A 60,948-nucleotide genomic window follows, 5' to 3' on the forward strand; every position below is an offset into this window, starting at 1 on the left:
ATGAGAATAGATGACAAGGAAGCAAGTAAAAGCAGGACACGTGTTAGGAGACCTCTACAGTAACCCAGGTGAGAGAATGAAGGAGACTCAGGCTAGAGTGGTAGCACTGGAGATGTGATTAAGTGGTCAGATCCTGCATGAATTTTGAAAGCAGAACCAGCATGGCATCCTGGGATTGAATGAAGGGTCTAAGAGAAAACAGCTTTGTTTTTTTTTTGTTTTGTTTTTTTATTTTTTGTTTTTTTTTTAGGACATGATTGCTAAGTTTAATTCAACAGCTACACCCACTCCTGCCTTGTAAAAAAACAGGCTCCTCTCAAGGTTACATTGTGATGTGAGCACAGGTTTGTTGTTTCCAATGACAGCTTTACAAAAAAGTTGGCATCAAATGCATGTAAAAAATGTTATAAGGCTTAATAAAAACACAGACCAGTAATTTCTCAATGTAGCTTGGAGGCTGAGAAAAGGATGCAGAGAGTTAATGAACCTCCCAAACACAGGCAATCCCCAATGTACAGAGCATTTTCTAAATACAAATGGCCTCCCCCATCAGATTCAAAGGAGCAAATTTTTCTGCGGCTTCTCCCATGACCAGACCATCCCAGCTCCCTCAACCCAGGCCCACAGCCCCAAGGAGGGAAAGGAAGAGGGAAGCTGGGGACGAGAGTAAGGCGACACGGTCCCGCTGCGTTGGGCTCTGCCCTGGTGGTGATCTCCTTCCCCAGCCTGCCCGGCTCGGTTCCCAGCTCTGCCCTAAAGTCCCTGCGAGGGGACGGATTTAGAAAGCTCTTCCCCTCGTGTGGCTGACGGTAAGGCTGAAGCCCCAAGGGCCAGCAGCGTGTCAGGGTCTTCTTGGCCATCCAATGTGGAATTCACAAATTGTTTTCTTGTATGTTAAAGAACACAACAAAACAGTTATAAATAGTTCACATCTACTTTTGGAACATCTCATCGTAACTTGTGTAAGTCAGTGAGTTTGAGCTTAAAAGCTAATCACCAGTTATGTCAGTTTTTAATGGGGAAAAAAAAAATGCTCTGAATTCCAGACAACTTTCTTATAAACGACCACTTGAAGGCTAGAGGGAGACAGGACGTGCTTGAGAGAATCATATGGAATGAGAGTTTCTCAGCTCCAAAGTCAGCAGGTGGACAGGAGCGGGTCTTTGGTTGGCAAGCACCGTGCGGACCCCCAGCACCGATGGAGGGTGTGGAGCCTGGCAGGGAGCTCCCACAGGCACTGGAGTGTTCAGGCCACTACGAGCGTGGCCACACTGTAGTAATGAAGACGTTTCTAGCACCTGTATGAACTTAGTAGGCACTCGTACCAGTAGTCCCCCCACCCAAACTGTTGGTCTCTCCTGACTGCAGTACAGGTACCAACACTGTAGCCCTTTAAAGGCTCAATGGGAGAAACTTCCGTGACAGATTATAGCATCACGACTCTTGCCAGTCTGGTATCTTTGCTGGCAAATACCATGGAATGAGCCAGTTGAGAATTTACTGCCAAACTATTTAATCTCCTGGCCTAAGGTCTCCAAGTCTTGTCTGAAAACTGAATATGGCCCAGAGGTTCTGCAAAGCTTTAAAAGGGTGGCCTAAGAAAACTCTCCTTCCTCTTTGGTGTACCTGAGCGACAGACTTTTTTCTAGAAAGGCGTCAGAAACAGACCAGAGTCAACAGTTACTGAAGTAAAGCTGGCACTTGAGAACAGGTCTTGAGCTATTACCAAAGAAGCCAAACCTAAGAACCCAGGGTTCTCAGGCATCTATTCTTCCCACTGTCAGCAGAAACATAAAGGAGGACACAGGAACAGTTTAAAGAACGCCAGTGCCTGGATACGTCTGGGTAGTTTTAAAGTCCTGTAGAAGGTAGTGGTTTTGCCGACAGGAAGGGTCGCTGGTGAAGGGAGCAGTCCACTGGTGAGGAGTAAAGGCCCAGACTTAAGGCTTATGAGGAAAAAAGGAGTAACTCACAAGCAAGACTGCCTGTAAAGTAAAGAGTCTAAACCAGTCTCTCGTGGACAAAAAGCAGATTCCTACGTAAGACCTGGCCGAGGTTTGAGAGGGCAGAAGCAGGGTGCAAAATCCCTCCATAAAGCGTATGACGGAACACAGCATTTTGGCTTTCTGTTGACAGCTGCTGAGGAAAAGCAACCAAGATGTTTCAAGAAAATCTCTGGAACGGAGGTGAAAAACACTGGGGCCGAACAAGTTCCCGGTGTGGCTCCTCTGTCCCGTAGTGGCGGACCCGTGGTTTTGGTTTTCTCTCAAAGGCTTTAAGCTCTGCTACTGTGTTAGTGATCCCTAGATACCCAATTAGCCAACACACCACGGACGTTGAGACCCCACTTCTTAGGGGCACCTGGTCTGGCTCCACTCCCCTCCCGCCCACCCGGGAGCTCCTCTCACACCAGGGCCCCGCCTTCTCCCTTGGAGTCCAGAAGGTGGGTCTTCATCTCGAGAAGACTGTGAACTGGACGGCAGCTTCAGGTGTCCACCCGAGACCCTCTCCCCACCCTCTCCTGTGGGCTAAAGGAACTACACTATCTGAAATCCTATCCCTGGAGTTTCTTGTCTGGCTATGGGACGCGGCAGGCCTCTTAGTAGAAGGAGATGCTGGACTTGCCTCCGGGCGGGTTCAGGACTTTGCTGTGGAAGCGAGGCCGGGGGCCCAGCCGGGGTTCGTGGCTGTCAACGGCAGGCGCAGGCTCCTGGACGCGGGCTGCTTCTCTCGGGCCGCCAGGCTCGCCTGGCTCTTGTCTGGGTGAGGCACTGGCTCTGAGGTCTGGCGTGTCCTCTCCCTCACACAGGAGCACGTGGTCCTTGGGCTTGTTTGGGTGCGCCGTGGGTGAGGCAGCAGCAACGGGGGACCCGAAAATGTCACTGGTCTGTTTTTTTAAAAAAAGAATAAAAACCTGATTTCTCCAAACCATCTCCTATTGAGCCCCCTCTGCTGGGCAAATGTGAAATTGCCTCCCACTTTAAAAGACCAACATGCTGCTCTGGGACAACCCAGAGGGATGCAGAGGGGAGGGAACTGGCAAAACCACCACAATATTGTAAAGAAATTATCCTCCAATTAAAATAATTAATTAATTTTTTAAGAAAAGAACTTCCTGATGGTTGTGGAATGCAAGGTTGCAGGGATGACCTTCCAAGGCAGATTAGAGGAGGAAGTTAGACACCACCCCTGATATTCACCATACATACCCTGAAGCTAAAGCATTAATTGGAGAACTGGTATAACTGAGTAGACCCCCTAGGCAGTCTAGCTCTGCATCTTAACCAGGCCTGGATATTACCAAGAAAGACAAGATTCCTCGTTTGGACTTTTTAGCAGAGACTTCCCAAATGAAATGCCCAGGTCACCAAAATTTTATGGGAATTGTAGCACCAGAAAAAAAGAAAAAAAAAAAAGTGGTGTTGGCAAACAAAGACCTGAGATTTTCATAAACCAATGTTACAGGAAGACTCAGTCCCTAATCACAGAAAAAAGATACCAGGGGAAAAAAAAAGATACCAAAAATAGGAAGTAAATGACTCCCTAGAGAAGATCCTATCCACTAGTCTTCTTTCATGCAGACCTGAAGGATGCTGGTTATATAAGGGAAGTCTTCCAAGTAAGTAGATCACAGGGACCGGGAAACTCACTCCACTGCTCCAGGAAGTGTGTTATACAATGATGCCCCCAAGATTTGCTGTTCCATCACTTACCTATACAGACCTGTCCAGCAAGATACAGCACAGGTCCTGAACCACCAAACCCTTTTCTTAAGAGTAATTAATGTGATTGTCCTTTTTTTTTTTCTTTCCCACTATTGCATATGAGTAGTGGTTATTGGCAGATACTACTAATTAGAACAAAGATTGGGATTTTATTGGGATTATTATATGGTCAATAATGTGTAAGGAAATGTACCTTATAATTGATGTTAACATAAGATGATTGGATGGCATCACTGACTCAATGGACATGAGTTTGAGCAAACTCTGGGACCTGGTGAAGGACAGGGAAGCCTGGCGTGCTGCAGTCCATGGGGTCACAAAGAGTCGGACACAACTGAGTGACTGAACAAAAACAACATGAGTGGATAGTTTGTGTTAGAAAAAAAATTCAATAAAGTTAGATGAGCATGTCTTGGTCAGCAAAATGCTGGAAAATTAAAAACTGATTTTAAAAGCAGATTGTACCATTTGACTTTTTTTTTTAATCATAAGATCGAGGGAAGCATTGGGCTGGAAATTGGAAGAACTTTGTGCAAAGATAGTGATTGAGATCCTTAGACTGAAGGTCTACATTACGGACAAAATGGAATGCAATCAACCTAGTGCTCAAAAACGGTCTTGGCCCTGCACCTGCATAAATGAACCAAGTGTTCATGAATCTGTTCTTATCCTTGCACCATCTGAGAACTTTGATGCATGTGAAGGAAGCACAAGTGAGATAGGTTGGCTCTATCTATTGTTTAGTCCATCAGTTCAGTTCAGTTGCTCAATCATGTTCAATTCCTTTCGACCCCATGGACTGCAGCACACCAGGCTTCCTTGTCCGTCACCAACTCCTGGAGCTTGCTCAAACTCATGTCTATGGCATCAGTGATGCCATCCAACCATCTCATCCTCTGCCATCCCCCCGTCCCCTTCTCCTCCCGCCTTCAATCTTTCCCAACATCAGGGTCTTTTCCAATGAGTCGGTTCTTCACATCAGGTGGCCAAATTATTGGAGTTTCAGCTTCAGCATCAGTCCTTCTAATGAATATTCAGGACTGATTTCCTTTAGGATGGACTGGATTTCCTTGCAGTCCAAGGGACTCTCAAGAGTCTTCTCCAACACCACAGTTTAAAAGTTTAGTCCAGAAGTAACAGGATGATGTAGAACCACACCAGGGTAAGATAAAAGTCTGAACTAGAAGATTAGATAGACATGTCTGGGAGAAGATATACTTGGGGAACAGCTGCTTCATGAAGCTGCCTCTTGCTACAAGCTGGACATGGATGATTTTAACTTTGGGAAGAAGGTGAGTAGCAGTTGTCCTTGGAGTGGTTAGGTCATGCTTAGTGGGCTCATCTTAGGCTGTACAGGGAGAAAGGTAGAGGGGCTGGTAATTAGGATACAACTGTGGCTGATTCATGTTGATGTAAGGCAGGAACTAACACAATATTGCAAAGCAATTATCCTCCAATTAAAAAAAAAGAATGTAGTGGAGACCTTTCAAGGTATCTACCTGGTTAATGGGGGTCTTTACTTCCTCTTCTCTAGATGCTGCCCCTCAGTTTTTGATATGGACTCCAACAGTCACATTTGAAAGTTTTTTTTAATGTCTAAAAGCATGTTTCATAATGTTTTGATTTCTCATTTAATTATACTGTGGTCAGAGAATGTGGTCTGTGTGATATTGATTCTTTGGTATTTATTGAAGCTTGCTTTGCTACTTAGTAAGTGATCAATAAGTGTTCCATATGTGCTTGAAAAGAATGTGTACTCTCTAATTGCTGAGAGCAGCGTTCTATATAAGTTCACTAAATGAAGTTAATTGCGTCATTCAAATCTTCTATATCCTGGTTCATTACTGCTCTGTAGATCTGTCAGTTACTGACAGAGCTGTATTATCGCCCACCAAGATGGTGAATTTCTGAATCTCCCCTTACACTTCTGTCAATATTCACTTTATATGCATGTCATTAGAAGCACACACTTTAGAATTATATTCTCTTCATGAATTGAACCCTTTGTTACTGTGCATGTGATCCTTTTTTCTGTAGTAGTGCTTTTGCTCTAGAGGACATTGTGCCTGACATCAATACATAGTTATCTAAGGCCAGCTCCTTTTGGCTACTCAAGAGCATTAGTTCAGAAGTCCTCACTTTTTCTTTCATCAGTTTTTTTCCATCTTTGTTGGTGTGTTTCAATCACCATAAAATCATGTTGTTATTGTTTCTATTTAAAAAAATTTCATTTGACCCCACTTCCTCATCTAGCTACAGCCTAATTTCTCTGTTTTCTAAATTCCCAGTAGAATTTTTAGCAACATTTTTTGAAAGAATGATATTTAGCCCTCTCCTCCCATTCTCTTATTTTTCTCATTTTCAGTTTTTTCTGTTATGTTATGTTTTAAAATAATATATTACTTTAGATGAAATGCACAACATTGTAGACGATGTTGCTGCTGCTAAGTCGCTTCAGTCGTGTCCGACTCTGTGAGACCCCATAGAGGGCAACCCACCAGGCTCCCCCGTCCCTGGGATTCTCCAGGCAAGAACACTGGAGTGGGTTGCCATTTCCTTCTCCAATGCATGAAAATGGAAAGTGAAAAGTGAAAGTGAAGTCGCTCAGTCGTGTCCGACTCTTAGCGACCCCATGGACTGCGGCCCACCAGGCTCCTCCGTCCATGGGATTTTCCAGGCAAGAGTGCTGGAGTGGGGTGCCATTGCCTTCTCCGAGACAATGTAGATAAGCAAAATAATATAGTGAAAAATTTTTGTTCTCACTATACAGAGAATATTAATCTTAGTAACTTAGCACTCCAGTAATAACTAGATCTTTTACATACATAGTTTTTTTAACATAGGGGGTTCGTTTAAAACAAACTTTTAAAAACAGCAAACTTTTAAAACAAACTTACTTTTTATTGAGGTAACATTGGTTTATAACATTACATAAGTTTCCTGTGTGCAACATTATATTTGCACTTTTGTTTAGACTACAGCATGCTCACCACCAAAAATTTAGTTTCCATCCATCACCAATATAGTTGATCCCCTCTACTCATTGCTCTCACCCCCCTTCCCCTTCTTCCCTGGTAACCAGTACCCTGTTCTCTGTATCTGTGTGTTTGTTTTCATTTGGTTTGGTTTGTTCATTTATTTTATTTGCTTGTTTTCTATATTCCACATAAAGTAAAATTATGCAGCATTTGTCTTTCTTCATTTAATTTATTTCACTTAGCATAATACCCTCAAGGTCCATCCTTGTTGCCACAAATGGAAAGATTTCATCTTTTTGGTGGCTGGTAGTCCATTTTATACATGTATATATATGTATGTATAAAGAACATCTTTATTCATTCATCTATTGATGGGCACCTAGATTGTTTCCACATCTTGGTTACTGTAAATAATGCTGTGATAAACAAAAGGGTGCATATATCCTTTTGAATTAGCATTTTCATAGTCTTTGGGTAAGTACCCAGAAGTGGATCAGTATCCCTTGCTGGATCATATGGTAGTTCTATTCTTAATTTTTTGAGGAATCTCCATAATCTTCTCCACAGTGGTTGCAACAGTTTATGTTCCCACCAACAGTGTGCGGGTTCAGTGTACGGATTTGTAAAATGTTTATTTATTTGTTTGGCAGAGCCAGGTCTCAGTTGCGGCACACGGGATCTTTGATCTTTGCTGCAGCATGCGGGTTCTCTAGTTGCAGCATATAGAATCTTTTAGCTGCAGCTTTTGAACTCTTAGTTGTGGCATGTGGGGTCTAACTCCCTGACTAAAGATTGAACGTGGGCCCCCTGCATTGGGAACATGGAGTTTTAGCCACTGGACCCCTGGGAAGTCCCTGTATGGGTTTTTTTAAATCAACATGAGATCACATCATACATAGCACTGGGTAATTTCTCTTTATCAGTTAATCATCTCTGTCTTTCCAAAATGGAAATTTTTCATCTCATCTAACACCTAAACCATAATCAAATTTTCCCAATTATCCCAAAAATGTCCTCTATAACTGATATGTCCATATCCTACTCAACCTATGGCCATACATTGCGTCTGGTCACAATCCCCTTTCTCATGACACTGACTTACTGAAGGCACTAGCTTGTATGTCCTTCCTTCTGGATTTGTCTGGTTGCTCCTTCATGATATTGTTCAGTCTGTTTCTCTATCATCTGAATTTCTTATAAACTGAAAGTTAGATCTAAAGTCTTAATGGTTTTAAGGTAAATGACTTTGAATAAGTATACAATAAATGATGTATATTTCATTTTGCATCTCATTATAAAGCACAATATCTAGTGATGTCAGTTGTTACAGCAGTATTAGACACTGGCCCAGGGTGAAGACAGCCATATCCTTTATCTTAAATTAGATTTCCCCAATGTAACTAGAAAGTAAGCTGTGTGTTGTGACTTTGGCACTGCACCGTGTCCACTTCCCATCTGCTCCTTCTCCTGATGGTTTTAAACCAATTCATAATCTTTGACAGAATCAGTAATTTCATAGAGTTTGCAAAATGATGATGCTGAAACTCTAGATTATTCAGGAAGGTTTTTCTTTATCAACTGAATCTATTTGATTATCCTAAAATACTGTTCCTACTGTAAAGGCAAGACCAGTGCTCATTTATTTTCCTTTAATTACCAATTTTCAAAGTACGTTTTAGTTAAATGGTCATTTAAAATGATGACAAATAACTATGTTCTTAAACCCACTCTAAATCATCTTTCACTCCCACCAATCCACAAAACATCCCTTAAGTTCACAGATGACCTCCAAGTTGCTCCATCCAGAATTCAAGTCTAGCTCTCCTCTGATTGACCCATCAGCACCCGTTGAGACAGTGGACCACTCCCACCTTGAAACATTTTCTTCATTTGACTTTCAAGCCATCGCTCTGCCTAATTATCCTCCTACTGCCCTAGCCATTCCTTCTCAGACTCCTTTGCTAGCTCCCCTCATTTCCCTGACCTCTTAAGATTGATCTCCTCTATCTACACTCATTCTTTTTCAACTTTGAACCAAAAGGTATGTTTTCATTGCTAATTCATATATTTGATTTTTCAAAGTAAATGTATGTATGTTCATTATATACAATTAAGTTTTTAAAAAAAGATCAAGGCCTCTGTTGCTTATAACCTAAAAATCCAGAGGCAATCATTGTTAACAGATGTATTTTTCAGATTATTCGGTTCTCTGTCTATAAGTTGCAACAGGCCATTAAAAAGTATTTATAGAAATTCCCTGGCAAGTCCAGTAGTTAGGGGGCTTCCCAGGTGGCTCAGTGATAAAGAATCCACCTGCCAAGCAGAAGACTAGTTCGATCTCTGGGTTGGGAAGAGCCCCTGGAGAAGGCAATGGCAATCCACTCCAGTATTCTTGCCTAGGAAATCTCATGGACAGAGGAGCCTGGCGGGCTACGGTCCATGGGGTCGCAAAAGAACTGGACATGACTTGGCAACTAAACAACAGCCAGTGGTTAGGACTCTGTGCTTTCACTGCTAAGGGTGATGGTTTGGGTTCAATCTCTGGTTGGGGAACTAAGATCCTGAGAGCCACAAGGCTTGGCCAAAAATATATGTATCTTAGTCGATCAATCGTGTCCCACTCTTAGGGACTCCATGAACTGTAGCTTGCCAGGCTCCTCTGTCTGTGGAATTCTCCAGACAAAAATACTGGAGCGGGTAGCCGTTAAAAACAATTTATAACTATTTACATATCACTTGGATATATTTTCCTCCATCTTGTAATGTGTGTGTTGTGTGATACACAATTTTTAGAAAAACAAAATTTTGCACATATGTATTTTTAATTGCAGTAAAATATACATAATAAAGATAATCATTTTAATCATTTAAAAATGTACAAATTAGTGACATTGAGTACATTCACATTGTTGTGCAGCCTAAAATATATTTTTAAATCTCTTAAAATTTTTTCATAGTTCAATAACTATACAATTAACCCACTTGAAGTGTACAATTCAAAGGTTTTAGTTTATTCAGAGTTCTGCAGTCAGCACCAGTCAAGTTTAGAACATTTGCTAGAATTCCCTGGCAGTCCAGTGGTTAAGTCTCTGTGCTTCCAATGCAAGGGGCGTGGCTTTGATTCCTAGTAGGAGAACTAAGATCCATCTTGCTGAGGGGCATGGGGAAAAAAAAGAACATTTTCATTCTTCTGAAAGAAACCTGATACCCATTAGCCATCACACCTTCATCCCCCCACCACTTGGCGACCACTACAGATTCTGCCTCTAAAGATTTGAATGTTCTGGAAAAATTCTATACAAAAAGAATCACATAATATGTGGCTTTTTGGCGTGGCTTCTGTCCGTAAGCATAACATTTTCAAAGCTCATCCATATTGTAAAATTTATCAGTACTTCATTCCTTTTTATGACCAAATAATATTCTATTCTATGGATGTGCCATATTTCATTTATCCATTCATTAGTTGAGGGAAATTTGGGATGGTTCCACTTTCAGGCTATTATGAATAAAGTTGCTATGAATATTCATGAACAAGTTTTTCTGTAGACATATATTGTGATTTCTCTTTCATTCTGGGTATATACCTAAAGTGAAGTTTCTAGGTCATATGATAATTCTGTGTTCTGAGAAATTGCCAAACTATTTTCCAAAGTGGCTGTGGCATTTTATATTCCTCCCAGTAGTTCATGAGGATTGTAATCCTCCACATCTTCACCAACACTTATTATTTGTCTTCTCAAGTATAACCATCAGAGTGGGTATGAGTTCAATTCAGTTCAGTCACTCAGTCGTGTTCCACTCTTTGTGACCCCATGGACTGCAGCACACCAGGCCTCCCTGTCCATCACCAATGCCCAGAGTTTACCCAAACTCATGTCCATTGAGTTGGTGATACCATCCAACCATCTCATCCTCTGTCGTCCCCTTCTTCTCCTGCCCTCAATCTTTGCCAGCATCAGGGTCATTTCCAATGAGTCAGCTCTTCACATCAGGTGACCAAAGTATTGGAGTTACAGCTTCAACATCAGTCCTTCCAATGAACACTCAGGAATGATCTCCTTTAGGATAGACCAGTTGGATCTCCTTGCAGTCCAAGGGATTCTTAAGCGTCTCCTCCAACACCACAGTTCAAAAGCATCAATTCTTTGGCGCTCAGCTTTCTTTATAGCCCAACTCTCACATCCATACATGACTACTGGAAAAACCATAGCCTTGACTAGATGGACTTTTGTTGGCAAAGTAATGTCTGCTTTTTAATATGCTATCTAGGTTGATCATAACTTTCCTTCCAAGGAGCCAGCGTCTTTTAATTTCATGGCTGCAGTCACCATCTGCAGTGATTTTGGAGCCCAAAAAATAAAGTCAGCCATTCTTTCCACTGTTTCCCCATCTATTTGCCATGAAGTGATGGGACCGGATGCCATGATCTTCGTTTTCTGAATGTTGAGCTTAAAGCCAACTTTTCCACTCTCCTCTTTCACTTTCATCAAGAGGCTCTTCACTTTCTGCCATAAGGGTGGTATCATCTGCGTGGTAGCTTATTGCAGTTTTGATTTGCATTTCTCTGATGGCTAAAGATTGAGCATCTTTTCATGTGCTTACTGACCATTTGTATTTTATTTACTTTTTAATTTTATTTATTTATTTAAGCTGTGCTAGGTCTTCGTTGCTGTGCTCAGGCTTTCTCTACTTGCAGCAAGTGGGGGCTACTCTCTGGATTCTCTTGTTGTGGAGCATGGACTCTAGGGCACATGGGCTTCAGTAGTTGCCGCTCCTCAGCTCTAGAGCACAGGCTCTAGTCGTAGTGCTCGGGACTAGTTGCTCTGAGGCATGTGGGATCTTCCCAGATCAGGGATCCAAACTGTGTCCCCTGCATTGGCAGGTGAATTCTTAACCACTGGACCAACAGGGAAGTCCCTGTATATATATTTTTAATTTTGTTTGTTTGGTTGGTTGGTTTTGGCTGCCCCATGTGCAAGATCTTAGTTCCCCAACCAGGGACAGAATCCATGCCTCAGCAGTGGAAGCTCAAGTCAAGTCTAGTCTAACCACTGGACTGCCAGGAATTTCCCCATTTCTATATCTTTTTTGAACAATGTCTCATCAGATATTTTGTCCATTTTAAAATTGGTTATTTGTTTTTTATTATTGAGTAGTAAGAACTCTTCGTATATTCTAGATATGTCTCATCAAATATATGATTTGCAAAAATTTTCTTGCATTTTGTGGACTATTTCACTTGATGTCATCCTTTGAAATGACATCTAACTGTCATTGATTATGTCCAATTTGGTATATATCCAATTTATCTGGTATGCTTTGTTACTTGCATTTTTGGTAAAATATGTAAAAACAATTAGTCTAAGACATGGTCATGAAAATTAATGCCTCTTTTTCTTCTAAGAGAATTATAGTTTTAGCTCTTATATTTAGGTTTGTCACCCATTTTGAATTAAGTTTTGTACACGGCGTGAGGTAGGGGTCCAACTTCATTCTTTTGCATGTGGATATCCAGTTTTTCCAGCACAATCTGTTGACACTAGTATTCTTCTCTGCCCCCCTCCCAAAGTTGAGTTATCTTAGGTCTCTTGTTTAAAATAAATTGACTGTAAGTATAAGGATTTATTTCTGGACTCTTAATTCTATTACACTGATCTATTGTCTAACCATATGCTGGTACCACACTGTCTTAATTCCTATAGTTTATAGAAGTTTTGAGATTGGGAGATGTGAATCCTCAGACTTTGTTCTTCTTTTTTGGGATTATTTTTGCTGTTCTGGGAACCTTGAATTTTCACTTGAATTTTAGCCTCAGCTCTTCAACTGCTACCAAAAAAAGCCAGGTGGGATTTTGATAGAGTTTGCCCTGAATCTGTAGATCAACTTGGAGAGTATTTTCAATTTTAAAATGTTGTGTCTTCCAGCACAAGAACCTGGGATGTCTTCTTTCTTTCAATAATATTTCTATTTTTCAGCATACAAGCCTTGTAATTAATTACTTTGCTATATTTGTTCCTGATAATTTTATTCTTTTTGATGCTATTGTAAATAAAATTTTCTTAATTTCATTTTTGGTTGTTCATTGCTAGTGTGTGGAAATACAATTGATTTTCAAGTATTGCTCTGGGTTCTGCCACAATTGTTGAACGTTTAAAAAATTATTTATTTATTTAATTATTTATTTTTAGCATACTGGGTCTTCATTGCTACATGGGCTTTCTCTAATTGTGACAATCAAGGGTTACTCTCTAGTTGCAATATGTGGGCTCCTCACTGAGTTGGCTTCTTTTTTGTGGAGCACAGGCTCTAGGGCATGTGGGCTTCAGTTAGTTGTGGCACGTGGTACTTCAGATTAATTCTAAATTAATTTCAATAGTGTGTAAAAACTTTACTTCAGTATATCTTAATTCCCTCTCCTCTCCTTTGTGCTATTGTTATCATACAATAGCTATCATACAATAGTTATCATACAATGTTATCATACAATAACATTACATCTTCAAGAGTCTCATGCTCTACCAACTGAGCTAGCTGGGAGCTCCAAATTACATCTTTAGATGTAAGTAAAGTAAATTCCCTACATATGAACAAGTTCTGTTAAGAGAAAACATTCATAAATCCAATTTGCCCATAAGTGCAGCAAAGTTAGCTTAGACACTCAACTAACACAATTGGCTATATCAGCTCAGTTCAGTCACTCAGTCATGTCCGACTCTGCGACTCTATGGACTGCCTCACGCCAGGCTTTCCTGTCCATCACCAACTCCCGGAGCCTACTCAAACTCATGTCCATCGAGTCGGTGATGCCATCCAACCATCTCATCCTCTGTTGTCCCCTTCTCCTCCTGCCTTCAATCTTTCCCAGCATCAGGGTCTTTTCCAAAGAGTCGGTTCTTCAAATCAGGTGGCCAAAGTATTGGAGTTTCAGCTTCAGCATCAGTTCTTCCAATGAATATTCAGGACTGATTTCCTTTAAAATGGACTGGTTGGATTGTAATAGGTTTATAATACTTTTCACAAAAATAATACATTAAAAACAAACACAAAAAATAAAGAAAAGATTTTTAATATTATAGTACAGTACCTTGAAAAGTACAGTGGTTCAGTACAATAGCTGGCATACAGGGGCTGGCATTGAGTAAACAGGCAAGAAGAGTTACCTACTGGAGGAAGGAGAGGATAGGGGAGATGCTAGAGCTGAAAGATCATCAGCAATAGGATTCAGAGGACAAGCTGCAATTTCACTCACAGCTGATGATGATGGAACACATATTCGAATACTTGAAAGTTCCCAACTTGAAGGTTAGTATGTAGGGGATTTACTATATTATAAACCTCATTAACACAACTTTATAATTGCTGCTCTATGTAATGGTCTCAGATCGGGTAGGAGAGGAAAAGAGGGGGTGCACCATGAAGCATGTAGAATTTCCCCAACCAAGGACTGAACCCATGCCCCTACATTGGAAGTATAGAGTTTTAACCACTGGGCCACCAGGGAAATCCATCCTTACATTGTCTTTTATATTTACTTATGCATTTACATTTGCTAATGCTATGTATTTCTTCATGTATATTGAATTACTGTCTAATGTCCTATCATTTCCACCTCAAGGGCTCTCTTTAGCATTTCTTTTTTTTAAATTTTATTTATTTATTTTTGGCTGCCCTAAGTCTTCACTGTAGCGAGCTGGGGCTACTCTCTAGTTGTGGTACACATTGCTGTGTCTTCTCTTGCTGCAGAGCACAGGTCTAGGGCGCACTGGCTTCAGCAGTTACCGCATGTGGCTCAATAGTTGCAGCTCCCAGGCTCTAGAACACAGGTTCAATAGCTGTGGCACACAGGCTTAACTGTTCCACATCCTGTAGGATCTTCCCGGACCAGGGATCAAACCCATGTCTCCTAAATTGGCAGGCAGATTCTTTACCACTGAGCCTCCAGGGAAGCCGTCTTTAGAATTTCTTATAGGGCGATTCTGCTAGTGGTGAATTTTCTTAGTCTTTGTTTATCTGGGAATGTCTTAATTTCTCCGATAATTTTCAAAGGGTATTTTGCCATAAACAGATCCTGGCTGACAGTTCTTTTCTTTCAGCACTTTCAATGTGTCCTCTCACTGCCTTCTGGCCTCCACAGTTTACAGTAAGAAATCAGCTGTTAATTTTACTGAGGATTCCCTTGTTCATAATCAGTCACTTTCCTCTTCCTCTTTTGAAGTTTCTCTTTGTCTCTTGACGATTTGGCTCTGATGTGTCTAGATGTGATATACTCTTTCTTTGATCACCTCATCCAGTCTCGGGATGTTAAATGCCAACTATTTACTGATAACTCCCAAATATATATTTCAAGCCCAGACTTCTTCTGGACCCCAGACTCATATATTCAAATGCTGACTGTTGTCCTCACTTCAGTGTGTAACAGTCACCTCAAATTAATATGTTAAACTGAAATCCTAATTCCACCTTCAGAAAAAGAAATCTACTCTAAATATGGTCAAACCTTATCTCAGTTCATGGCAACTCCATTATTCCAGCTATTCAAGGCAGAAACCTTGGAGTCATCTTTAATTCCTCTCTTTCTCTCATCCTCGTCCATTAATGTTGTTGTCTCTACTTTTAAAATAAAACCAGAACCCTATCATTTCTTACCACTTCCACTGCTACCACCTTGGTTCCAGCTACATCATTTGTCATCTAGATTATGACAGTAACCTCCAACTGGGCTCCCTGCCTGTCCTTGTCAGTATTATTTTCTCTGAATTACCCTTTCAAAACGTATATCAGACTATGTCACTCCTCTACTCAAAACCCTCTAATGAGCCACCATTTCACTCGGAGTAAAAGTCAAAATTCTTATAAAGCTAATATTTACAGAGCTTCCTCTTCTACCCCCACCCCCACCATCATTATCTTTCTAACTGCATCTCCAATGACGCTCTCTCTTGATCCCTCCTCTCTGTTCAAACTGGTTTAGTTTTATTCCTGGGATGTATTAATAATGGCCTTTCCACCTTCTGTTCTTTCTGCATGGAATATGTCCTCCCCATATATCCTCATACCTTACTGTCCCTCTTTCAAGATTTTGTTCAAATGTTACCTTCTCAGAAACTTTCTATTGTACATAAATTGTTCTTTCTTTGTGGTAAATTTTAACATCTTCTCTGTGTAGAGTGGTCTATTGTTTGACTAACATGGGAATCGTGGATTTTTCTCATTTTATACAATCCTATTTGGGTTTTGTTGAGATTACTAAACCAGAAGATTCATGTTTTTCATCAGTGTGTAAACCTCTCAGCTATTATCTTTTCAAATAGTGATTCTTTCCCATTCTCTCTATTCTCTCCTAATATTCTAATTATGTGGATGTCAACTCTCATTTTGCCCTCCATGTCCCTTAACTTCCTTTTCATATTTTTGATCTTTTACTTCTTTGTACTTCAATCTGGATAATTTTCTCAGACCTATCTTCCAGTGTGTTAACTTTTCCTTCAAGCTGTCATCAATCTTTTGTTTAACCTATCCATCAGGTTATTTTCTTAATTTCAATTACTATATTTTTCACTTTTTATTTCATTTTTTGTTTTTAATTGTTCATTTCTTATTTATTTTGCTTTTTATTGGCATGTAGTTGATTTACAATGTTGTGTTAATTTCTGGTGTTCCACACAGTGATTCAATGTGTTGTTTAGTCTCTAAATCATGTCCTGTGCTTTTGTGATTCCATGGACTGGAGCCCATCAGGCTCCTCTTTTCATGGGATTTCCCAGGTAAGAATACTGGAGGGGTTGCCATTCCTTCTCCAGGGGATCTTCCCAACGCTGGGATCAAACCCAAGTCTCCTGCATTGGCAGGCAGATTCTTTTTACCACAGAGCCACCAGGGAAGCCCACCCAAACTCCTAATTTACGCACCACCACCATTTATTTCTTTTTCAAATCTGCAAGTTCTTTTTTATACCATCTTGATTTTTTTCCTGTGTCCTTGATCATTGTAAACATACTTAGTTTTAAATAATAACAACACATTTGTGACACTGTGTGCCAAGTACTGTTCTAGGTACTTTATAAATATTAATTCATTTGATCCTCATAACAATCCCATATAAGGAAATGCAGGCATAGAGAATTTAATCAACTCACCCAAGAAAACCTGGATAGTAAGTAGAATGCCTGGACTAGAATGGCCGGTAGTCTGGCTTTAAAGTTTATACTCTTAATCACTGCACTACTGCCTCTTCTATAGTTGAGTTGTCATCTGAATATTGCGTTATCTGAAATTCTTGCTGTTTTTTAATGTTTGCTGATTCTTGCTCATTGTGGATTGTTTCTCTATGGAGATTACTTTTCAGTTATCGTGAGAATCTTGCACAGATTCAAAGGAGTTTTATGTTGTTTCATACCAGGGACACCCCCAGCCTAGAATAACTTTTGATGTCAATTCCTTAGCTTGAGCATTCCTGGACCCAGGGTATATATCTGAATCCAAAACCAACATAAAGTATAATCTTGTAGTTATAAATTCTCAGGAAAGTATTAGTTTTTTTAAAAAAAATATTATTTATCTATTCTTCAATGCCAGGTCTTAGTTGCAGCATCTAAGATCTAATTCCCTGACCAGGGGTCAAACCCTGCACTGGAGAACAGAGCCTTAGCCACTGGACCACCAGGGAAGTCCCTAGTTTTACTTTTTTGTTTTTCCTCACTGACAGCCAGGAATAGGCAGACAAGCTTCTTTGTCACCTCCCTGTGGATGGTGGTCCACATTTAAGTCCACCCTTCAAAGGGTGTAGCCCTTTGATGATCTTAGGTTTATTTGGAAATTTCAATTCTAACTCCTCTTATACAGACTCCAAATCCTTTTCTCTCCATGGGGAATTAAAACTCAAGCCAGTTAATTTCTATAACTGATACCCCTTTCTCTATTCCACCATATTTCCAGACATGGCAGCTTCAGTTTAGTATACATGTTTACGGCTCTAATTTGTTTTCTCTCTCTTCAGGGTCTTTAAGCGTGCTCCTTAATTTCTTGTGAGCTCAGCTATGCATTTAAAAGCTAGCATTTATCACCATGAATCATCTCTCCCCTAACTACTCCCCTCCCCCCCCAAAAATCCTTTTATATCGTTACTATTGTTGTCACAGAATATATCATCACCAGCTGGGTCATTTGACAAACGAGGTATTTTTTTTCAGGCTGTGGGAAATTAGCAATTTGGGTAAAATATAGAATGTATTTTCTTTTAACTGTCAAAAACAAGGTTATGGGACTTCCCTGGTGGTCCAGTGGTTAAGAATCTGCCTGCCAATGCAGGGGACACAGGTTCGATCCCTGGTCCAGGAAGATGCCACATGCCTCACAGTAACTAAGCCTGTGCACCACAACAACTAAGCCCTCATTCTAGAGCCTGTGCTCTGCAACAAGGGAATGGCTATGTAACCACAATGAAAAGCCCAAGCCCCGAAACTAGAGAGTACCCCCACTCGCTGCAACTAGAGAAAGCCCAGGTGCAGCAATGAAGACCCAGAACAGCCAAAAATAAAAAATAAAGATTTTAAAAAAACAAGTCTGTGCAATATATGTGTTATATTTTATGTAGTGTTTTTAGATCTCATAGCAAGAGAATTTTCACAATACTTAATCTGGCCATATTGCCAGAATTGGAGTGTGGTAGTCATATTTCTGCTGTCCCAAGACCATGACTGATTAGTCTAAGTTTGGCTACACTAACTCTCCTGGGTTTCTACACATGTTGTTCACTCTGGCTGGAGTATCTTCATCCATTCTCACTCTCTTCCTTGACATATCTAGGTAACCTATTTTATCCTCAAAGCTACTCCAAGGCTTCCCTGGTAGCTGGGTGGTAAAGAATCCACCTGTCAATGCAGGAGACACGGGTTCAATCCCTGATCTGGGAAGATCCCACATGTCACAGAGTACGTGCAAAAGCCAGCGCACGGCAATTAGAGTCGCCCCCACTTTCCACGACTAGAGAAAAGTCCATGCAGCAACAAAGACCCAGCACAACCAGAACTAACTAAATAAAATTATATATACGTTTAAAGAAAAGCTCAGCCAGAATTTTTTTTTTTTTTTTTTCAGAAAGGTCTTCCTTGGTTCTGTCCAAATGAAGTTCTTCCCTCCCTTCGTTGGATTTTGCAAGTAGTTTTCTTGTGACGCTCATTAAGATACTAGTATTTAGTATTTATTTGCCTATGTATTTTCTTGCTAATTCTGAGATTTCTGCTAATCATTGGAAGGACTGATGCTGAAACTGAAGCTCCAATACATTTTGGCTGCCTGATGCGAAACTCCGATTCATTGGAAAAGACCTTGATGCTGGGAAAGATTGAAGGGAAAAGGAGCCGGGAGTGGCAGAAGACTAGATGGTTAGATAGCATCACGGACTCAATGGACATGAATTTGAGCAAACCCTGTGAGACAGTGGAGGACAGAAGAGCCTAGCATGCTACACTCCATGGGGTCGCAAAGAGACAGACATGACTTAATGTGCAAACTGGTTCTATTCATCCGTGTATTCCGGCACAGTGCACCACTTGAAGCTGTTAAGTGCTTTAAAAAGTTTGTTGTGCTGAATTCCTAAAGGAAAAGTGAAACTGGATTCAAAGGAAAAGAAAGAAGATCTGAGATAAGATTCTGGGTGGAAGAGGTAGGTTTTAAAGAGTCAAAAATGTCTTTAGAAAGAGGGACCTGAAAAAAGAAAAAGAAAGAAGGAACTGCTGGTATTGTTATGAATAAGTTTGCCCTTTGTCACTGTCATCAAAAGCTTTTTTTTGCCATACAAGTGAACTTATTTACAAAATAGAGATCCACAGACATAGAAAACAAACTCATGGCTACCAAAGGGGAAAGTTGGAGGCGGGAAGGAAGGATAAATTAGAGGGTTTAGGATTAACATATACACACCAAAAGAGATAACCAACAAGGACTTACCATATAGCACAGTAGGTGCTATACAATACAAAATCTTATATAGCCAATATTTTGTAATAAGGGAAAGAATCTGTAAAAGATATATATATTTTTTTTAATAAAACTGAAACAATCATTGTGCTATACACCTGAAATTAACACAGCATTGTAAATCAACTATATTTCAATTAAATTTTTTTCCTAATAAATCACTTTGTAGCCATTAAAAAAAAGCTTTTTTGCCTACTATGGAATCCTCTTACCTCTCAGAGTTCCCAAAGAAGTTTTTGGGCTTCCTCCAAGTCAGCTGGTACAATCCTGAGACGTCAGGTCTGAATTTGAGCTTTCCTAACTACCTTCCACTTCCTATAGCTTCTCCTAGCTTACCAGTACTTTTTACTTCAATAATTAAATGAGCACCTCTACATGTACTACCTCATTTACTCATAACAATTCTTTTATAGATGATGACAGAGCCTTAGAGAGGTTAAGAGCCTTGCCCCAAACCACAAGGCAGTAAGTGGCAGTGCTAGGACTACTGCTTCAGTTCAGTTCAGTTCAGTCGCTCAGTCGTGTCCCACTCTTTGCGACCCCATGAACTGCAGCACGCCAGGCCTCCCTGTCCCTCACCAACTCCTGGAGTTCACTCAGACTCACGTCCATCGAGTCAGTGATGCCATCCAGCCATCTCATCCTCTGTCGTCCCCTTCTCCTCCTGCCCCCAATCCCTCCCAGCATCAGAGTCTTTTCCAGTGAGTCAACTCTTCGCGTGAGGTGGCCAAAGTACTGGAGCTTCAGCTTTAGCATCATTCCTTCCAAAGAAATCCCAGGGCTGATCTTCAGAATGGACTGGTTGGATCTCCTTGCAGTCCTAGGGACTCTCAAGAGTCTTCTCCAACACCACAGTTCCAAAGCATCAATTCTTCAGCGCTCAGCCTTCTTCACAGTCCAACTCTCACATCCATACATGACCACAGGAAAAACCATAGCCTTGACTAGACGGACCTTTGTTGGCAAAGTAATGTCTCTGCTTTTGAATATGCTATCTAGGTTGGTCATAACTTTCCTTCCAAGGAGTAAGCGTCTTTTAATTTCATGGCTGCAGTCACCATCTGCAGTGATTTTGGAGCCCCCAAAAATAAAGTCTGACACTGTTTCCACTGATTCCCCATCTACTTCCCATGAAGTGATGGGACCAGATGCCATGCTCTTCATTTTCTGAATGTTGAGTTTTAAGCCAACTTTTTCACTCTTCTCTTTCACCTTCATCAAGAGGCTTTTTAGTTCCTCTTCACTTTCTGCCATAAGGGTGGTGTCATCTGCATATCTGAGGTTATTGATATTTTTCCCGGCAGTCTTGATTCCAGCTTGTGCTTCATCCAGCCCAGCATTTCTCATGATGTACTCTGCATAAAAGTTAAATAAGCAGGGTGGCAATATACAGCCTTGACATACTCCTTTTTCTATTTGGAACCAGTCTGTTGTTCCATGTCCAGTTCTAACTGTTGCTTCCTGACCTGCATACAAATTTCTCAAGAGGCAGGTCAGGTGGTCTGGTATTCCCATCTCTTTCAGAATTCCCCACAGTGTATTGTGATCCACATAGTCAAAGGCTTTGGCATAGTCAATAAAGCAGAAATAGATGTTTTTCTGGAACTCTCTTGCTTATTTAACTCCAAAACTCATATCTAAGCATAGTAATGAAATATCTGATTTCCAGCAGGCCACAGGATAAACTTGACAGTGTTGAAGTTAAGCTATGAGTACAGCTATGTAAGAAATCTGGATGTGGAAAAAAAAAATACATGCAAAGTTAGGGATTTCCTCATGAAACTATAACTTGTCCTAGAGTAGTAACAGAAAGGGAATATTCACCAAATATCAACCTATGCCTGGGATTTGTTTTATCTCACATTTCTAAAAGGTGAATAGTATTAACACTGTTTTATAGGTTCTCCAGTTTCAGGGAGGTTCAAGAACTAATGATTAAGTGCTTTGGACCCAGACCTACCTGGACCCACATACTGACTTTACCTCTTACCAAATATGCCAAACTGGAAAAAATGATGCTCTGTAACATGGGGGTAATCTGTAAAATGGAGATAATAATATCCACTTAAAGGAATGTTGTAAATATTAAATCACATAATGGGTGAATGCACCTAACCCAATGCTTGCTATATGGTGAGGCCTCAGTAAACAGTAGCTTATTACACTAAAGCCAAAAGAGATTTGGTAATCTGCTTAGAGAGAGACATATCTAGTTATATGATATAGCCGTGATGGGAACTCAAGTCTGTGTGATTTCAAAACTCCATATTCTTTCCATTTTACCATTTTGGCAGGATATCTTAAATCTCAAATCTCAATCTTAAAATATTTTTTCTAAGAGTCCAGAGTTCTGACTTTCTGGACTGGCATAATTGTTAATACATACAATCAAATTGCCAACACCTGCTGGATCATGGAGAAAGCAAGAGAGTTCCAGAAAAACATCTATTTCTGCTTTATTGACTAAGCCAAAGCCTTTGACTATGTGGATCACAATACACTGTGGGGAATTCTGAAAGAGATGGGAATACCAGACCACCTGACCTGCCTCTTGAGAAATTTGTATGCAGGTCAGGAAGCAACAGTTAGAACTGGACATGGAACAACAGACTGGTTCCAAATAGAAAAAGGAGTATGTCAAGGCTGTATGTTGTCACCCTGCGTATTTAACTTTTATGCAGAGTACATCATGAGAAATGCTGGGCTGGATGAAGCACAAGCTGGAATCAAGATTGCTGGGAGAAATATCAATAACCTCAGATATGCAGATGACACCATCCTTATGGCAGAAAGTGAAGAAGGACTGAAGAGTCTCCTGATGAAAGTGAAAGAGGAGAGTGAAAAAGTTGGCTTAAAACTCAACATTCAGAAAACGAAGAGCATGGCATCTGGTCCCATCACTTCATGGCAGATAGATGGGGAAACAGTGGAAACAGTGTCAGATTTTATTTTGGGGGGCTCCAAAATCACTGCAGATGGTGACTGCAGCCATGAAATTAAAAGATGCTTACTCCTTGGAAGGAAAGTTATGACCAACCTAGATAGCATATTAAAAAGCAGAGACATTACTTTGCCAACAAAGGTCCATCTAGTCAAGGCTATGGTTTTTCCAGTAGTCATGTATGGATGTGAGAGGTGGACTATAAAGAAAGCTGAAGAATTGATGCTTTTGAACTGCGGTTTTGGAGAAGACTTTTGAGAGTCCTTTGGACTACAAGGAGATCCAACCAGTCCATTCTAAAGGAGATCAGTTCTGAGTGTTCATTGGAAGGACTGATGCTGAAGCTGAAACTCCAATATTTTGGCCACCTGCTGTGAAGAACTGATTCATTTGAAAAGACCCTGATGCTGGGAAAGATTGAAGGTGAGAGGAGAAGGGGATGACAGAGGATGAGATGGTTGGATGGCATCACCAACTCAATGGACATGAGTCTGGTTAAACTCTGGGAGCTGGTGATGGACAGGGAGGCCTGGCATGCTGCAGTTCATGGGGTCGCAAAGAGTCAGACATGACTGAGGGACTGAACTGAACTCATAAAAATATAAATCAACTTTATTACACCATCCAGAAACAGCTATTAATATTGTTTTCTTTTCTCTTTAATCTTTTTCTTGTTTTTCTTCACAATGCTATACAACTCTGCATGTACATCCTTAAAATTTGTCTTACATCATCTAGATTTTCTCAATATAAAATATAAAACCAGAAACATGATTTTACTGGCCTTGCCTCAATTTTTGATGCTGCCTCCTTCTTCCTGGCAGCTGCCCACAGGGAGGGTTCATAGAGGACCCGAAGTAGAGCTAGGCAGGAGCTATCTTAATGCAACCCTGGATCTGAGAGCCCAGAGGAAGGCTGGGAAAGTGGAGTGTTGCAGTGGAAAGAAAAAGAGAGGAATGAGTTTCTTTCTTTCCCTTTCCTGAGAACAAAAAAAAATAAAGAGAACAGTGAGCAGGCCTGAACATTCCTAGTTTGTTTTTTTTAATTTTAACTGCTCCTAGCTCTTAACTCCCGAGAAGGCAATGGCAACCCACTCCAGTACTCTTGCCTGGAAAATCCCATGGATGGAGGAGCCTGGTAGGCTGCAGTCCATGGGGTCGCTAAGAGTTGGACACGACTGAGCAACTTCACTTTCACTTTTCACTTTCATGCACTGGAGAAGGAAATGGCAACCCACTCCAGTGTTCTTGCCTTGAGAATTCCAGGGGTGGGGGAGCCTGGTGGACTGCCCTCTATGGGGTCGCACAGAGCGGGACATGACTGAAGCGACTTAGCAGCAGCAGCAGCAGCAGCAGCTCTTAACTCTGAATGCATGTAACTAAGTTTGCTTTTCTGCCTCCTATCCCTGCAGGAACTACACTTCGCACCTATTTTCCTTTGACTCTATGCTAAATGCATCCTGTATCTGGTGTTTACCCTTACAACACCCTTCCCCTTGTAGTTAATATCAGAAAGAAGGCCAAAGAGCACCAAACTGCCAGACTCAATTACTGGGTTACTTACACCAGCCTGTAACAATTTTTGAGAAGATCCTAACACCTTTGTCCCTCATCACCAACTCCTGACTGCAAGCCATCATCTTATATAACCCCCTATACCCCTCATGGAGGGTGGCACAGTTCTTGAGGCACGAGTCTACTTTGTTCCCTTCTCTGCCAGCTGAGAATTAAAGTCGCCTTTCTATTTCCTCCAAACTTCAGTGGGCAGATAAAGTCAAGATTTTGGCCAGCTACAGGAGTTGTAAGAATGGGGCCAGGGATTGAGACTTTGTCTTTTTGAACCTACCCTGCTCATCTCGGAGAAGGACTGAGCAAGAACCCAGACTACATCAAAACTGCACAAGATCTAGGCAGCCCAGAACATCTCCAAGACAATCGCCATATCACACTATCATACCTACTTCACTGCTGACAACCTTGTGCTGAACTTACACCATGAAAATTTCACCCAGGGAAGTGACATCAAGGGTAAGAAATGAGACTGGTGACCCAGAACTTGGCCCCCAAAGAAGTGGATCTGTTTTGCCCCCGATTTTTGAGGAGACAGTTTGGGGTCCAGCACACCCTGCTCCTTCCCCCTAGCAACATTTGATGGCTCCCCAGCATCTGTCCTCCCAGTCCTTCTTGGATGAATGAAGACCGACCCATTTTCAGGGAAACAACTTTTCCTTCTTATGTGGGCCAGGGATGTTGGGACTGTGTAATTTCTCAGTGATCTAGTGCTCACTCCTCTAGAGGTTGGGTGCCCACCACCACTATCCTAGGATTTTTTTTTTTTTTTCATTTGTTTATTTGGCCATGCCAGGTCTTAGTTGTGGCACACAGGATCTTTGATCTTTTTGCAGGATGCGGGATCTGGATCCTGGACCGGGGATGGAACCTGGGCCCCCTGCATTGGGAGCGAAGAATCTTAGTCACTAGACTGCCAGGGAAGTCCCCCATCCCAGGAATTCTAAATAAATTTTTATTAAACTGAAAGGAAAAGAAAGGAACATAATTTAAAATATCTGCTTATTTCATCAAGTGAAAATATGGCAATTAATTTAACCATTTACTTGTTTCCAATTTCAATAAATTCTTCAACACCCTTTGAAGAGTATCTTTGCATTTCTGATTTTTTTCCTCCAAGATAGATTTATATGACTGATATTCCTGGATAAAGAGATGGAGAGTTTAAAGGCTCTCAATTCCTCCAGAATTTCTGGGTCAAAGATGGACCATTCAAAGTCTGTCAACAAATATTGCCAAATAGCTTTCAAGAAATGTTCTAATTCATATTCTCACCAGCAAGTACACAAGTACCTGGCTCACATTAGTAAAAAGAACTCTTCACTTTTGCTTAGTGAGAAAAGTTGCATTTAAACTTCTATTTCTTTGTATGGTTTAATTGAAGATACTTTTCCTTCCATTTATATTTCTTTCTGCCTGTTCCCATCGTTTTCCTATCAGGATGTTAAGTGTTTTATCCTTGTAATATTCTTTTTACAATACGAAAATACTTTAAACAACCAACCAGTTGCTAGTCCATGACTGCTCAACGTTGGCAGCGGGCCACAAAGCTGCGCCAGGCCACTAGGGAACTTACAAGTAGGCAGCCGGCCTTTATGCTTCATTGCGGAAGCAAGCCGCCCACAAATCTTGAGGGCGGGAATTGCTGCAAAGGCGTTGGCTCGCCCAGCCTGGGAGTCTCGCGGGATCTCAACCACCTTTGGGGCCTCTGAAGCGACTACAAATCCCAAAAGACAACGCGCCTCAGGGCCCGAGCGCTCGAATGAAGGCTAAGGTCCAAGGTCATGTGTCTGTCTGCGTAAGCGGTCCGGTCTCTCTCCCATGCCTTTTTCTTCAGCTTTCCACCTTGGCCGCCATTTTGTGGGGAAGGTTATGGAACCTCTTAGTCCAGCAGTCTCTATGGTCGAGCGCTTCAGAAATCGACCAATCAGAAGCCATATCTCAGAGGCAAACCCCGCCTTTGCCCTCATGGAGGCGGGAACTGCCACGAAGCTCCTGTGGAGAGAGAGAAAGAAGTTCCGCAAGACCAATAAGAAAGGAGGACTAGAGGGTGTTAACCAATGAAGGCGCGGGGGGATTGCGGCCAATGAGAGTTGGGGAACCCCGGGACACGTGGGTCCGGGAGCAGTGTGCCGAGTCCTAGAGCTAAAGCCGGGACGTGAGTCAGTCACCTTGAGCCGGGCGAGCGCTGTGGTCTGAGCAGGGGCAGCAGGGCAGTGGGAGTACAGGTGACTTGAAGCCGAAAGCCAGCAATCGGCAAGGATGTGGCTGGGTTGTATGGAGGGGCATTTGTCCGTAGGGCCGGGGAAAGCGATGGGTATCTGTAACCTTAACAATTAATCTTAATTACCAACGGTAATGAGCGATTAACTGTCCCACCTGAGACGGGCGGTGGACTGCTGTTTGAAATGGGCAGGACCCTGAACGGCATCTGTCTAGTTCCTGCCTCCCCAGTCTATCCCGGAGATCATCCTCTTTGAGCATCATTTCCCTGCTGGGCTCGGGCATTCTTTTTTTATTTCCAATCTCCATGACCTTTCTTTACAGACCTGTCGCGCTGAAAGTGGTGGAACGGGAGTTTGCGTTGTCCCTCTGACCTCTAATGTTTTTCTCGGCTGGGGCATGGTTCGAGGAAGAGCGTGGTCCAGGGAGGACGGGCGGGGTGCAGGGGACGACCGAAGGTCGCAACTGTAAGCAAACAACCAGGCTGTCAATGGATTTTTTTTTCCCCCCTGCAGACTGAAAAAAATGCAGACCACCGGGGCACTACTCATTTCTCCTGCTCTGGTAAGCTGCGGCTCCTGGGTGCTCTGTAGCACCAGGTGTGGGAGCCATTCGTGTTTAATGAATGAACTGAGAGGAGCTTGCATCCTGATGATGTTGCTCCTTTAGCGAAGCAGTAAGATGGATGCAGTTAACCCCTGATTATTTGTGCATGTAAACCAAGCTCTCTTGGCTTTGGAATGTGGTCAGAGTCTGGATCTGACGTGTACCCCCAGTCTAGCTTGGCCACAGCAAGATTGCCCTCTGAAACAGTGATTCTCAACCTTGGCTGCACGTTGGAATCATGTAGAGCTTTAAAAAATCTTGATGCCCAGGCTGCACCCTATGGGGATGAAATCCATGCATCTGTATTTTTTTTAGAACTGAAGTGATTATAATGTTCAACCAAGTTTGAGAACTGCCACATTATATTTCTTAAAATAGCTCAAGAAAGCTTTGTTACAGGAGTCTCTGCTTAGGTGACTGTTTCAGGAGCCTCACCAGGCTTACTGGCCCACTCCATTCAGGGTGTGTAACAGTGACTACATTTTTAGCAAAAAAGATTTTCCCCTTCTGATTCCTTTGGTGGTCTGGATACAAATGCTTCCTGTACTTGATTTGATGTTAGTGTGGTTTTTTTTTTTTTTTCCATTCTGGGATACTGATTAAGGACTGTGCCCATAGAAGTGAACTTTGTTACCCAGTTTTAAACGGAAAGATTGCCACTGCCGACTGCACCAGGGTCTCTGGTACAGCCGTGTCTGATAGAAACAGTAATGCGTTGATTGACCTTGAAATACCTTGGACTTGTTTTATTTATAATATTTGTAATCTTTTTTGACAGAAGCTCAGCAGTTAGAGGGGTTTTTTCTTTTGTCTTCTTGCCTGATTTGGAGGAATGTGTGTTTCTGATTTTATAGATCCGTTCTTGTACCAGGGGTCTGATCAGGCCTGTGTCTGCCTCCTTCCTGAGTAGGCCAGAGATCCCATCTGTACAGGTAAAGGAGAATGGGCCCTCTTAAGAATGTCCCCAGACTAGGTTCCTTTAAGTTTGTGCAGTTGTCTTTAAGGCAAAGTGGGAGGACAGTCAGAGAATCTGGGGTGCTTTAATAGTTCTGAGTACCCACAAAGTGAGCATTGTAGGTGAAACTTGGAAAACTGAAATTGAGTTTTCATGAAATTTCCCTAGCCCTGTCTGGTAATGGACTCTAAGACTAATTCTAATCACACCCTGCAGCCTGAGCATTCTGTACTTGCTAAGCAGCCTTCCAACAATTTCCGAGCTCAGGTGGGTGGAGTGAGGGGCGGAGTCAGCCACCTGTCCTTGAGCCTCACTATCTCCTTCTCTCTCCTTCCCTGCTTCCCTCTCTCCCCCTCTCCTTCTAGCCTTCCTACAGCAGTGGCCCACTGCAGGTGGCCCGGCGGGAATTCCAGACCAGTGTTGTCTCCCGGGACATTGACACAGCGGCCAAGTTTATTGGCGCTGGGGCTGCCACAGTTGGTGTGGCGGGTTCAGGGGCTGGTATTGGAACAGTATTTGGCAGCTTGATCATTGGCTATGCCAGGTAAGGTCCAGGGTGGTCTAGAGCATCTCCTACTGTAAATTCCACCTTTAGCAAAAGATCCTTCTAGCTTTGTGTTGATTTCATCTACCCCTATTTTCTCAGAATTTAAATGTTTCCAACTTGGCTCCCTTAAAACTTACCATGTTGATATTCTGCTTGCCTGTCCAGTCCCCAGGATATATGCAAGCTGGGCCCTCTCCCATTCAGCACCCCCCATTCACCTAAACTACTTGAGTCTTCCACTACCAGCCATGAGCCATGCCCTCACCCTTTTCTTTCCCTGTCTCTGTGCCTGACAGGAACCCGTCTCTGAAGCAGCAGCTCTTCTCCTATGCCATTTTGGGCTTTGCCCTATCTGAGGCTATGGGGCTCTTCTGTTTGATGGTCGCCTTCCTCATCCTCTTCGCCATGTGAGGCTCCGTGGAAGTCACCTACCCACCCCTGCTGCTTCGACTCCAGGCCATGCCCGGTGCTGGAGTGTGCTAACCTTTACCATTAAACACAATGTTTCTCTAAACTCATATGCCAATGCCTCAGTCCTTTGCCCTTGGGGAGGGCCTTCATATATTAATAGAAAGGTGAGACAAGGAAGTAGGATTGGGGCAGCCACTGGTGGTTAAAACTCCTCAGGGCTGAGAAGTAGCACTGCCGTGACTGTAATAACATCTCCCAGAGGAGAGAACATGGATTTGTCTAATGATGATTGGTGATTTTTCAAATTTAGTGTAATAATATGTAACATTTTTGAGGGGCTTAATTTGCACCAAGCTCTTTACAGAGTGTTTTGCATTTCTTATCTCAGCAACCCTATGAATTATAAGTGCAGTGATTATACCTATTTTGCAAATGAGGGAACTGAGGCTTAGAGAAACAAGATAACTTGTTTCATCATCTCAGAGCTGGTAAGTGGCAGAATTAGGGATTCCCACCTCAGGCCAGCCTAAGCCTTTATCTGCTGTGTTGTCCCATCTATTTTCATTTTGGCCACACAATTAAGGTGGCACAAACAGGGAAACTGTCCTAAAGAAGTTGTATAGCACCTTAGAGGTGGGCTTCCATCTGCCAGCATTTGGCTCCACTGTTTCATTTCCATTCTCAATTAGAACATTTAGAATGCCTAAATGTTGAATAAAGCTGATGAGGGACATGGTCTGTGTTCCTGGAGAATTTAAAATCTTAGCTCTGCTAGAGATGAAAAGGATCTTTTGGCAGGAGCCAGTGCGGGGTGAGCAGGCTCCAGGAGTTGGTGATGGACAGGGAAGCCTGGGGTGTTGCAGTCCATGGTGTTGCAGAGTTGGACACGACTGAGCGACTGAACTGGCTGAGTGCGTGGGTGAACAAATTGCTTACAGAGCTCCTCACAGTATCTTCCTGTGGTCTCAGTCTGCTCAGCCAGTGTCCCACACTTGGCCAAAGTGGACCTATAACCCAGGTAAAAGAAAGCTAAGCTGATATATCCACAGAATGAACTCAAGGGTGCTGGTAGACATGACCTGCCTCAAATATGAGACCCACTTTTTGAAAGTGGTACTTAAATATACTGTAAAACTGTGAACTAGAAACAATAATTAACACCTTCCAGCTTAAGGGCAGCTAGCAAAGGTTAAAACACCAAAAAAAAAAAATTTGAGTCAATAAGAATGAATTCAATTTACATGCAATTTAAATACAGTCATGCAGGTATTTAGGTGTTAAGCATTCTATGAGTTTGGGGGAATGCTGAAAACCAACAGAGTGGAAACAATACTGAACAATGCCACAAATTATCGGCTCTGTGGGCAGACAAGCTGTGTGCTGAAGAAGAGGGAAAGCAAGGAGGCAAGTGTTGGTTGTAATAAAATCAGCTAACATTTGGGCACTTGCATGACAGGCATATATGTGTGTGTTAGTCGCTCAGTCATGTCTGACTTTATGACTCCATGGACTGTAGCCCCACCAGGCTCCTCTGTCCATGGAATTCTCCAGGCAAGAATACTAGAGTGAGTTGCCATTTCCTTCTCCAGGGTATCTTCCCCACCCAGGGATCAAATTTGGGTCTCTTGCATTGCAGGCAGATTCTTTACCATCTGAGCCATCAGGGAAGCTTCATGACAGGCATCAGTTCAGTCGCTCACTCGTGTCTTGACTCTGAGACCCCATGGACTGCAGCACGCCAGGCTTCCCTGTCCATCACCAACTCCCAGAGCTTGATCAAACTTGTCCACCAAGTTGGTGATGCCATCCAACCATCTCATCCACTGTCGTCCCCTTCTCTCTTCAGCCCTTCCCAGCATCAGGGTCTTTTCCAAGGAGTCAGTTCTTCACATCAGGTGGCCAAAGTATTGGAGTTTTCAGCTTCAGCATCAGTCCTTCCAGTGAGTATTCAGGACTGATTTAAGATTGACTGGTTTGATCTCCTTGCAGTCCAGGGGACTCTCAAGAGTCTTTTCCAACACCACAGTTCAAAAGCATCAATTCTTTGGCACTCAGCTTTCTTTATAGTCCACCTCTCACATCCATACATGACTACTGGAAAAACCATAGCTTTGACTAGGCGGACCTTTGTCGGCAAAGTAATGTCTGCTTTTTAATATGCTGTCTAGGTTGGACATAGCATGACAGGCATGGTGATAAGCATTCTCAATAACTTTAACATCCCTAGGAAATAAGTCGCTCTATTGGTAAGGAAAATGAGGGAGGCACAGAGGTAAGGAATCCTATGAAGGTCATTCAGCTGGTCATTCAAACTCCAGAACCTGTATTCTAATCACTGTGCTGACTCATCTAAGGTCAGTGACATGCTCAAGGTCATATAGCAGACCAACGGTTTCAATCCTAGACTACCTAACATTCAGTAATCATGGTCTTCTCCCACAGGTTTGCTCACCTGGCACATTGGAGGTCAGATAATTCATTGTATGAAGATGTTTAGCAACATCCTTAGTCTCTACCATAGATGCCAGTGACAACCATCCCTTCCCGATTGTGACAGCCAACTGCAAAATGTCAGATATTGACAAATGTCTTCTAGTTAGGGGACAAAATCACTCCCAGTTGAGAACTATTGGTCTACCATAATCCGCTGCTTGTACTCTTAGCCTTTTCCCCTTATGTAACAAGATTGTCCACAGCAACCCAGTGATAGAACCTAAGGCAGAGCCCAGAAATTTCAGGGCCAAAGAGAAGGAACCAGACAGGTTGAAGTGGTAGCTCAGGTATCATCAAGGGAGCAACTGATCAACTGGTAATGCTGTTGTGGAAATGGAATACAGTAACCTTTTGGGATGTCAGGCTGGCATCCTTGCCAGGTCACTACCCTCAGGCAGTAATCAAGGAGCAGCCCTCAGGGAAGACGGTTGCCTTTTCCTTCCTGTGAAGTTCTGGGAACCTATTTTTTCCCAAGGGGCTGATAAGAATTTCCTTTCATCATGGGTTCCAATCAGCTTTGAAACTGCTGGAGTTTCAGATCCAAAACAGCAGGACTGGGAATGTACTTCGTGAGCCCATGGAACCTTAGAGTCAAGAGAGAATGTGCTCCTAGCCTGAGCCAGGCAAATAGTCCATTACCGTTGAGGTTCTTTATCTAAGGTCTATGGCCCATGGGTGGGATCATTTTGCTTACTGCAAAATATTTGAGTGGAGACAAGGGTACATTGTTCTTGGGAGAGGGTCCTTTGTTTTCTTTATATTCTCAGAGGAGTAATGACATTGAGTAACCACTGCCTTAAGCATGGTGGCAAAGAGCATGGACTTGCGAGTTAGAAGGGAGTGCAAATCGCAGCCCTGCCATTTCCTATGAAGTTAATTTTCTCTCCTGAGTCTTGATTTTCTCAGCTCTAAAATAGGGATGAGAACAATTCATGGTGGTTGTGACAACAAAGTAAGATAATACAGGAAAATACTGGGTTTCCCTGGTAGCTCAGATGGCAAAGAATCTGCCTGCAATGCAGGAGACCAGGGTTCAATCCCTTGGTTGGGAAGATTCCCTGGAGAAGGGAATGGCAACCCAGGCAATCCCACTTGCCTGGAGAATTCCATGGACAGACCATGGGGTCACAAAGAGTCGAACAGGACTGAGTGACTAACATTGGCCTCTAGAAGGAATCTACAAAGACCTTTATTAAGATGTCAAAAATATCACCTTTTGCAGAAGGAAATGGCAACCCTGGAAGGCTACAGTCAATGGGGTCACAAAACTGGACACAACTGAGCAACATCACTCATTCACATATGCAAATGATAATACATGTAATATATACATGTACAGATTTTTAATATACATGTACAGTATTAATAAATGTAATATAAAGATGTATTGATATATGTAATAACAATACATATTTTCTTTAAAAATTTTAATTTAGCTATTATTACCTATAATCAGAAGTCTCAAGATACCCAGTCCAAGCTGATTTTTCTGTTCAGTCCCCAATTTACAACCTGGGTGGGAGTTCTTCATCTGTTCCTGGCACCCCAAGACAAAAGGCTAGGCACTGGGGAGGAGAGGCACTCCAGACAGCAGTGGGACACAGGACCTTAGGGAAGGACCAACTTCACGACGTATCGATTTAGAGAAGGTTGAGGCACAGCAGTGACCTAAACTCCAGGGTACTTGCTGGCCTCTGTCCTGGGGAAGAGTGTTTGCCAGGTTGCCATAAGTAAGGTGCTACCAAACTGCTGCACTAAGAGATGGCTCTGTGCAGTCCAGTGTGTTGGGGAGGAGAGAGGCTTGGATCCAAGTTCCCATCTCCCAGTTCTCCCACGGAGACTGCTTGGTTGTGTCATCTATCCCCAGAGGCCATGGGACTGGCTCCAGAAAGCACTCTTGCCCTCTGGCCAAGCTGCCAGGGAAAAGCGCCAGGTATTGCCTTGAAAAAAGTAGCACTGGACCAAGCAATGCCAGTTCACAAAGTCCTGCTAGCCTCTCCCTGGTCCTTCTTCTTCCCAGTTTATAGGCCTTCTGGAGTTCCCTTGGGAGTTAGTGAGCTGGTCCTTTAAGCAGTTGCAGCCCTTCAGGCCTTGAGTTGATGAGTCTTTGTACAAGGCTGGCCAGCCCTTTGGAAAGAAAACGCATTTCTGAGGAAAAGGAAGTGATCCATGATAAGGGGAAGGGCAACTGGCTACCATGTCTTAATTTCCATTCTGTTCACCATTTCTTCAATAATCACGGACTGTCAAGTCCTGGAGATGAAGGTTACTCCATGCTTACATCCCAGAGAATGTCATGCAGTAACTGGACAGATGAGTAACCAAACCACTAAAATAAAAAGCAGTATGTGCTGTAACAAAAATCTGAGTTACTTCAGAGGATGGAGTCATTTTAAATGGCTAATTAATAATAATAATAATAATATGCCTGGGGGTGTTAAAGCTTGGCAGAGAAAGTAATATTACAGCCAGCCTTGACAATGAGTAAGAATAATAAGAATTAATAATTACTGAACACTTACTCTGGCCAGGTATTATGTACATTCGTTATCACATTATCTCTTCTTTATAGCTGCCGTTACTTTATCAATATTACTGATGAGGAATAGAAGCATAGAGAGTTTAAATAACTAGGATTTTCCCTAAAGAAGGGAAAGAGTATTCCAGGTAGAGAAAATTATGAGCAGAGGCTCAGAAAAGGTACATGGGCAAGTGAGGTGCCAACCATTTAGACAATGCTTACCAATTTGCAAAACACATCTTAAAGTGCCATACTTAATCTTCAGAAAAACCCTGAGAGGTAATAATTTATCACCATTCTATGGATGCAGAAATTGGCTAAAAGAGGGTATTTGCAGAGTGCTACAGATCAAAGGTGGAACCTCATTCTTCTCTAAGGTTGTGTTTTCTGTCATTGTCCCATTGCTAATGGGCCTTATACTTGAAAACAATGTCCCAGTAATAAGGAAGAGACTCACTGAGGGACTCACTGAGGGTAGAGGGAAGAGACTCTCACCCATGGGCCTCTGCAGTCTGTAGCCCTGGAGACGGTGTGGAGTAGTGTTTTTCTTTGGTTGAGGTTACCCTGTGAGTTGACTTTTGATCATCTAAGTAATAACCAAGAAAAATTCTGGAATCGTTGAAAAACAAATGAAATGTATACTTTGAATAGACAATAGATGCACAGCACATATAAAAGGTACAAGTGTGTGAATATGTGTGTGTACATATGTATGTTGCAACCAAATCATCAAGCGGCAACCACTATTGCCAGTTTCTTGAGAATCCTTTCACAGATATTTGGGCATTTTTATTATAGAGAGGTAAAACACTATACCAACAAAACACGAAATCTGTATAGCATATCAATTCATTTTGCTTCCTGTTAAGTACCTATGTTTATGACAGGGCCCCTGCTAGATTCATAGATAACACATGATCTAAAGTCCCAAGAAATAGGGGTGGGGAGTAGGAAGCAACAGGTATCAAATTAGCTGTACCTTTATATACCATAATTAGTACAAGGTGCAATGTGATAGTGTGAGAGAGTTCCAAGCTGTAATAATATGCCACCTATCAGAAGGAACTAATAACAATACTCACTTCACAAGTTTGTTGAAAGGAATAAAGAAGACAAAGTATATAAAGCCCTTGGCACATATTAGGCACTCAATAAATGTTTTTTTTTTCTTTTTTTACTCAGTAAATGTTAACACATTTTAATTCCCAATAAATGCTGGCTATTATCATTCAGCTCCACAGTCCCTTGTTGGAAAATTCACAAAACTGTGAAGACAGGACTTCCTTTTTACCAAGAAATTTGGCGGCAAAAATATAAAGTGAAGCTATTTGTTTTAGTATGAATATTCATAAATTACCCAACTAGTATGAATATTCATATGCTTTCCTGCAGAAATATCAGTATGGTTACTCAGTGCTGCCCCAGGTCCCGCTAGGAGTGTTAGATTATGATCCTGTACTCTTGCTAGGAAGAAAAGGGAAGGCTTTTTTTTCTTGATAGCTTGTGTTCCTTAGCCCATAGTGTTTTTTCAGCTTACATATCTCAATAAAGTCCTGAGAAATCCTTCCAGGATTTAAACTCACAGCCCCTTGAGTCCTGCATATTCAAAGACTTGAGGGAAGAAATGCTGAGCGTGGAGTCAGGAGGCTTGATTTTTTTTTTTTTTTTTTTTTTTAACCAAGCTTCTCTAGGTCTGTTTCAATATCCCTATGGCAACGCCTAGCAAAAGTGCCTGGCATTTAGCAGGCCCTTCATAAATATACATCGAATAAATTCTAAAACGAGGTAGTTTTTCCACTCGCAGTTTCTGATTCCTTTCTTCCTTCCTCTTGCTTGTGTTGCAGGCAGGGGGCAATGGCAGCCCGCCCTCCGTGAGTGAGGGTGCAGGAAGGATAAATCACACAGACTTTCGGACAGGAAGGGCCCTAAGCGAGTCAACTCCTCTATTCAGCGCCTCCCCACAAAGAAGCTGGAGCCTCAATCCTCCCCCTTGCGCAGGTCTGAGGGTAGCGTTCCTAAATGTGGTAAATGGTCCTCCTCTCTTCCCCTTTCAACGCTTGAAAACAAAATATTCCTCGGAGTTGGGCACCCAACCACACCTAGGAGTTCCAACCGGCCTCAGGACCTACTCTCCCAAAGCGCGGGATGCGCGCAGGCCCAGTACACACTCTTGCCCGGCGAGCTCCGACCCCCACCCTCTCTGGAGGACTGTGGGTGGACGCTCTTGCAGAGCGCTTCTCGCTGCTCTGGGAGGGGAGGGGCGGAGCCAGCGCCGCCCGGGCCAGGGAAGCGAGGGGGTGGGGACACTCTGGCCCCGCTCTCGGTGGTGCAGGAGCGGGAGGGAGCAGCGGCCGCTCTGGTCGGCGGACGTGCTGCCTAGCAGTCCCGGAAGCGAAGGAGCGATGGCGGAGAGTCCGACTGAAGAGGCGGCGACGGCGACAGCAGGCGCCGGGGCGGCGGGCCCTGGGGCAAGCGGCGTTACCGGTGTTGTTGGTGTTAGCGGCAGCGGCGGCGGGTTCGGGCCGCCTTTCCTGCCGGATGTGTGGGCGGCGGCGGCGGCAGCGGGCGGGGCCGGGGGGCCGGGGAGCGGCCTGGCTCCGCTGCCGGGGCTCCCGCCCTCGGCCGCTGCTCACGGGGCCGCGCTCCTTAGCCACTGGGACCCCACACTCAGCTCCGACTGGGACGGCGAGCGAACCGCGCCGCAATGTCTACTCCGGATCAAGCGGTGAGCCGGGGTTTTTCCTCCCCCAGCCCCGAGCTCCGGGACTCGACCTTCCCCGCCCCCCCACCTTTTCCCACTACCACCCCCCCAGCCCCCGCCTCCTCCGCGCTGCCTTCGCGGTGGCCCAACTCCAAGGCCCACGTCTTGCTTACCTGGAGCTTCGGGATCCAAGTCCTCTTTCCCCCCGCCCCACAAGCACCAAGCCCCTCCTAGCCTGTCCAGGTCCGACCCCGCCCCTCAGTAACCTCTCTGGAGCCCTTGGTCTCCAGTCCGGACACCCTACCCCACACCACCCGACCTCCCGCCCGAAACCCGACCCTTTCGCGCTTCAGTAACACCCCCTCCCGCCCTCTATACCGCCTCACTCCCCTCTTCCCCACCCGAGCCTTGCTAGATGCTGCCGGGAGGCCCCACCCAGCGGTCCCCTGCGTCGTCTCCTCCCGAGCCCCGTTTGTAATACACACACAGCTTGCTTTGCCCGGGCTGAGACTCCAGGCCAGTCTGGGTTTTTATTCCCGGCCTCCTCAAACCCCCTTCTCAGAGTCCCCTCCCCAAGTCTAGGTCTGTTCCCCCATATGCCCGCAGCCTTCCCTTGAACCACTTTTCTAGAATCCCAAAACTGTCTGCTCTCACACCTGTTCCAGGAACTCAAGCTTCCTTCACACCCAGCCCCCACCCCTAGTCTCACTTTGGCTTGTAATATCCCACTCAAGACTTTTGTTTTCTGTAGTCTTTCCCCTGAGTCATGTGATTTACTTTCTGAAGCCAATATACCCAATTCAAATATAGGAACAAAGGTCCAAGTCCCTTCTGTGCTTATTTCTTGGGTGACTGGTCTTAGATCATATCATTTAATAGATAATGTTTTTGCGAAATTGCTTAGCGTATAGTACCTATCACAGAGGAAAAGGGAATGCTTTTTAGCTACTGTCAATCCTGAAACCTGTTTGCTGACAACCAGATTCTCTCCCCATGCCCCCATCACAGTCATCCTCATCTGGGTAATCACATTCCCCACATTCCAAGTTCCTTCAGATGTTTCTACCTACTGATTGTTCTGAAAATTAATGAGTATACTGTGTGTAAAGTACCTGGCCCAGTGCCTGACACAGTTTGCCAGCTCCATCGAGGTTGCCACCACTAACTTAAATTCAGCACTCCTCATCTCTTGTACTCTTCTGGCCATTTTCAGCCTTCCAATCCTAATATACCTCTCAGTTCTACCAATACTTCTTTTCCTTTATTCTGTTGCTTATATGCACTTTTTAATGTCCCTGTGTATCCTCAGTTCAGTTCAGTCCAGTCACTCACTCGTGTCCTGATTCTTTGCGACCCCATGGATTGCAGCACGCCAGGCTTCCCTGTCCATCACCAACTCCAGGAGCTTGCTCAAACTCATTGCAAGAGCAAGTCCCTAAACTTTCCAACTAGAACATCCTTCTGTAGATAGACCCTTGCTCACAACTGATCCATTCTAGTTCATGAGCTATGACCTAGAAGTTTTCTCATCTTATGTAGTAATGGTTACATGTCCTCTAACACATGTGCGATTCTCAGCAATTTCAGAGGATCCCTTCCCCAGCCTGAAGACATTTGTACCCTATTAGTCTCCTGGGCAAGAAGGCCGTTATTGCTCCCTGTTAGCTCACTTGCTTCATATAATCCACATGCCAACAACAATCTACTACGTGGTTTATAGAATTGGATTTTTAATGGAATTGTTTAAGCCTTCCTAGTAACTGAAAAGTCTTCATTTAGCATTCAGGAGTAGTACCTGGGAATCTTGGAGGTGGGGAGTGAATGAAGTGCCATGTGGGAGGATGTGAGAGTAAATGGGATGTGGCTTTTCCAGGGTGACATCTGATGCCATCGGGATCTCTGATCCCTCCCCCCCACTACCCTCCCCCTGAGGAAACAATGCCCCTTTGATAATAATTTGTTCTCTGCTTGCCTGACAAGTACTCCTTCAGCTGAGATTTCTCAGCCAACAAGACAGTGCAAACATTTGTGGTACCAAGCACCACCTTCTCAAACCCTGGCCTCATTGAGGTGACAACAACTGTCCTGCTCAAGGGGTTCCCCTTTTTTCTCCTCTCCCTCACTCCCTTCCACTTCCTCTTGGTGTTATACAGGGATATCATGTCCATTTATAAGGAGCCTCCTCCAGGAATGTTCGTTGTACCTGATACTGTTGACATGACAAAGGTATGTACCTTGGTGGGGTTTGGGGAAATTGGGGCCATAAAGTTGGAAGAGCCTAAAAGAGATTATCCAGTTCACATCTTTGATTATACAGGTGAATAAATCAAAACTGCAAGAGAGTAAGTGGCTTGCCCAAGGTCACACAGTGAGGTGGAGCAGAGCCTTGAATAGGTTATTTGTTTTTGGGGTGCCAAAGGGTTCTAGTTGGCTTGGAAAATCCCAGTTTATGCCTGTTGTCCAAGCCTAACTATTAATAGGGCTCTCTTTCCCTCAAAAATGGTCCAGTTTGGGTGATAAATTATATGAACATCCTATTGTACTGTCCAACTCTCCCCCTATCCTGCCATTCTTGACCTTTAACTGTGGTGCTATAAATCAGATGAAAAGATGGTTGGGGATGGGGCAAGCTTGAGTGAGCAGTGTTTGTAGTTGCAGGGCCTTGTTTAGGCTCCTGTCCTTACTGATCCTTTTGAATATCCCTTCCACCCCAAAGACCGTTCCTGTCTTGTCCACACACAAACACAGAGAAAGCTTAAATTCCTCTGGCATAGATACCTAGACTTCTCTGTCACTGATTACTCTATCTTAGAGATGAATTTTCACTTAAACTGATATTAGGAAGAAATTGGATTACCTAAATCTTGTGTTGTTTAAATGAAAATTCTTCATAGTATCATAGAAATTTCCTAGTATCGTAGAAATTTCCACATGTTTAACCTAGGCAAGTCCAAATTTCTTACTGTAAGAAATTAGAGTAAAAATTCAGATTTGGTATTTTTTGTGTGTCTCTTTTGTTTTAATAGGTTTCCCTTTAAATTGAGATTTTCCTTTTTATGTGGTTGGAAATTTTTTCTTGGGACATCTTGTCCTTAGTCAAATATCAGTGTTATATACTAGTCCCTGGGACCCCAGAGTTGATGTCATGTTGATACCATTTGAGCTTGCTATTCCGAAGAACTGAAGGCTAAAAGATAACAAAGGATGCCACCAGGACAAGGTGGGGACTGTAGATGGAGGCATTGGATTGCAGGTTCTTTTTCCTTTTGCTGTTTAAATTCTGAGCAGACTTAATTGCCTAGGAGCCTTTGCAGATGAAGAAATATAACTGAGTCAGTTAAGATTTTCCTCCCTTGGAGAAGAGAAATCTTGTTTGATAATCACAGCTGGAGGAAGAGAATTTAGTTCTAAGTGCTGATTTTTATTATTATTATTTAACTTATGGTTTGGGGGGACGTTCTGGGGATAGTCTGTGGCTCTGAGTGGACCCTGAGTTTCCCCATTTTTCTTTGTATCTTTCACACAGCTGGATGCTGCCTGAGCCACATCCTCTACAGTAGGTTTGATCCTCTGCAGAGGAAACAGATACCATAGGCCCCCATCACAAACCTCAGCTCTGCCCTGTGATTGACACTGTTGTGGCCTCCGATCCCTTTCCTCTTTTCTGCTCATCTACCTCCCCTTTGTGCTACATAACTGGAGGGTGGAGTTGCATCGTACACATGTTTAACCTAGGCAAATCCAAATATTCTACTCAGTTAAAAAAAAGGACTGATTTCTTAAACATTGCTAGGATAATATTTTACAGGTGTGTGTTATATTTTGTACGTTGATGTTCTATTCGTTACATAAAATGCTGATCAGCAAAGTCCAAATGGAAAGCATACTTTAAGGGACACTCAAGGGTGATTTTTGGCTAGATCCAATGTTCACCCTGGGCTCTAACTTTAGAATGTAAGCCCTGAGTAAGATGCCACTCCACTGTAGTGGGGGTTAGTAAAATTCCAAAAATATTAGTGTGAGTGAGCACAGGCCATTGATTCTGCATGGTGAGGATATGAAATATGGATTCAGATGAAGGTCCTGCTTCTGGTGTGGGTAGCAAGTGGAAGTCAGGAGGGTTTGGGATGGGACATCACCTCACAATTTTGAGATGGGGTTTTATTTTGCAGATTCATGCATTGATCACAGGCCCATTTGACACTCCTTATGAAGGGGGTTTCTTCCTGTTCGTGTTTCGGTGTCCGCCCGACTATCCCATCCACCCACCTCGGGTCAAACTGATGACAACGGGCAATAACACAGTGAGGTTTAACCCCAACTTCTACCGCAATGGGAAAGTCTGCTTGAGTATTCTAGGGTAAGAGGAGACTCCTAAGTGGCCAAGTTGGTTGTCAGCAAATACTACTCTAGGCCAGCCTTTATCAACCAGGGTTTCTCATCTGAATCACAGAACATGGAAAATAATTGGAATGACTGTTTCCTCAATTCTTCCCTGGATGGTACTTGATTATTATCATTCTAGATGCAAAAAACAGAATTTATGATGTACAATGGATGCCTTAGTGAAGTGGTTCACCCGAGCAGCAGTAACACCTGGAAATTTATAGCCGTACAGAATCTGGGCCCCACCCTAGACTTAATATATTAAAAGCTCTGAGGGTAGGGCCAGCAATGTGTCTTACAGGCTCTCCAGGTGATTCTGGTGCAGACTGTTGGAGAACCACTACCTTAGGGCATCAGGGCTTAATTCTTTCCTGAGCAGGTTGAGAAAGGCTGCAGATCCTGTGCCATTCAAGGCTGTGAATGTCTTATTTCTGAGTTTCTCGTGAGTGGCTTTGGAGGAAGTGGTGGTGATGATGATTATTATATGTTAACAACTGAATAAAAAATGTTAGATTGGAAATCATACCAGATACGAAGTTTCAAGTACATTTTTGTTTCTAGGTGATGCCAAGATTTTGTTTCATGTAGTTCTCATCCATTCCCTTTTAATCACCTTTGGGGGTTAAAAATTCAGAAAGAAAATATTTTCTAGCATATTCTGGATTGGTCTTTTTAGTGTGATCTGAATTTCCCTGAGTCAGAGAACAAGTAAAAACTGAAGTTAAGAAAGTTGCCCAGACTGGTGATACTGTTGTCTTTCTTCCTGTTCACTCCAGTACTTTTTGGGTTTGTGTAGGGAAAAGGCAGCTGAAACAAACTTCTCCTCATCCCCATTTCTCTCAAATGTAGGGATATGTTCCATGATTGTGGCAGTGAGAAAGTCCTTTAAAGGAGATTGTCTTTAAAGAAGTCCTTTATCTCATTAGAGAATTGTCTGTGCTGGAAAGATGGTGATATGTGTGTCCCATAGTGGTAAGGAGATTTAGTTGTTGCTTCTGTATGGAAGCTGTTCTTGAACATGTGTTTGTATTAAGTTTTCCTTCATTAGGCCAGTATAAAACTATTTTGAGCAAACATCAGCTTACAGTAGAAACAGGGGAAGTAAGAGGGTGTGGAGTAAAAGTGACACAAGTATTGGATGGAAAGGAAAAGAAGCTACTCGGAATTTGAAAATTTGCCATCAAGAATCAGAGGAGAATATTCCCATGCATACTTAGTTGTCCATTCACTTTATCACCGTCATTCCTTTCCTCCTTAACTATAAAAAATATTGGGCTGACTTACAAAAGACATTGAAAGTTTACCCTGTTGACTTCAATTCCCACATACTAGAAGCTTCAAAGAGTGATGTCTAGGGTTCCTGGGGGAGCAAAGCTGAGAAGAGAAGTTGAGAGGCACTGAAGAGTGAGCTCTGAGTAAGTTGTTATTCCTCATCACTTACTGGCCTTTTCTCAAGACCAGCAGGGAGAAGGAAGTGGCCAGTTAACTTGAACAAGCCAGTACTGTTTTAGGTTATGTTCAGCTTCCAGCTTAGGTGCCATCTCTTCTATTAATGGAGCTAAAACATAAATGTCTTTATGTCCAAGCTTCCCTCCTTCTCCCAACATTCCATCAGGTTTATGAAAGAGCAGTAATTTTGGTGTTTCTCTGTTGTTGAAGATGTTATTCATGTATTACTTTGAAATCCTCCGCACTCTTGGAGTGCCCTTTATTTCCTTTCTGTCCTTTGTCAGAGTTATGTAGTCTTCAGAGAATTTGACAGTCTTTGGGGGCTTGATAGAGACTGGATCCCCAATCATCAGTCCCGCCACATGGCCTCTATCTAACCAGATGGCTTCACTCCCTTCTCTGCCTCTGTGCTCAACTTCTCTCTTCTCTGACTCCATCACCACCCATAAATAAATAAGCAAGCCCTTTGAGATCCATAGAGGTTAACATTTAGACTGTCTTTGGAGTTGTTCTCTTACCTTATTTCTTTCATTTTGATGAAGGGAACCTCCCCTGTCTACTGTTTCTCTCCTAGCCCTGAGAAAATCTCTTCAAAGTTACCATGCTTGCTTTACCCTCTTTTGTGCCACTTGATAAGAGGATTAGTCAGTTGACTGATTTCTGGTGAATGAGAGGAGATGGAGGCTGGGAAATTCCAGAGTATTCATAGTGAAGGAGAAAGTGAGTCACTCACGATGGTGCTGCCAGGCCCCAGGGCACTTGTACACTGGTCTTTCTGTGTGGCCTTTCCCGTCTCTCTGCCTCACGTGCTCCCCTCCCCTCTGCTGTGTTTTGCAGTACGTGGACCGGCCCTGCCTGGAGCCCAGCCCAGAGCATCTCTTCTGTGCTCATCTCCATCCAATCCCTGATGACCGAGAACCCCTATCACAACGAACCTGGCTTTGAGCAGGTAAGGCCAGGTGGGCCCAGCTCTGCAGTGTAGAATATTGAATATAGGGTTTTAAGATATCTGAAAGATCTGCTTGAGGGTTTTTGTTTCATTTTGACCTGGCTCAGTGCAGTGTATTAAACTTGTCACTGTTGGAACTGGCATGTGTGTGTCTTAATAATGAATTTTTTTTCTTAACTAAATTACAATAACATTATCAAGTTATTTCCATGGACTTGGATTAATCTACCATGTGGAAGTTAGTGGAGTCATTTGGAAATTGATTTCCACGTCTTCTTTGGAAGGTTGCAGCCAGTGGGTTCTTCTGTATGCCTCCATTCTCCAGTATCCCTTTAAGGTGCTCCCAAGTGACTGCTGCTGAGCCAGACTTTCTTCTGGAATCCTGAAGTACTGTTACCTACAGAGCCAAAGGAGCAGTTGTTGGCTAGAGCAAGAATATTTTAGTCAGTGCTGCCAAAGAAAAGGTGGAGGAAACTCATGTTTTCCAAGGGGGTGCCGTATGCCAGCCACTGCCAAACATTTATATGTAACTTCTCACTTAATCCTCATACTACCTTTGCAAAATAAATGTTATCCCCATTTTCAGCTGAGGTAATTGTGACTCAGAGAAGTTAGTTAACTTTCACAAGGACACACAGATCAGGATGTAGTCCCAGGAGCCCAAAGTTTTACATTATTCCAGAGACCCTTCCAGGGTTACTCGTGAGCACAGGAAAAGAATTCCACTGATATGTCAAAGGATAATGATTCGGTTTAGGTGATTAAAACAGCTTAATTCATTTTGAAACTATTTGAGATAATGTTAACGGTGATTCCTTGGAGACCTAAACAAAGGGAAATACCCTTTAAGAATGAACAAAAATTATGCCCTAAGCCATCCTTTCAAACATATAGTGAATGCAATTTCAGGAGTAGTAGAAATGGACATGGACCTCATTGGCTAACCAAGGAGCTTATTTTTACGTATTGTTTGGAAATTCAAGACATGCGTGCTAAAGTTGCTTCAGTCGTGTCCAACTCTTTGCAACCCTATGGACTGTAGCCTGCCATGCTCCTCTGTTCATGGGATTCTCCAGGCAAGACTGGAGTGGGTTGCTGTGCTCTCCTCCAGGGGATCTTCCCAACCCAGGGATCAAACTGCATCTCTTATTTCTCCTGCATTGGCAGGCAGGTTCTTTACCACTAGCGCCACTAGGAAGCCCATGTCACTTTCAAGACGTGACTTTTATTCTTTTTGTGTGTGTGTTTGACTTTTATTCTTAAGTCTACCAAACATTCTTGGTTCATCGAACCCTCTTGTCTTGGTGGTTTTTCAGTTTCCCAGGCAGAAAGAGATGCCAGACTCTTCCATTTGTTAAATAGTTAGATCCAAATCACTTGCTTCCTTCTCCGATGACTACAGTGACTTAATAATAGGATGTGTACACCTTTTGAGTGCCACACAACTTTTAAAATCATGGAATCAGATCAGAGCCACCACCCTCATTTCTCTTCCCTCCTGTGTTCTTATGGTACTTGCTATTTACCAAAGTAGAGACTGAAAATCCAGCTTCACAAAAACAGTATGTCATCAACAGGAATGTAATACAGGTCAATGTTAAAACTGAACTGCTACCTCAGGGTAATACCATGGAGTTTGCACAAGTGTTGAATACTCTTGTTTTCCTCAGAAAGTTTACAGTATCCCACATTGCCCTTGGGATTTTTCTCTGATGCACATTGGGAACTGAGATAGTAGGCTGAAAGCATGTTTCTCTTTCCTGTTCATTTTATGTTTTGATCAGGGCCAAGGCTCTCATTGATTGATGGTGGTAGGAGGGAGCAACAAGGGAAGAGTTAAAGGTTGGGATACCATGCTCTCACATTTTCACGTCAGCTCTCTAAACCAAGTTTGGAGTTTTTCTTTTGAAAATTTCGAGTTCTACGTCTGATAGATAACAGTTGATTGAATGATGGTGGCACCAATGAGCATGTACAGGAGTTAACCAGGAAGCATCCTGCTATCTATAGGTTTTTCAGGTTGAGACTCCTAGCATCATTTATAACTTTTTGTCCCACCATTTTTCTTACATATGGTTATTTCCCACTTAATCCTTTCTGCAAGGCTGTTCATTTCAAGCTTAGGGAAATTTGATGCATCTGGTTTGCTGCTTATAGTCAAATGATCCATAGCAGAGGATGGGTGTTGGTATGCATGGGGAGAGGTGAGTGGTCTCAAGTACTTAGTTGCTCCTCATGTCTGCCATATAGTGGGAGAGGTATCCTCATAGTTAATTTGCTTGGTTCATATACCGTATACTAATCTAAAGTCTCTTCCCATTGGGTTTTCTTTTTACCTGAATTTTATACTTGGATACTGTGCTATCTGTCACATTATAGGAGAGACATCCAGGAGACAGCAAAAATTACAATGAATGTATTCGGCATGAGACCATCAGAGTGGCAGTCTGTGATATGATGGAAGGAAAATGTCCCTGCCCTGAACCCTTAAGGTATGTGTAAAGAGAGCCCACTTGATACTTGGTATTCCTTTTGGAGATTTAGCTTGTTCATACCTTTGGGGCAAAGTCCAGTGGGAGATTAAAAGGAAAGATGTGGTTCATGCCTTTAAAGAGCAAGTGACCAAAGGGTTATCTAAAAGGAAGTTCAAAGAGTCTGTCAGTTTTGGGAGAGTGCCAGGCCTGATGGGAAAGATGTAGTCCATGCCCTCGGGGAACCCTTGTTTGATGAGGACCTGGACATATTAAAAACATGGGACTGTTACACAGCCAAATGAGGTGTAGAGGACTTCATAATAAACCCATTTCTTAGTGTTCATGTCTACTTCTAGGTGTTAAAACTAGATGAACAAAGAGTTAATGAAATAAACTTTTCTAAGATTTGAAGGGGCTACTTTTATTTTTTTTAAGTTGATATAGGGTTCATGTGGCAACCCACTCCAGTACTCTTGCCTGGAAAATCCCATGGACGGAGGAGCCTGGTAGGCTGCACTCCAAGGGGTTGCTAAGAGTTGGGCACTACAGATAGACTTCACTTTCACTTTTCACTTTCATGCGTTGGAGAAAGAAATGGCAACCCACTCCAGTGTTCTTGCCTGGAGAATCCCAGGGACGGGGGAGCCTGGTGGGCTGCCGTCTACGGGGTCGCACAGAGTCGGACACGACTGAAGCGACTTAGCAGCAGCAGCAGGGTTCATGTACAATGTTTCAGGTGTATCTAGGAGAATTTTGAATAAGCTTTGGGATTAGGGATGGCCTCTGGAAAACGATTGGGCAAGTCATGAGTTGAAGTTGGGGTTCAGGTGATCAGTATTAACAGTCACTCCCATTTTAAAATCCTTAAAATCTAAGGGAAATAAACCATGGGCTGTCAGTGGAAAATAGAGAAAGTAATCTCTATTTTCCATTCAAAGAATTTTGTAGGAAACCAAATCTGGTCATGGGAACTCTAGCTGCTTAATTTGGCATTAAAGTTAGATGGTGAAGCGGTGGTGCCTTCCCCTCTTGTGCCTGACTTAAACTTCTCTGCTTGTTTTCCAGAGGGGTGATGGAGAAGTCCTTCCTGGAGTATTATGACTTCTATGAGGTGGCCTGCAAAGATCGCCTGCACCTTCAAGGCCAGACTATGCAGGTAACAACAGCGCCCCTGCTGCTAGCTCCAGAGACCTTACAACAGACCATTTAAACCCCCCCACAAGGGTGACGTCCACATCGTCATAGCATTCAGAACCAAAAGGAACCTGATGCGTTTGAGTCACTGAGACCCAAAGAGAGTGAAGCCATCTGGAGTTAGTTCTAGGTTCCTGGCCTAAAGTAGGTGCTCATGAGTAGAATCTGAATCATTCTACTTTCTATCCTGGAACTCCTTCCAATTTTGGTGAGCAGTCTTTTCAAACTAAGAACATCAGCCCTCTCCGAATTTAGGGATCATAGAGTCAATTATTGGATTTCATCTCTAGCTCAGAGGGGTGCCAAGAGAAAGAATGGTTAGGGAAACATTTGAGTGTGCAGTTGTTATTGTTGAAAGATTCCTGTTACAAGGATGGTAACCAGTTGTTCATTCTCTGCCAGAAATGTGCTTCTGCTTCCAGTAAGAATGTAGAATTCAGGCTTGTTTAAATGAAGAGGTTCTTATTAAACTAAATTGTAAATAGACTCAAATATAAGCAATAGGTTGAGAACCCTCCTGTCCTGAAGGACCAGTCCTGTGTTTTTTGGATCCTTTACTTGCTATAGAAAAGTGGTGACTTGGCTAAGTGACTAAGACGTCATCAGGTTTTTTCGAGTTCTTTTTGGTCTGTGTTTCCACACACCCAACACCACCAGCCATGGGAGTAAATGTCCTGTTTCCTCAGGTGCTCCTCAGAGATGGTAGTTTCCCTATACTTCCTTCAAGGACTTCCTCCCTGCCTGCCCCATTTAAACTCAGAAGACAGGGCAAGTTCAAGGTTGACTTGTTCCTGAAACTTTTCTAAGAGTACATTGAGGATACTGCATGCTGTAGCTTGTTCCCCATCAAGAATTCTCTTTGCTGGCATCTAGCAGTATTTCTAATAGTCTGTGAAGGAAAAACAATTTCTGATGAGGGAAGGGCAGGAAAAACAGCATCTGGGGAAGAGGAGAGTGGGTGGAAATGGAGCCAGTGATGAAAGGAGGAAGATTTGAGAAATTGACAGCTCCAGATTAAGTGTGAAGTTCAGCCTCTGGGGACCATAACCCTCACATGTGGAAAGTGCAAGCTGTAGTCTCGAGACTGTGCTTTCCATCCACTGGCCCCAATCGTGAGGGTAGTGTGTGTGCAAAAGTGTGGCCGGAGTTTATGTGGGAGAGGCAGGCATTATGTGAGAGGGAGGAGCATGTACTTTTTTGTAACTGCCAAGGAAAGAGGTCTCCATTTGTGTAAACTTTGGCCCAGCTACATTGCTGCCATAATCCCTATTTAGCATTTTTAATCCCTTTTTTATATTCTCCACCCCACCCATAGTTATTTTTGAGACTTTAAGGACAGTTATCCCCTTTCCACATGATGTTTGGTGATCTTTGATCTCGAATGACAAGGACTAGCTGCTGCTGCTGCTGCTAAGTCGCTTTAGTCGTGTCCGACTCTGTGCGACCCCATAGACGGCAGCCCACCGGGCTCCCCCGTCCCTGGGATTCTCCAGGCAAGAACACTGAAGTGGGTTGCCATTTCCTTGTCCAATGCATGAAAGTGAAAGTGAAGTCGCTCAGTCGTGCCCGACTCTTAGCGACCGCATGGACTGCAGCCTACCAGGCTCCTCCATCCATGGGATTTTCCAGGCAAGAGTACTGGAGTGGGTTGCCATTGCCTTCTCTGGACAAGGACTGGAGTGATGCCCAAAAGTCTGGACAGGAATGTGGTGACTAATCCCTGGGGAGGAGGGCAGGTGCTTATCCAGAAGTCAGAATTCCTGAGTTCTCTACCTGCCTGTGATCTTTTTTTTTTCTTTTTTTTTTTTCATGCCTGTGATCTTAGAAAAGTAAATTTCCCTTTTGAGTATAGGGAATGAAGGACAGTTTTTCCCTTGTATAGTTTGTATGAAAGTGAAGTGTTAGTCACTCAGTCCAACTCTTAGTCACTCAGTCCAACTCTGCGACCCCCATGGACTGTAGTCCACCAGGCTTTTCTGTCCATGGGATTTCCCAAACAAGAATACTGGAGTGGGTTGCAGTTTCCTTCTCCAGGGGATCATCTGACCCAGAGATCGAACCCAGGTCTCTTGCATTACAGGCGGACTCTACCATCTAAGCCACAGAGAACCTCTCATAGTCTGTATGAAGTTAATTGAAAACATTGCCATACTTAATGATTACAGTCCTCGTCTTGAATTTCTCTTCTCTCCTCCTGTTAGTGCGTCCCCCTTCTGCATGTTGGCTTGCTTTTGGGGAATGCAAACACATTTTAATGTTAGCCCAAGCCAGACCTGTCTGGTTGTTGAACATGCCACAATATTCCTTCCTCTTTCCCCATGCTCAGAAGTTGTGTGTGTACTTCATGTGGGCCTAAAGCTGTCTCTCTAGGGTGAGCCACCCAGACTTGAATCTTCCTTCCCGATTGTCTCCTTTCCCCCCCACAGGACCCTTTTGGAGAGAAACGGGGCCACTTTGACTACCAGTCCCTCTTGATGCGCCTGGGACTGATTCGTCAGAAAGTGCTGGAGAGGCTCCATAATGAGAACACCGAAATGGACTCTGATAGCAGCTCATCTGGGACAGAGACAGACCTGCACGGGAGCCTGAGGGTTTAGACCCTGCTTCCCTCTCCCCTTCCCCAACTCAAGAGTCTCAGCAAAGTCCCTTTCCCCCACCCCAGAGATGGAGAGGCACTGTGTATCTCCCTCCAAATGTGACGTCATCCTGCAAGATGGCAAGAACCAAGCAAGCTCGGATCCCAGGGTGTGGGAGAGGGGAGGCTGTTTCTGATCTGACCTCCTTGGCTCTCGAGCATCTGGGACTGTGTTCATCCCGAATCGGGGGCCAAGGTACCTATGCAGAAGCACCTAGGGCGAGGGCCTCTGGCAAAAAAAACAAAACCAACACACCTCTCCACAGGGCCAGCTCCTTAGGGACAGGTGGGAGACGGAAATTGCAATTCCTAGAGGGAGTGTTCCCAAAAGATTTATGGGGATATCTGGAAGGGAGCTTGGGGTGGGGGGCTGTCTGTGACACTTCAGCAGTCTGGGTGGTTGTCTGTCTGTCTGTCTGCAGTCTTGAAGCAGGGCTCCCCAGTACCCTTTTCCTCCCTGCCTCTACCCCCATTATTTCCCATGGGCCAGCGTAAAAGTTTTTCCTAATTTATAGTCACTGTTCTAGACAGACCAAAGAGAAGGAACAGTGGTGGAGTCTAGGCTGCTGATGAGTAAGCTTTACCTAGCACCTGAGCACCTTTCTCCTGTGTCCCCCATTCCCTCACCCATTTTAGATTTAAGACAGAAGGTAAATGTGACTGGGACTGAACCAAGGTCGTGGTAAAGCCTGCACAGGCACTGTAAGAAGCTGAAAATGCCATTTGTTCCCACAATCACTGATTAGAAAAGTCCCCAACACAAGCAGCTGCTGTGTATATGGGATTAGAGCCACTACATAAAAGTCTCTTTAACAGATTTTTCATAAATAACTAGTCACAATGAGGGTATTTCTCCTGGGGGTGGGATAGAGAGGAGGCTGATGCTAGTCCTGTTGTATTTTGTTTGGCTGTCCTTGTGTATTCTCACTTCAGCCTGTAGTCTCACCTCCTCACTTCAAAGCCCAGGGAGTTGTGGGGAACGAGGGTAGCCAATGGCAGAGGGGATGGGGGCTGGGACTCTGAAGACTCCTCCCCTTCTCCACCCCCCCTCACCTCCAGCTGCTCTGTCACTGACTGATGGGTGTTTCCCTGGCTGTGTTGCTTCTCTTATCTGTATTTAGCTGCAGTGATCCCTTAGCTGGTTGGCTCAGAAAAATGTGCTTTAGGTGCCCTGTGATACTGGGCATCAAGGGAACCCATCCTTCCTGGTTTTGATGTATTCTCCTGTACTTTCCAGATTCTTACTGTTAGGGCTCCCAGTGGGCTAATAGTGAGCTGCATGACACAGGGCCTCAGTCAGTATCCAGCCACATGTAAAGGGGAGGATACTGGTAATTTGTACCTGCTCTGCCCGCTGCTAGGGAGGCCTCTGCCTTGCGGATCATGGGACCTCCCAGGGGTGGGGGGTGGGAGGGTGGGCACAAAGGAGAATGTCCTACTTGGGAGGGCAGGAAGAAAAACTGGACAGTAAGTGGGCTTGGGGGATGGAGGTTTAGCTTAGCACCTAAAGGCTGGGTCTTTTCACAAGGAGACTCAAAAAGGGACCCTGCTTCCAATTTTCCCTCTTCCATTCCCAGCGCTAGTACAGGGCTTGGAAGAATGCCCTTGGTCTGTTGGTCCAGTGTCGTCTGTCATCCATTTAAGTGTTCCCACTTTCAAGTGACAATCCTCCTTGGCCCTGCCATGAGCAGAGCATGTCTGGCATACCAGCCTGACTTTTACGCCCTAAATCTTGAGGAAATATATGCACAGGAGTCAAAGAGATGTCTTTATATCTGACTGTACATAAATGAATTTTTTTTTTTCCTTTTTGGTGCAATAAAGTTTGTTTTGGCAGAAGGAGGAAGCGCCTGTGGGTGTGGGAGGGTTTGTGTAAAAGAAAGAGTGTGATCATTTTGACAAACTTTTCACCTAGGCCTGAAACTGTCGGATAAAGATAGTGCTCATTGGAAGCCAGAAATTTGGGTTACGTGATGTGGTGTGGAAGCAGGACTGCTAGTGACAAGAAGTTTCCATCCGTCAGAAATACGGTCCTTTTTTTTGAGGCTGTAACTTTGGCAGGCAAGGAGAGGAATGCCACCTTGGTCTCAGTTGCTTCCAAAGAAATACCTATTCCAGAAGTGAACATGTCCTAAAGGACAGGCAGAGCTCGAGACAGGCTCAGACTATATATCCCCTTGGTAAGGGAAAGGTGTGTCAATGTGGATATCCCAAACCATTGGGTTTTCAGTTTTCTGATAGCAAACCAACCCTGGGGAATTTAGAATTAAAGACCATGAAGACAGAGCTTAACTTTGGCCACCCAGCTCATCACCTTCTCTATTCGCTATAGAAGGCTCTTGCTTTCTGGTACAGAGGCTTCTCTTGATTGACCAAATCTGTATAGGAAGAAATTAAATACAAAATCTATTAACCTGTGCCATGCAAAGCTAGGTAAAGGCAAGTGTGGGCTCTGGGGTTAGTTGGCCTAGGCTCTAACTTGAGCTCTGCTTAAGGTGGTGGGTGGCCCCTGTCAATTAAGATTCCTCACCTGAAAGGTTAGGGCACCTATTTGACATTTACCATTGTGAGGACTATATAAAAGGTATATAAAACTGGGTGTCTCATGGGTGTTCAATAAATGATTCCCACCAATAAGGCTAGAGGGACCTGGTGATCAGTATAGGAGGGAAAGTCAGTCAGGAATTTGAGAAATATTGCATCCACTATTGGTTGATTCCCCTCAAATTCCATTTTCTTTCCTCTAACCACCATTGACCTGTGTTTCCTTAACACTCACAGCCGAGTCTGTGGCCATAAGCTGGAACTTCTACAGAGGAAGCTGGAAGAGAGGGAAAGTGAATGTTTATTGGCCTAGTAGGGTCTGCTCATTTGAGATAAGGAACATCTTATGAGGAAGGGGTTGGAATTAACAGACTAGAATTTATGTCTCAGGGCTACAGAGACTAGACTGTCTTAGCCAGGAGACAAGACAGCCTTCATTCTAGGCCCGGCTCTACCATGACCTTGTAGTAGATGACCTGTGCAAGTCATTTTATACGTGCTCGCTGTTTTCTGTTACTCAGGTTATCCTTAGTGGATAAATAAGGTTTTCTCCAATAAAAATGCAATGTGAAGGCACTTTAAAAAAAAATAATAAAGTAATGAATGAAGAATATTAGGGGAAGAAAAAAACTTGGAATTTTTTGGGGGGTTTTTTTGATTCTTTTTTAAAACAAAGTTGTCCAGGTTTTATTCACCACCAGCTCCTCCCTCTTCTCCCTGCCTGATGCAGTGCCCACTTCATTCCCAGTCAAGGGAGCGCTTCTCTGGCCTCCTCTGCTGTAATCTCCTGGGAGTAGAGGTCAGTGAAAAGAGCTGGCAGCCAGTAGTGGGCTTCCCCTGGGGCCTGCAGGTCCAGCCAAGCCAGCCCTTCCTTCAGCAGGTGTTCCTGGTGGAAAAAGGAAAAAGTCAGTTGAGAAAGGGGAGTTTCCACAAAGTAGGGTATATAACCCTCAAACCTATCTTGGCTTCAGTAGGGTTTTCAAACTAAATCTACAAGAGTGCCTTCATATATCCACACAGCCAAACTGGAATGATGTGTTTAACCTAGATCTTTGCCCTCTGTGTGAGAAATACTACCAAGTTGCTTAATCTGTGCTGCTGGGAAAGAGGATCATGACAAAGGGGGATGTTGTGGAAGGAAGGTAGGGCCACAGAAACATTTGCTACATGGCCTTGAATAAATCACTAACTCCATTCCCTAAAACAAACGGAGATCACTAACTTTCAGTTAACTTAGTGGGTAACAGACAGCTACAAGACAGGGAAACCCTTTTGGAAAAGTTAATGGAACGTCTGTATTAGAATGGACTCATAGTTCCTGTTACTGGAAATATGCTCCAGATGGGTTGGTTTGACCCAGTATTATTAAACAAATGTTTATGTCATCCCCACTTCACAGATGAAGTTAAGTCTTTAATTTAACTGCCCGGGTAAGGATACTGAAAGCCAGGGCTCCTACATGTTCATGCTACTCTCTCTTCACACTAGTCTTTGGTTAGTACCAGGAAACTTGTATATATAAAACTATATATAAGTGCACTAATTATAGAAATGTAATATCATTATAGTTAATAATTCCCTTCACTCTAATTTCAGTCAAACCACATTAACCATTGACCAGGCTCTACATGTCATGAGAGAAGGTGTTGGTGACTCCCCAGTGGCAGTAGCAGGCTGGTTGTACCTGTGTGCCAGTGTTCGAAGCCCCTTCCTTTGTGAGTTCTACCTCTGTGCCATCTGCAGAGAAACACTGGGATTACTTCTGTGTGGTAGCAACAGCCTTCAAGGCAAGAAGTTAGCAGAAAGAAGCTGCAGCCCTTGCCTGAGTGGTACCTGTCTACCCTCCTCCTCCCATCTGGGGCCCATCTTTTCTCGGCCATTCCAAAAGTCACGTACCAGCACTTGCCGCGCTCGCTCTGTCTCCCATTTAAGACTGGCCTTGATAGCACTGACAGTCACATAGCCATTTTTCTGAAGGAAGGAATGGGGAGTGAGTTAAGTATGTGCTTTCCCTTAGAATCCAGGATCTGCCCAGGGACAAGTAATTTATCCAGACAGGAGGGGGACCTGCCCTTGGGTAAAGCCTAAGGGAGCACAGAAAAGAATGTTTAGAGGACCCGGCATAGAGTAAGAAGTGATTTTCAGGATGAGAGAGGTAGGCAGACTGAGGTGCTCAGTCTTAAGTAGAATCCCTGGTACTAAATATTAATGTAGATTTTTATCAGCAAACTCGAAAGTACAGCAAAGATTCAGAATGATTAACTGATAGGAATGATGATCATCAAAACTGATCATAATTTAAAATAATTAAGAATTCAGCCCTTGTCCATCCTCACCCGAACCATTCCCCAACCCAGAAAAGCCCCCTCCCTTGTTCAGTTCTAGTCTCCATTATATTACTGAAAACTGAACGTGTCTTCCCTAAACACATGATAAAGATCTGAAGGAAGATGGTACAGCTTAAGGCACTATTAAGGAACAGGAGGATGGCAAACAAGATTAAAAATTTTTTTCAAAGAATCCATAAAGTAGTTTTACAAAGACATCAAAAAAATCTGTTCACCAAGGATATTCAGTTAGTTGTCTGCATGTCTGTCTACTACTCCACTAGAATGTGAGCTCTTTGAGAGCAGGAACTATGTGGTACCCATCTTTATTTGCCCCTACAGCCTGGCCCAGTGCTTTGCACTGTAGCTGCTCAATAAACATCTGCTAAATAAGCACAGGTCTGAGTAGTGCATCCATTAGACAGTTTCAGCAAACGCATGAGTGATGGTGGGGAGGAGATCAGAAAATACCTTCCTAGACTGTCATGCACACACATGCACATGCATGCACACTCACACATGCATGCACACACTCACACTCTCTCTCAGAAGGCACACCAGTACCTCTGCCAGCTGCAGCACCACAGTGTGATCCATATTGAGCTCAGCAGGAACAGACTGAATGAGGTAAGTGCCACCCACAGGGATGATGCCAAAGCCAGTGCCGAGTGCCTTTAGTTTCTTGATGGCCCTGATCAGGTCGTCTCTGAGGTGAGGAAGAGCTGCATAAAGATCCCTGGCAGACCAGACCTAGCAACAGTGCAGTTTCAGCTCTGCCCTAGGCAGGATACCCTGATGGAAGACTCACATGTCTGCACAACATTTAACTACATCGGTAAAAAGGCAGGGTTAAAGTGCACCAAATGGTGCCTGGACGTTCAAGGGAGATGGTAGAGGAGTCAGGCTTTCCATTCAACAAGCCATTCCAACACCAGAGGTAAAAAACCATGCTTCCAGGAGCCCATCAGGAAATGGGACTAAGCGAGCTGAACTTAATAGGCAGTAGTGTGAACCATGGCAAAATACAGAATGCTTATCCATTTGAAAGGGGGCAACCCAGCTGATTACTGCCATTTAGAAATTCAGACCCAGCAGTGTTCGATTTTCTTATTTCTTAGTTGACAATTAACTGAAATTAGAAAAGAAAACCCATGTCTGAAAATGTGCAGACCACATATGCAGTCTACATACTGATTAGCTTTTTTCACCTTTTCTCAAATTGGAGTCATGCATAAAGGCTAGTGAACCAGGCCCATTTAGACCCCATCTTCTGAGCTCAACTCCTTTCCCCAGCCTTTCTCAGTGCCTGCTCTAATCTCCTTGACCACAAATAACGTCAAGAGTATACACCCCCTCAAGTATGTTTATTAAAAAAAAATGTGTGTGCATACACACATTCACATATTTATGCATGCTTAGAAGGAAATCTGTCAAAATGTTTGATAGTTATAATCTCTCAGCTGAGAAACAATGGGTGGTTTGGTTTTTTTTTATATCTCTTTTCAGTTTTCTAAAATAAAAATGTTTCTTCTGATCATAAAGGGTGAATAAAAGATTTCTAAACTAGCCTAGATCTACAAACAGTAAGGAGAAAAGATTTCCACCTGATTTTTAAAGACCTTTCTATACTCCAAGAGGTTGGAAGACAAAACCTACTGGCTGACATCCTGGGCGAATTTGCCCCTTCCTTTTAACACCTGTTGATGCAGTTCCTCCAAAGTTATCAGACCTATTGGAGAGGGGGGACAGAAAGCAGTTGAAGGATTACCTTTATGACTTAAAAAAGTCAGCATCATATCTGAAAAACTATAAATGTTCTCTTGACACCAGGGCTGTGTCTACAGCCAATGATTTCTAACTGGTTTTAAGCTTTAAGACCATTCAGTATGCTTATTAAGATGACACCACTGGATGACCATTTTGAAGGTCACATTTTGGGTAGCACAGAGACTCAGTTGACATCACCACACCTTGGAGAAGCAGAGCAGGCCTATGGTTACTAATGAGAAAATCATAATCCAGACATATCATCTATCAGGAGGAAAGGCCTATTTTCTACCTCCCTATATGTTCTGTAACAACTAGGAGCTAAGCTTTCCTGACCAAAGACCTTTGGAGAATAGAGAGAATCCTTCATGTTTACCGCTGGCCATGGAGACCAGCCATGAATTCAACTGCATGAAGCACTAATGTGCTTCTCAGGACCAAACAGCTTCTCAAGACCTTATTGGCCTGCAGACTGCCAGATTGGAAAGATCATTTTTCAAGACTCTTTTTTTCTTTCTCAGAGAAGCCCAAAGCCCAGTCCACAGGACTCCATTCAACCACCCTCACCTCCATTCCGGTGCTTCAGGGCCAGGCACACTTCAATTATCTGGACACCCAGCTCGTAATAGAAGTCTCCCACGCCTAGCATCTCAGACCAAAATCCTTTTCCAGCTAAAAGACAGAAAAACAAAAGCTAGGTTATTCATTAGTTAACTTTTTCTTTCAAAGCTAGATTAAAACATCTACTCTATGGGCAGTCTTCTCTGCCCAGTGTTAAGCCCTTCTGGACTCAGGATACTCAACACCATCTGACTCTTGGTTATTCCTACTAAACAACAGGTTCAGAAAGTTTTAAAGGTGGGCAATCTAAAAAGCAGTTCTATTTGGCTGATATCTCTGGCTCAGAGTCAAATATAATGGGATATATGGTCTAGACAAAGCTAAGAGTATAAGCTGACCTGGCATTCGAAAGTCCACTGGAGATATTTTATTGAGTAAAAAATGCAGGTTATAAAGTAGTAATTACAGCATAATCCCATATATCTTTAAAAAATAATTTATAAATATGATGAAGTGAATATGATTTACTTTCTATGTCTAGAAAGTAAATATACCTTAACCATACTTTATCTCTGCAATAACAGGCAGGGTCAAAAGACTTCTTTCTCATTTTCTTTTATTTTCTTTGTTGACTGAAACACATACCACTTTTTATCAAAACTAAATTTTTTTTTTTAATAAAGGGAAAAAACAGTCATAAAAAAGTTTTAGAGCAGGTCATTCCAAGATCATGTACACTGTCCACTCAGCCTGCACTCCAGCCTCTCCATCGTTCCCATCAAACTGGACATTCAGTTATCCTGCTAGGTACTCCCTATCCTGCTAGGATCTCCCTGTAAGCCTTTACAGAAGATGTTCCAGCAATAGTGATGACAACTAGGTGAGCTCTGCCCCTTAGCAACCCTAGAACACTGTACCCCCACAGATTCCTTACAGGCCAGAGGATCCACTCCAATGGTGGCACACATGTCTTGAAACTGCACCCGGAACTCAGGATTCTTCCGGATCTCCTGCTTGTGTTTGCTGGCAAATTCTTCCAGGTTGGTCTTGAACATGTCCAACTGCTTTGACATCTGCAGGATGAACAAAGGGAAGGTTAGGGGCAACCCAACCAAATGATAACTAAATGCCAAGAGTAGGTCCCTGGGCCAGTGGCACAGCAAAGGCTGAAATAACCTATTGTCTTCAGGACTACCATTATACTGTTAACTGTTCCCTTCCTTTTTTTTCCTGCCTCTCCTTCACAGTTCTGCTGTAACAGAAACAAGATGCTGTAATGTTGCTTCAATTCTAAAATACACATTTTTTCCCTACGTGTTTTCTGTTCTAAAGTCAGCATACATCTAACAATTTTTTCTTTCCCATTCTTTCTTTTTTAAAAATTTTCGTATTTACTCATTCATTCACTTTCTTCCAGTTTTACTGAGATAAAATTGACTTATAGCACTGTATATACGGCATTATATGGCATAATTATCTGACTCACATACATCATGAAATGATCACAGTTAAGTTTAGTGAACATCTACCATCTCATACAGACACAAAATTAAAGAAATAGAAAAAAAACGTTCTTCCTTGTGATAAGAACTCTTAGGATTTACTCTCTTAACAACTCATTATATAATATGTTGTAAGTGCTTTTCTTTTTCCTGGGGCGGCAGGGGGAATGTTATTAAACTGAAGGACCTACAAATGAGGACCTACTGTATAGCATAAGGAACTCTACTCAATATTCTGTAATGACCCATATGGGAAAAGAATCTGAGAAAGAACAGATATTGTGTAACTGACTCAACATGCTGTACATTTGAAACTAACAGAACACTGTAAATCAACTATATGCCAATATAAAATAAAATCATTTAAAAAAATCTAATGAAATTAATTGAAGATACCTAACAATCAATTTTGCAGCATTCACACAGTGGGAAATCTTCAGCAACTGACAGAAAAGCTAGATAGGGGAGTAAGCAAGCCTGGCATGAATCAACGTGTTGTTGAATCTCTGGGTCAAGGACCTCCTTGAGGATAACCCTGGATAAAGAATCTCTGAGGAAGGGTTTTGAGTCTACAGTCTACCACATTACATTCTAAAGCTACATTCTTTTTAGCTTCAGGGGCTATTCTGATTTCCTATTTGCATTACTCCTCTTTCCCTAATTAACAAAGCCTATCTTCAACCCACCAAGAATAACCACTCCTGGCCCAGCATCTCCTCTCATTTTCTCCTATTAAAAATGAGTATGTTATTATAGTCACCATTTCCAGTTGATTCCTGCATGTTATCTCCCTCTATGACTGGGACTTTTTGAAGAGCACAGCCTGTGTCTACCTTCTTTCCTCAGTTCAAGGGCCCCATTTCCCTGCCTCACTGCCTCCTTTTCTTCACCAGGAAAAATGAATGAGTACACTAGAGGGCATGTACAGAGAAGGAAATACTAGAGAAGGAAACTGCAGGAACCACACCCTCATCACTGTCACACACTTCTGGTACGCACCTAGATGTGATGGTGGTGGGTGCCAGAGGTTAGGCAGTATTTCCATGTTATTCTTTGGCATTTAAAGTAAAAACTCAAAAGACCCAAATCAAAGACGCGCCTAATAATCAAATTTGAAGCATTCACACAATAGGAAATCTTCAGCCACTAACATGGCTTAAGTTTTCTACCACTTACTTACCAAGTGAAATCTTCTACCACTTACGATCTATGTAACCTTGGATAAAGCACTTAACACCTCAGCGCCCTCAATTCTAAACTGCAAAGAACAGAGTTCTTTCTTGATAGAACTGTCAAGAGGAATGAAAAAGACAGCGTACCTAAAGAAAATGGACATATGCCTGGGATGCTGAAAGTAGGTAATCATTCAAAGATGTCAGCTATCGTTGTTATTAGCAAGTCACCTAAATGATCTGAGCAGCACAGAAATCAGGATTTGCCAAATACTCTATTTTTGGTTGGTCCAAACAATCTGGTTTATATCAGAGGGGTCCTGCCCAGCCTCGTGGGATCTCTCTTGCTACCTGGAGCCCTCCAACCTACTCACCTGGGCCAGCTGGTCCTCAGCCAAGACAGTCCCTCGCTCCTTGTACTTGGCCTGTCAAGGCAAAGAGACCAAGATGAGTTGAAAGAATGGATGCTGGGGGCTCCCACTTGTATCGCCTCCGCAGAAGTATGATAAGAGGAGGATCTCGCAAATGGTTTTTCTTAGGGAGAGGAGGGAACAGACAACTCCCTTGTAATCAAATTGAGGGGCGTGGGGAAAAGGACTGATGGGTCTGGGGATGGTGCCATTCCAATCCACCGGAAGCTGGAGAAACTCAGCTCCCCGGAATCCGAGAAGCCCGCGTCAAATTCTTTCGGGAGGCTATTTGAGGGTATAGAGCTCTGCTCGGAGAGAACTGTCTCTCTCGAGTCAGGGATGGCTGTGGGTCCGCCTTCTTCCCCTCACCTCGGCAAGCTTCTTCTTGGCGATGGCGCCAGCTCCCACCCCACGACGGTGCATCCCCGCCGTGGCCCGCGGGCCGCCCCGCTGCCGGGACCCCGGGTCTCCACTTCCCGGGATCCGCCACCGGCTCCCCGACGCGGAAGCGCGTGTCGTACGTCATCTTCGCGCGACGGAAGTTACGTCCAGGCTTCCGGCTGCGGGGCTGATATCGCCCACCGCCAAGGGCCCAGCGGCCCCGCCTCTTACGCCGAGAAGGAGCTGCAAAACTGCGGCCGGGTGTTCCCACCCACGTGTACTCCTCGGATCCTCTTAACTTCCTGTGGCCGTCCTCAACTGCCACCCCAGCTTCCAGGTGGAGGTCCGCCACTGCTCACTGGCTGTCTACCGAGTGTCATACGCTGAGTTGGATACCAAGGATTCCGTATCAAGCATACAGCAATCCATTCTATGCTAATAGGGTTTACCTTTTGGAATCACTCAGAGCTTCTGACTGTGGAATGCCTTACAGTTAAGAATTTGGACTCTGAAATTAGTTTACCTAGCTCGTAGCTTCCACTACATA

The 60,948-nt window shown here is 43.3% G+C and overlaps 3 protein-coding genes and 1 long non-coding RNA gene across 8 annotated transcripts; 2 read left to right on the forward strand and 2 right to left on the reverse strand.

The window, feature by feature from the left end:
• Nucleotides 1-26,272: 26,272 nt before the first annotated feature.
• ATP5MC1 (ATP synthase membrane subunit c locus 1) lies at nucleotides 26,273-29,042 on the forward strand. Of its 3 annotated transcripts, none has more exons than XM_006049701.4 (5): nucleotides 26,273-26,421; nucleotides 26,932-26,980; nucleotides 27,877-27,954; nucleotides 28,343-28,521; nucleotides 28,821-29,042. In XM_006049701.4, exons 2-5 carry the CDS (start codon nucleotides 26,942-26,944, stop codon nucleotides 28,933-28,935), a joined length of 411 nt encoding a protein of 136 aa, XP_006049763.3. In that variant the 5' UTR covers nucleotides 26,273-26,421; nucleotides 26,932-26,941; the 3' UTR covers nucleotides 28,936-29,042. The 3 variants fall into 3 exon arrangements, with proteins under 3 accessions (XP_006049763.3, XP_044795011.2, XP_025136085.3); XM_044939076.2 differs by having other exon boundaries at nucleotides 26,329-26,351; XM_025280300.3 differs by having other exon boundaries at nucleotides 26,334-26,449.
• A 3,559-nt stretch (nucleotides 29,043-32,601) lies between these two features.
• Nucleotides 32,602-36,896, reverse strand: LOC112583695. 2 transcript variants are annotated; one of them, XR_006549505.2, is made up of 3 exons: nucleotides 36,824-36,896; nucleotides 34,445-34,535; nucleotides 32,602-33,757 (listed from the first exon to the last, which is right to left on the reverse strand). It is a non-coding gene; the product is annotated as an uncharacterized LOC112583695 (long non-coding RNA). The 2 variants fall into 2 exon arrangements; XR_003107845.3 differs by lacking the exon at nucleotides 36,824-36,896 and having other exon boundaries at nucleotides 34,445-36,100.
• On the forward strand, nucleotides 36,249-51,576 carry UBE2Z (ubiquitin conjugating enzyme E2 Z). The gene is made up of 7 exons (XM_025280301.3): nucleotides 36,249-36,674; nucleotides 38,804-38,876; nucleotides 40,823-41,010; nucleotides 43,323-43,434; nucleotides 45,814-45,926; nucleotides 46,974-47,064; nucleotides 49,529-51,576. Exons 1-7 carry the CDS (start codon nucleotides 36,352-36,354, stop codon nucleotides 49,697-49,699), a joined length of 1,071 nt encoding a protein of 356 aa, XP_025136086.1. The 5' UTR covers nucleotides 36,249-36,351; the 3' UTR covers nucleotides 49,700-51,576.
• Nucleotides 51,577-52,564: 988 nt separating this feature from the next.
• SNF8 (SNF8 subunit of ESCRT-II) lies at nucleotides 52,565-60,547 on the reverse strand. Of its 2 annotated transcripts, XM_025280302.3 has the most exons (9): nucleotides 60,390-60,547; nucleotides 59,985-60,035; nucleotides 57,871-58,009; nucleotides 56,943-57,047; nucleotides 56,265-56,337; nucleotides 55,173-55,314; nucleotides 54,178-54,252; nucleotides 53,966-54,018; nucleotides 53,011-53,167 (listed from the first exon to the last, which is right to left on the reverse strand). In XM_025280302.3, exons 1-8 carry the CDS (start codon nucleotides 60,441-60,443, stop codon nucleotides 54,004-54,006), a joined length of 654 nt encoding a protein of 217 aa, XP_025136087.1. In that variant the 5' UTR covers nucleotides 60,444-60,547; the 3' UTR covers nucleotides 53,011-53,167; nucleotides 53,966-54,003. The 2 variants fall into 2 exon arrangements, with proteins under 2 accessions (XP_006049761.1, XP_025136087.1); XM_006049699.4 differs by lacking the exon at nucleotides 53,966-54,018 and having other exon boundaries at nucleotides 52,565-53,167.
• Nucleotides 60,548-60,948: the final 401 nt, after the last annotated feature.

This window comes from Bubalus bubalis, chromosome 3 (assembly GCF_019923935.1).
Source record: "Bubalus bubalis isolate 160015118507 breed Murrah chromosome 3, NDDB_SH_1, whole genome shotgun sequence".
Taxonomy (NCBI): domain Eukaryota; kingdom Metazoa; phylum Chordata; class Mammalia; order Artiodactyla; family Bovidae; genus Bubalus; species Bubalus bubalis.

Excerpts from the sequence above, each read along its gene's own strand:
- ATP5MC1 (XM_006049701.4), top strand. The coding sequence starts at position 26,942 with ATGCAGACCACCGGGGCACTACTCATTTCTCCTGCTCTG. Across the intron at positions 26,981-27,876 it reads TACTCATTTCTCCTGCTCTG|ATCCGTTCTTGTACCAGGGG; the intron begins GTAAGCTGCGGC and ends CTGATTTTATAG. Across the intron at positions 27,955-28,342 it reads CAGAGATCCCATCTGTACAG|CCTTCCTACAGCAGTGGCCC; the intron begins GTAAAGGAGAAT and ends CTCTCCTTCTAG.
- UBE2Z (XM_025280301.3), top strand. The coding sequence starts at position 36,352 with ATGGCGGAGAGTCCGACTGAAGAGGCGGCGACGGCGACAGCAGGCGCC. Across the intron at positions 43,435-45,813 it reads ACGAACCTGGCTTTGAGCAG|GAGAGACATCCAGGAGACAG; the intron begins GTAAGGCCAGGT and ends GTCACATTATAG. Across the intron at positions 45,927-46,973 it reads CCCTGCCCTGAACCCTTAAG|AGGGGTGATGGAGAAGTCCT; the intron begins GTATGTGTAAAG and ends CTTGTTTTCCAG.
- SNF8 (XM_006049699.4), bottom strand. The coding sequence starts at position 60,443 with ATGCACCGTCGTGGGGTGGGAGCTGGCGCCATCGCCAAGAAGAAGCTT. Across the intron at positions 56,338-56,942 it reads CCTGAAGCACCGGAATGGAG|GTCTGATAACTTTGGAGGAA; the intron begins GTGAGGGTGGTT and ends CCTCTCCAATAG. Across the intron at positions 55,315-56,264 it reads TTCGCCCAGGATGTCAGCCA|AGACGACCTGATCAGGGCCA; the intron begins GTAGGTTTTGTC and ends TCCTCACCTCAG.